The 71,759-nt window shown below is 35.4% G+C and overlaps 3 protein-coding genes across 6 annotated transcripts; 2 read left to right on the top strand and 1 right to left on the bottom strand.

The window, feature by feature from the left end:
• Positions 1-37,807: 37,807 nt before the first annotated feature.
• Positions 37,808-50,952, bottom strand: dtx3 (deltex E3 ubiquitin ligase 3). 4 transcript variants are annotated; one of them, XM_056449333.1, is made up of 5 exons: positions 50,513-50,952; positions 50,290-50,337; positions 43,295-44,097; positions 42,949-43,166; positions 37,808-40,435 (listed from the first exon to the last, which is right to left on the bottom strand). In XM_056449333.1, exons 2-5 carry the CDS (start codon positions 50,300-50,302, stop codon positions 40,360-40,362), a joined length of 1,110 nt encoding a protein of 369 aa, XP_056305308.1. In that variant the 5' UTR covers positions 50,303-50,337; positions 50,513-50,952; the 3' UTR covers positions 37,808-40,359. The 4 variants fall into 4 exon arrangements, with proteins under 4 accessions (XP_056305308.1, XP_056305309.1, XP_056305310.1 ...); XM_056449334.1 differs by having other exon boundaries at positions 50,560-50,952; XM_056449335.1 differs by lacking the exon at positions 50,290-50,337.
• Positions 50,953-53,441: 2,489 nt separating this feature from the next.
• ptges3a (prostaglandin E synthase 3a (cytosolic)) lies at positions 53,442-62,587 on the top strand. Its single transcript, XM_056449702.1, has 8 exons — positions 53,442-53,647; positions 55,772-55,885; positions 58,269-58,338; positions 58,450-58,548; positions 58,638-58,727; positions 58,817-58,873; positions 59,968-59,995; positions 61,561-62,587. Coding segments are annotated over exons 1-8 (480 nt in total). The 5' UTR covers positions 53,442-53,645; the 3' UTR covers positions 61,581-62,587.
• Positions 62,588-68,222: 5,635 nt separating this feature from the next.
• mipa (major intrinsic protein of lens fiber a) lies at positions 68,223-70,659 on the top strand. Its single transcript, XM_056449359.1, has 4 exons — positions 68,223-68,582; positions 68,688-68,852; positions 70,202-70,282; positions 70,373-70,659. The coding sequence occupies exons 1-4, from the start codon at positions 68,223-68,225 to the stop codon at positions 70,556-70,558; spliced, it is 792 nt and encodes a 263-aa protein (XP_056305334.1). The 3' UTR covers positions 70,559-70,659.
• Positions 70,660-71,759: the final 1,100 nt, after the last annotated feature.

Below are 71,759 nucleotides of genomic sequence, written 5' to 3'. Positions count from 1 at the left end.
CCAAATATACAATTAGATTTCAAAGAAAATATTTAAAATTTTAAAAGGAATAATAAGTTTGATCCTTTCTGTGTCATAATGAATGCCCAATAATAATGTAGTTATTAGTTGTCAGCAACCATCAGTGTATATTGAGATTGAAATAAGAAAAATTTAATTGAGATAAGAAATATTGTTTATAGCAACACTTGTGACTGCTTTGGGAAATAAAGCTCAATACATCATGGGATGACTGATTGTGAAGGAATGTGTAGTCTGACACATTTGTTACCCACGCCAAGTCAAGATTTTATCTAGGGAAAAAATGACCAGGGCTTAAGATAACAACATCTTTTTACACTGCTCTCTGGAACACTTGATTCTGATTTGTCAACCATAAAGATCCAAGTTATGTTGTTCTCCAATAACAACTGATTAAACTAATAATATAGGCTTATTCAGGTTTTACAAATCATTTTGTCCATTAGTGAATGGAATTAATATGCTAATCTGTACATAACATATAACTTATCTTGTGACCAAAGCCATGTCAAAAAAATATTAGTAATATGCTAATTCATGCTAACAACGAGCATGTTAGCAGTGTTAAAACATGTAACTACTAACTACTTTTTACAAGCATCTTCAAACATCAAGCTTTTCAAATTCCATTTAAAACCTTTAATTCGTCTTTGTCAAGCCTACATCAAAGTTCGTCATCAGCCTTTACTCATTTAAATTGTTATGTGCTGTTTCAGCTACTCCATTTATTTATTATGGTCAACTGCAGTAGCTTAATTTATGTAATATACTTCCATTCAAAACAAGGTTGGTGAGATATTTGGTCTTTAATGCTCACTATATCATCAGAAACACAATCTAAACTATGAAATAATGAAGGCACCATATGTACTATTTTTTAATTAAACTACTACAGCAGTGTTATATATTTTGCTGACTTATGTACTTAAGCTTTAATATTTCAACAAGCAGCACAGAGCAGCATTATAACAGAATATTAATATATTTAATACAAAACAAAGCTGCTTCTTCTCCATTTGGTAACAACCAGAAGAACCAGAAACAGCTTTGACTTCAATGTCTTCAATGTGAATACTGTAGCTCATGCATGAACATGATTTCTGCGGGAGTGCCATAGGATGCAATGATGATGACAACTAATATGATTCCACACTCAGCCACAGCATCATCTAACTATGTCTTGTTTGTTGTGAATATGCGCCCTCTAGTGGTGAAAAAACATACTGTGCGTTTAAATATTAGAACGCAACACAATCTCACGTTCATAACTATTGTTTTCTCTATTACATATATAGAGATTTTTAAACAACATATTACATTTTCCAGTGAAACTGGTATGACATTTTACATCCATAAGGATTATTAATTATTTTGAATATTTTTTCCCTACATTTCATACTTTTCTTAATAAATAAAAATGAACTGCTTAATAGTTTGTATATGTCAAAAACTGTGACATTTCTATCATCAACACAAACCCTCTCCTCCTTCTGTTTTCAACCTCCCTAAGGAGAATTTGTCTGTCTCGTTGGCAAGTCTTTCTCTTTCATCAGCCAGTATAAAGTAACCACTTACTTGCCTCCCTTCCTTGGATATCGAGCTGGGCTGCACATCTGTCCCAAGACACAACATCTGGGAGGGTCAAGAAGCACAAACTGCTGCCAGTGTCCAAAAGAGGAGCGATGCCAGGAGGACATGTGCTTCTGCAAAGACAACCTTAATGAAGTTACTCAGTCGGCGCATGTAAAATGAGCTTTCCATTATGAAACCTGAATGCTAAAGTGGAAAATTAGATTAAAGAAGTGCAGGTATGTTGTTTACATGCAATGCTTGTTTACATGCACGCATGCATATGGTAAGACCCTTAACCAGCTGTGAAATTACTTTGTACATTGTACTTTGTAAGTTTTAGTCAGATGTGCAAACAAGGTTTATCATTTTAGGTACTATGAAACAAAATATGGCTTAAACAAATATTTTACACAGAAACTGCTGGTGAATTTTTCAAAGTATTTACCAGAAATAGCTACACGCTGAATTCTGTATTAAAGTATTTTCTTGGAGAAATAAAATATATCCGGTATCATATTTTTTAGCATTAAAGTAAGCACTAAAGTTAAGCAATTGATGTTTAAACATAAAAAACAAACAGAAATAATAATAATTTGTCAGTGTTGACCCTTTACTGGGTGAGGAACTTTACTGACATTGATTACAATAATATTACATTTATTTAAGCCATAGAAGTTTAAAAGTCTTGTTATAAACCCCCAGTAACACTTCTGGGTTTTTTCAATGGTTTCAATGGTTTCCTGGTCATATTGAACTATAGTTCATATATACTTTGAAATGATTTAAGTAATTTGTACAAATAATTACAAAAAGGGAAACACATTTATATAGAGATTAAATTAAAATATTCTGTAAAAGATTACATTACATAAAATATTTTCCAGCAATAAAATTAACAGAAAAATGAAGAAGACTTTGAAAATGTGAATAAAAGTAAAAGTTCCATTGTTAGTGACAAACCCATTAGCCATAAATGCAGCTGAAACACACTTCAAAACAGAATTTTGTGTGTGTGTGTGTGTGTTTATGAAAATCCCTAATTTCTGACAAAAGAAACATAACATAAACAGCATTATCTAACAATAAGCATTAAACTTAAAATGATTTTTATACTTAATTAGTTTTAATAATGTAATTATAATAATTTTTGATGATAAATATACAAGGCAAAATTTCACGTCATCGTGTGACATTTTAATTCTTTAACAAGTATTTAACAAATATTTATAGTGCTGTTTAATGGCGAGAAAATGATTTTAAAAAAAATTTTCAACTTTTTTGTCTTCGCTATGATGACAGCACATCTCATTTTACTAGTTATTACAGTATTCAGCTTAAAGCTTATGCAATTCAAAGGCTTTACTAGGTTAATGAGGTCAATCAGGCAAGTTAGGATAATTCTAAGAAAAATAGAAAAATAGAAAATAAATAATTTTAAAAGGAGCTAATATCATCTTTAAAATTATTTTTTTAAATGTAGAACTGCTTTTATTCCAGCCAAACAACAAAAAAAAAGAATTTCATTCCAGAAGAAAAAAAAACAGAAGATGTAATGTAGAGCTCAGATGCAAATTTTCTGGGTAAATGTGTATTTTCCTCAGGCTCCTATGTCTTGATTCAGTAATTTCACTTTTATGGCAAAGAATATGTTATTTTCATTGCTTTTAACATGAAATAACTAAACATAAACACAAGAGGCTGAGGAAAACTGCATTAGACAAAAATATATTATTAAAAATAATAACAATAACAATAACAACAACAAATAGCAACCCAAAAGGCATTTAAGTTCCTTCAAATAAATATTTGTTTTTATATAAATATAAATTAAATAAATACAACAGTTTTCTATCATTAAAACTCTAACAATTCATTTAAAACTCATATAAGATTTTAAAACTACACAGACCCCCAAAGTCCTGTTTCAGTGCAAGGGTTTATCAAAAGCATTGACCTCCTGCCTCAGACCAGTGAGTTTCCTGGCTCTCTGACCTCTTGAACACCTGCAGTGCTTTTGATCCTCGCCACGGCACTTATGAAAGCAGGCTGGACGGGTCTGGGTTATTGCTAAATGCCATGCAAGACACATGCAGAGACAGAGCAAGAACCTAAAGGGTCCAGTCTCACCTTCGCTAGAATAAAACACACTCCTCGACAAACATTAAAGGGCATTAAACTTACTCATACTGTACATACATACACTCAGAGTCATGATAAATTAGGCCAACATCTGGACAGGCACAGGGAAAGGAATTGCTCATTGGGCTATGAACAGATATGGTTAAAGGCTATGGCACAGTCGAAGAGCCAGATAAATCTGCTGCCTATATTTGGTTTCGCTTTAACGTATTGTAGCTTATTTTAAATCGTTTGCTTCTTATTGTATTGATATTTTCCATATGATCTATATTTACGGTTATGTAGTGGATAGTAGTTAGCTATCATTGAATTTAGAATACATGATTTGAGAGGAAGCATTTCTGTCAAAAGTATTTAATTAAAGATAATAAAACAAGCATGAAATTTTAAAATGCCAAATTAACTTTAAAGGGCACCTATGATGAAAACAATCTTTTTGAAGCTGTTTGGACAGAACTGTTTGTAGGTATAGTGTGTCCACAGTCACATTGGGGCTTTTTAAAAATTTAGGATGTACATTTTTTAAATAGGATCCAAATCCCTTATATTTTGAGGCCCACCGCAACTTGACGTAGGAGTGCCGTTTTCCCCACTCACCGAATTGATTGACAGCCGCTTATTAACATGTCTCCTTGTTAACACATATAATCATATCAAAAAGACAGAACGTGCGCAAAGCAACTGGGATTAAAAGATCTGTTCAGCTCTTTGTGATCATCAATCATCATCAAATTTGATCAAGAACGAGTTTTACGTTTTTAAAACAGTGCATGCTGGTATGAATTACAGCGATTTTACGTATTTGCTTTATCACCACAGCCACATGTCAGTACAATTTTGGAGAAAGATGCTTCAATCCTGGTTTGTGAACGTTAAATCAGGTTCAATTTGTACATTAACATAACGGATATCCATACAGCAGTGAATATTAATATGTATCCTGTCATATCCTGTGCGAGCATGAACTTTGTAACAACATTGTGTGTGACTCATCATTCCCATCGACTCATTAACTCCACAACAAATACATCAAATAATCATTGGGAAAGTTCTTACTGTAGTATTTCTCACAAACGTTACGTGAGATCTGCCTCCTTCATGTCTGTCACTGTGCTGTTTATCTGACACAGCCGAGGCGGAGATTGAGGCACGCTCTGGCAGACATGTGGGAACGGTGGGGGGGTGGGGGGGACTACCATTTAAAGCACAGGCAACAAAAACAGCTACATTGTGTTTAGAGCAGTCAATTTCATTATTCTGAAAGGTTTAATAAATAATCTGATGGGTGTTTTGAGGTGAAACGTTACAGACACATTCTGGTGACACTAAAGACTTTTCTTAAGTCTTGAAAAAGGGGTAAAATAGGTGGCCATTAAAAAACAAATAATAACATTAATAATAATAATCAGAATAATAAAATGAAATTACTGAAAATTATCACATTTTCTTAAAATATCTTGGGCGAAAGAGATAACACATTTATTATTTTAATTATTGATTATGAATAAATTTAAATGCTGTGGGTGATTAAAAACTTTCTAAAATAGCTAAATTAACTGATCATTTAAAATGGTAATAATAGTTTTTAAAATCAGACAGCAAATTGAGTTTTTAATTATTACGATTAATATAGCAAACAGTTTTCAATAATAACGTTAACAATAATCATCAAATAAAAAAATATATTGTATTAGTTTAATTAATTTTATTGCCATTAAAAAGGTAACACATTTTTATATTTTTTATTTATAATTTTAGGTTTTAATTACTAATAAAAATAATAAATGTTTAAGTTTCTTCTTTAGTGCACCTACCAAAATATAAAAGAAACACTTTTTACAAACCAATCTTCATTATGTAATGTATAATTATATAAAAAATCATGCAGTAACATTAAATGGGCATTAATAATTATACATATTTAATATTAAATATACTTAATTCATTATTACTAAAATAGATAGTCAAAGTATGACATTGTATAATTTGGTAACACTTTTAAGTAACAATTCACATTATTAACAACCGGTTTATTATTTGTCTATCATTAAGATATTTACTGTTTATTACTAATAAATTATGATCTTCCTATCCCTTTATATCATGATCTATATATATCCTTAATCCTACCCAACACTACTAACTTATCAGCTATTAATAAGCAGCACATTAGGAGTTTATTGAACTAATAGTCTTAGTAATTGATTTGTTAATCAAGTGAATTGTACCTTAAAATAAAGTGTGACCTTTCATTTGAATAATTACAGTCTAGATCTCCAAAGTGGGATTCTCCAAAACATACACTTTGGACTGATATATAGCCATTAACCAATGCACCCTACTCATTTGCACAATCATTCTATCCACAAAACAATTTGCTATGGAAGTCGTTTCCCTGCCCCACTGATCTTGTTCTGACAGGTGAGTCTTTAATAAAACACCTCGGTGTCCAACAATACATCAGTTTTTGAAGTCTGTCTAAAAGGACAGTGAGCTGTGATTCTAATAACCAGATCACTGTTTGGTCTCCTTGTCTGAATGTGTGTGAGGAGGGAAAGTGTGCATCACTCTCTGATTACTGATGAGCTTCTGCCTCTGCAGCAAAAACCACAGACACTGGCAAACTCCCTCTGTCTCTCACACACACTCTCTGCCGCAGTGCAGCCATCAGCGTTCTCCAAAATACTGTCAAACACTCCCCGCTCTCCAGTGTCACTCCTGTTTTCATACCGGGTCACAACATTTCAGTGGTGTGTGTGTGTAAACGCATATATTTTTTGGTGCAATAATAATGTGACATATTTGACGTGGCACTCCATTTGTGAAGGTCTGTAAGCGTCTGTGCGCTCTGGGCCGACTAATGAAGCAGACGGAGCTCAGAGGATAACATGTGGCCTCCATTTACCCGAGTAACTCAAATCACTCAACATCCACAAGAGCGGCTATTAAAGGGGTCATGAACTGAGAAATTAATATTCTCTCAATTTTTTTAGATGTCCATAAGAAACTGTTTTTTTTTGGTCATTTTGGTGTGAATTAGACTTATCCGCAAAACTGGAATATCTCATAAAACATTTACAAATAAAGCACCATTTCTTCTAATGAGTCTAAGAGAACAAAATCTTCACTTCCTGATAAACTGTTTCCAAATATGAATAAAAACGGACATTGTTGCTGTAGGAGAAGCCACTTGGCCTTTTTTATATATAATAAATGACCTGCACCTTAGAAGATTAAGACGAAACGCAATGGATTTGCGGTGGCTTTGGAGGCGCAAAACCGTTCATTGGGAGTATTTCAATTTTTACAGTTGTTTGCAAGCTTAAAGGTGCAGTATGTAAGTTTGGAGGATGAAAAAAATCTGAAGATCGAAACTAAAGGCTGATTTAAATTGTGTTCTATATAAAAGCAACGGCACATGATAGAAGGAATATTCACTATATTAAAAGGAGTTTTTGTCCTAACCAACACCTCAAATTGATATATTAAAAACGACTTCTATTTCTTGCAGCTGAACAACAGAAAACTGACAATGATCACCACAGGTACACCTCATTTGCTTTGTTCAGTGTTAAATGCTAATAATGTGAGTTTGAATGCAATTTTACATGACATTTATTTCCATACTACTGAAATCAGCAGCAGATACAGTAGTTAGCCTTAGATCTTGAAAATAAAATAAACCATTTGAAAATGAACTTTAGACTCAAAACCAGCACATATCAGTGATTTAGCATGGACATTTAATAAGAGGTTTAATATATATTAATTAGATTATAAACATTACCATTTTGTGAGTGAGTATATGTTCTGTGCTTCTGAATGGCTGTATTTTAATTTCTGTCGTGTTTTGTCTGGCGCAAACAGCCAAATTGCTTATCACTACAAATTTCATCACAAAGCGTGTTTTGACCTAAAATTTAAGTTCGTAATATATTATTTGCTCATTGATAACCTCACGGGGAAGTCTGAATCTGTGTCTCTTTTCAGAGTCTGCTACTGTCCACCGGAGGTCGCATTTCAGTCACGAGCTCATGCTTTGATAGCCTTTCTGAATGAATGAGTGAAACGTGGTTTTCAAACAAGGCAACCCGGGGTGCTGGCATATAATTGGCTGAAGTAGCATTAGACGGGTTAAAAGAACCAATATAAAGATAGCATTCTGGCACGGAAAACACATTTTCAAAGCATAATATCTGACTTCAGCAATGTTTTTAATAAAAAAATGTTCACTTGGCATGTTCCCTAAATATCTGCAAACATATTATGATATTTTTATGCTTAAGAAGTGTCAAACACTTACATACAGCACCTTTAAATAAATGTAGAATTATAGACTTCACTGTATCTACCTTATTTTTGGATACAACAGCTGTTTAGACAAATAAACATCCCATGACATCTCACATCTTGTCATTATGTATTTAACAAGAAAAAAACCATAGGCAGCAACTTCTGGATCATGTGGACTTTAACGTAATCAACAGCATGTCAGTCAAAATGAGGTCTAGACTTTGGACTATTGCAACACCTTGATTATTTATTTTTTTTTTTTTTAGCTGTTATGTTGTAGATTTGCTGATGTGCTTGGGATCATTGTCTTTTTCGCTAAGTATTAGCTGTGGGACGGACATTGTATTAACATACACCTAAAGGCTCCAGCCAACTGCTAAAACTTCTGCTGATCATCAGTTCAGGCATTTTATTAGCAAAACATGACTTATTTTTTCTAATGTTATATCTTGTTGTTCATTTGAGGTTTTTATTTTATAAAATGTAAGCCTTGCCAAAGATCATTAAAATTTTTATGGTCTGATATGCAATAAATGGGGGTACAAACTTTTTCACATGACTGTATATAATGCCCAACATAAATGAGCACATCCCATTTTGAAAATTAACATTGTTATCCATTTCTCAGTAAATTTGAACAAAACAGATTTATTAAATGGATATATTTATTAAAATAATATTTTAGTTACCAAACATCCTAGGAAATAAAGATAATACATTAAAATTAATGCTAAATATTGGAGGAAAAAAACTACAAACTACGAAATTTCTGCATTTTTTTTTTCATTTGTTTCTCTTGAATTTAGCTCTTTTTAAAAACTTTTTATTTAATATTTTCCCTAACACATACATTTGGGTGTATTCATTTTGGACCATTGGGTAATTTGTTAGATAAGCTCTGGATTTGGCTTCAGTACTGACTAATCTAATGAATATGCATAAATATAATATTATATAGCTTCCTATAGAAAATAATAATTTAAACAAGAGCTTTGTGAGGGGTGTACTTATATATGTTGAGCACTATACATATATAATGCATATATAGTAATATATTAAAGTAATATGGTTATACATACCTGTTTGCAATATCAAGCATCATATGTTTTTTGCTTTGAGTTCATTTTCTATCCAAATTATTTCTCGTAAACCCCTCTAAATGGCGCAAATGTATTCATGGAATGTTATTAACCACTATAAACAATACAGTTTACCCAAGCAAAATGTCTTTTCCATGTGTGTGCTCTTTTAATCATCCTGCAAGTAGCTGACAGTAGCCTGATCCTTTAGTCTCCCATGAGCACCCTGTCCACCCACTCGCACTCTATAGGGCAAACACAGACATGATCAATTGTTCAGTGTTCCTAAAGCTCCGCCAGACCCATTTTCTCCAAAAGCAGCACCAAAATCTTCCTTGTGTTTCTAGGACACATCCAAACGGTATGTCCTGTCCACAATTCAGTCAAGCAACTCAAGTGTTTCCGTGTTTCCTGTCTGGATGAGCAAATTTAGCTATGCGATTCAATTCATCTTTGTGTGTTTGTTTGGGTGATTCATACTGCCGCTCATTTAATCGTATAATTAAATATTGGTTCCGATTATAAAAATATCCGCATGCCTGCTCTGCATAAACCGAAACAAGACACAAACATTGAAAGATATGCACACACACACTGGCATTGTGCTTTTTCTCATGCCATCACTAGGCAACAGTGCACACAAAGGCTCTGGTCTGATGTGCCCAATGTGACAGTGTTGAATGCATTGAGTGGGGCAGCCGGAGCAAAGCCGTGGATTCAAGCCACAAGTCAGGTTTACTGGCATTGTTCTCATTACCTCCAAGCAAAAGAAACAGAACAAATATAGGCGAGCACTCAAGCGTTGACCAACCGTGTCCTGCAAGTAAATCTGACAAACAACAAGGAGGGGGGTAAACCGCTGTGTACCGAACACGGCCAGGATGATTCATCCCTGTCAAAGCCAGACGACTCACCCAAATGCACAAATACGTTTTTTCAGTTTAAGTGCCAGAGCTGGATTACATGTAAGTTATATATGCTTTGGATTGAGGTCACCTTGTCTGGGTTTTTTTTTTTTTTTTGAATAAAGACTGAATATTATCCTGCATTTTTGTTTGCATATAATAATTTTTTTTTAATAAGTTCATAAAACTTTTACAAAAATAGCAAGATAAATGTACACTTACCGGCCATTTTATTAGGTACACCTGTCCAACTGCTGGTTAACGCAAATTTCTAATCAGCCAATCACATGGCAGCAGCTCAATGCATTTAGGCATGTAGACATTGTCAAGATGATCTGCTGCAGTTTAAACTGAGCATCAGAATGGGGAAGAAAGGTGATTTAAGTTACTGAACGTGGCATGGTTGTTGATGACAGACGGGCTGGTCTGAGTATTTTAGAAACTCAAATAGTAATTCAAATTGCCACTCTTTACAACCGAGGTATGCAGAAGAGCATCTCTGAACACACAACATGTCAAATCTTGAGGCAGATGGCTACAGCAGCAGAAGACCACACAGGGGCCACTTCTGTCGGCTAAGAACAGGAAACTGAGGCTACAATTCGCACAGGCTCACCAAAATTAGACAATAGAAGATTGGAAAAACGCTGCCTGGTCTGATGAGTCTCGATTTCTGCTGCGACATTCGAATGGTAGGGTCAGAATTTGGCATCAACAACATGAAAGCATGAATCCATCCTGCCTCGTATCAACGGTTCAGGCTGGTGGTGTAATGGTGTGGGCGATATTTTCTTAGTACACAAGATTTCACTGTACTCAAATGGCCTCCACAGTCACCAAACCTCAATCCAATAGAGCACGTTTGGGATGTGGTGGAATGGGAGATTCACATCATGGATGTGCAGTCAACTGCGTGATGCTATCATGTCAATAACGACCAAAATCTCTAAGGAATAATTCCAGTACTTTGTTGAATCAGCCCGGTACTAGTAATGTGTACTTTATAAAGTGGCCGGTGAGGTTATGTTATTATACAGATTTGTGTCCTTATATGTCACAAAATCATGTAGATACACACACACACACACACACACACACACACACACAAAGTGCTACAATTAGTGTCAGTTATGTATAAAATACATGTTGTATTTTACATCAACACATCAACAAATAAAAATGATAAACATACAATCCACAAATACTTGTACAATACGCTTAAATTCAATCTGAAATTGAAAATACCCTAAGGCACAGGTGTCAAACTTAGTTCCTGGAGCCTCTGCACAGTTTAGCTTGAACCCTAATTAACAAACCTGATCAGACTAATTGAGTCCTTCAGGCTTGTTTGAAACCTGCAGGTACTGGAAGATGCTTTAAAGCAGGGTAAAGCTATGGGCCTCCAGGAACTGAGTTTGACAACCCTGCAGGCAATTTTCCCCTGTATTAGCATTCACACAGCAGATTAAAGTTCTGTTAGTTATAGTTATAGTTGAGACATTTTCAATTAGTATAGTTATTGGTTATCTGCTTAAATTCCAATATTTGTGCATCCCTAAAAATAGTGCATCTTTAGACCTTTCTTTAGACAACATGACAGCAGAGGCAGCTCTTGTCTCCAGATGAGCCATTTGAAACACATGGACAACATTGAAATTAGGAAGTAACTGACCACTGCATGGCGCAATTCAGATTTAAGTATTTCTGAGAGCAATGTAATAACTGTTTTTAAAACCCCAAAGGCCTTTTTTCACTTCCATTGTGGCTACAATTCATAACGTGTTGTGAAGAACCATGAGATTTATCACCTCGAGGTTCAAAAAGTACATCTGTGCCATTAAGTAAAAAGAGAGAATTACACACTGTGGGAAAGTATTTTATTGTATCAGATCCTCACTTCCACCTTGCCAGCTGGTAGCCTGACCATTCAGTTCAGAGCAAAAAATAGCTGCCGTTATTGTTGAACTAAGGTTGGATTTTAAGGGCACATCTTTTAAGGAAAGGCTGAGGATCGAGGAACTGGACTGAGTGAGAAGTGATGTTAAGACCCAATGACAAGGCTGCAATTAGGAATTACAGTCCCTGAACAAGCACTTGGAGGATGTTTCTCAATGTACTCATACGGACTTATGGGAAGTCAAGCACAAAGTGAGCATGAAAGCGGTTATGTAAGAAACACAGTGACTTTATGTTCTGTGCTGCTGATGGGATCCAAAAACAAGTCATGTTTTTGGTTTGTGATGGTGCTTTCGTGATGCTTCACTGCTATTTTTCCACTTCACAGTGGCTCTTTTTAATAGACAGGTAAAAATGATTTGATTTGTACTAACAAAAAATATCATGTGTGTACCTTGATAGACAATGGTAATACTAAAATATAATGACGAAGTGTTAAACAAATTGAATTGATTAGATTGGGAAAGCACATGACCCACAGAAAAACAGCATATTATTTGCACTTTTAGATTATCTGCAAAGTTTAAAGGTCCTATGAGGTGTAAAGTGGTTTAAAAGGTTTAAAATGTGTATTTTTTTCGATGTGTAATTTTAATATCGCATCATAACGACAAGGGGGGACTAACTACTCCCATACTCCTACTTTAAAAAACAGCCAATCGAGTTTAGTTTTTATGTCAGCTATGTTGCTATATGAAACATAGGCTCGTTCTGAAAATGTCCCCTTATATACATTTCTGGAGATCGCAAATTCTGTACCCAGAAATATGTATCATCTATAAAACAAATGCTATGGGGCAGTATTATGCCGCGCTTGCCTCCGTATAGATGGCTTTCCAACTGTTTCCAGTTTGTCCAGTGGCTCACTGCGTACGTCGGTGGACTTGAGATGCAGAGAGAAGTTGACTATGACGACAGGGATCGAGTCTGGCGAAGAACGGTTCCAGAAAGCGGGTAAGACATAAACAGAAGGCAAAAAATAAATAAACAAGTAAATAACAGGGTGAGAATGTGGTAAATCTGAAAATATGGTAAAAATCAGGCAAGGGTTTTTTAAAACACTGTCAAATGGGTTTGGGGAAGGAGGAGGGTGGGTCAGTTGATTGGTCAGTCAGTGAGTCAGTCATTCAGTTAGTGAGTCAATCAGTCAGTTGATAGTGGCTTCAGGTGGATTCACGCGAGAAGAGCAGATGTGAATGGCACTTGTGAGAGAAATTTGAGATCTCAAAGCGTGCACAGCGGCCTCTGGTGGATTGCGAAAACAGAAACTGCAAAAAAAGAAATAAATGTACCTCCTGTGAAGAATTTGGCCCTCTCCAGAAATGTAAATAGCGGTATGTTTTCAGAATGAGACTGGGTTGGCAGTAGCAATAGAGCAGTGGGTGGGACATGTCAGATTTAGAGAGCATTTGATTGGTCAGAAGATTTAATAAGAAACTGAATTCTGTATTCTGTTTCAAGAGTTCACACTTAGCTGATGATTGATTATAAATCGTATTTGGCATGCTGTCCCGGGAGAGAGCCCTGAGCTCATAAGATTCTTGAGCCCAGGGCTCCCTCCTGTAGTTCAGGTAGATCTCGAAACTCCCCTGCTGTTGTAACTAATGAACAAATATGGATTGCTATGAAGAAATAACTACTTACTAGTAGCATGTCTATGGTGCCAATTTGGATTAGCCAATTACCTTAAGTTGCATGTTTTGGTGGGAGGAAACCGGGGGGCCCGGGGGGAAACCCACGCGAGCACTGGGAAAACATGTAAACTCCACACAGAAACGTTGATTGGCTTGGTAAGGACTAGAACCAGTGACATTCTTGCTGTGAGGCAACAGTGCTAACCACTGGGCCACCGTGCCACCCATCTAGGAAAGGAGGAGGAGTGGCGGTGGAAGGGGGGATTCTTCAAAGTTAAGATGGCTGTGGTATGAAACTTAGGTTATTTGTGGAGAATTGTCTAATAAATCATGAATTGGCTAATGCAGGACCAGCCGTGGTCAATCATAAGCATGTGATCCTCTCGAAACTATTTTATAAATAATCTTCACAAAGTGAAGGATGAGGTGATGTCAAAAAATTGTGGATCCATTTAGCTGACAAACTGCAAGCTTTGGAGGTTTGTATCATCTTAATACAAATTTTGTCACTGTTTTATAGCACACTAGCTTATAGATATCATTAAAAAATGTGGTGTTAAAACCAAGTGTTCTTTAAATAAACTGGAAATTGAAAAGCAAACACATTTGTATTTTTTTGTTCTTTTTAAATATATTTTCTGATCCATGGCACAAAAAAGTGATCTGTGCAAGAGTTTTGTGTTCCATTTAACCACCAATTATAATTAGTATGGGATTTTAAAAAGTATTTGAAGTTTTCAAAACATGAAATATAGAAATATTGGTAACACATTTATTAACATTAGCAAGGCAGCAAAACAAAATGACAGATTATATATGAATCTTATATTTGACAGATTCATTCAGTGCATTATTAAAATTGTCAGAGCATTAATAAAATACAATTTTAACTAGGGCTGCACTATATTGGAAAAAACTAACATTGCAATATTTTTTTTTGCAACAGATATTGCGATATGAATATAATTTCTCAAGATAACTCTATTTGGAAAGAATTCATCATTTAGGGGAGTGCATCTACACATAAAATGTGCAAAATTATAAAGAAGTAAATAAATATATACAAAATTAAAGCAATTAAAGCACAGATGAAAATAAAACAGGACTTAACGGGTACAAAAATTCAATAATCAAATGTAAAATAACACAGCATAGTCTTTATTGTATAAATAATTAAGCACAATTAATCTTTATTAAAGTGGCAAACTTTGTAATTTCTTGCTTCCAAATAATTTAAATTCACTTGAAGTCGGTTGAGATCCTGTCCTGTGATTTCAGATTTGCACATTGCGCTATCTATGCTGAAACTGTCACGATCACCAGCAATCTAACCACCATAGATCGCTGGAAAACATTCACAAATCACACGAACTTCAAATCCACCATTTTATGGACTACAGATCCAGTCATGCAACACACACACCTGCTCCAAGTCTCCACTGATTAAACACTCACAGCTAATGCTGCTCAAAGACTGATTACTTGGACTATTTAAACAGCACAGACACACACACACTGTTGCGGAGTCTTGTGTTGTTTAAATAGTCCATGGAGCATTGGAGCAGGTGTATGTGTGTGTTGCATGATTGGATCTGTAGTCCATAAAATGGCGGATTTGTAGTTCATGTGAATGTGCATGTTTTCCAGCAATCTATGGTGTTAGATCGCTGGTGATCATTACAGAAACTATATATTGTGCAGCCCTAATTTAAATTTGTAAAGTGTTACTGATGTAAATATCCTGCAGTATTAATTAAGGATGTTCTGAAATTCATGTTAATTTTTGAAACTATTATTATTCAATCATATAATATTTTTATATAGCATCACTCTAATGTTAATACTGATTTTATCTTTAGTATTGACAGTTTTGAAAATTCAAGCATTTTCACTTAGACTCCACTGTATTTCAAAGTACCATCACAGCAGCGGTGGTTTGTTTCCATGTAAGAACATAAAATATTCATCATCTCAACCTGCAGCAAGGTCTGTTTTGAATTGACGTTGGGATGAACATCCTCTATATTTTCACGAATGCTCCATATTTCTTTACGGCACATTGATACAGACAAAACAACCAAGAGCTGTCTCACTTTGTCGATTTGTTTTTCTCTATACGAACAGATATAATCCTTGTCTTCATGCATTTTCACAGCGGTGAGCCTGTTGTCATGGGAACATGAAGACGTACACAGAGAGATGTTTCCCCTTGTTCAATGTCTTCATCCGACAAGATACAGAGAGTCTGCATCCATGCACGGCGTGAATATTAACACTGAAGTGAAGAGCTTTACATTTCTCATACGCTGGAATGGCTAACAATCACACAGAGAGATCAGACGAAGAAAATGATAGGAGAAATGCCACATGCTGGATTCTATTGTGTTCATTATAAGCACACTGTATTCAGTCTGATAATGTGACTAAACCATATACAGTGGAGATCAAAGTTCGAGAGCAATTATTTTTTGGAGAAATAATGTAAATATATCATTTACAAGTTTACAAGTTTTACAAAATAACTGAGACACTGTGGAAAATACAGTGATCAAAAATACATTGATCAGAGAACGCTAATGATTGTAGCACACAGAAAAATTTCAACAAACATTTCTGAAAGTTATAGCTGACAAATGAGTAGGAGGTGAACAGGTTTTTGCTTTGAATGACTTCAGCACATCAGCCAATTTATAGTTCTGCATCGAGTTCATGCAGTAGGTCCGGATTAGCCTTCGTCGCATACCCTTCACCATACCCTGTTTACCATCTTTCTTATTTGAATTTTTTAAAGATTTATTTTTGGCATTTTTGCCTTTATTTGAAAGGACAGTAAGTTCACAGAAAGTGAAATGGAAGAGAGAGGGGGGTAGGATCAGGAAAGGTCCACAAGCTGGGATTTGAACTCGGAACGCCTGGAGTGCCATATGTCAGCGCACTAACCACTGGGCTATTGTGCTGACAGCTACTTCAACATTAGCATTGCATACATTTCTGGTATATACCCAAAACATCAGCAAAGAAACTCGACAAGTAGAAACCCAACTGCAAACTAGCATTTTGGAAGTGTTCTCGCAGACAAAAACAAACAGACTGCACAAAATACATACTTTCAATGTTGTCGGCTACATGCGTGACTATAAATCAGGTTTTAGCCAGAACTTTTTGTCACCAAAGATTTTCCAGATATTTTTAATTAAGTTCAGATCAGGACTGTGGTCTGGCCATTTCATTATTTCAGTATTTTTCAGGTTTGGAATGGTTTCACCTAGGGGTGTAACAGATCACAACCCATAGTTTGGAATGCACGTGACCCACGGATTAATAACTTTATTTGAACTTGTAGGTTAATCCAACATTTATAACAATTGCAGAGATCGCCTCCCATGTCATTTAAATCATGAATATAAAGGCAGTTTGTCTTCCATGTACAATATAATAATGATGGAGAAAGTTGTGGTGGGACCATCCTAAATGCTTTCTTAAGTTATTAATTAAAGATGTTTTCTGTCACTGTTTACTTAGCCTACATTAACGCATTCTTTAAATCTGCACAATTAAACATTAAAAGATCATGATCTCAATTCAAACCCACGCAACACAAATGGTAAATGATGATGATTTGCATATGTTTATTAATCCTTCGAATCTGTGTTTGATCGAGAGAGATTTAGTTTACACTTTTTCAGTTAGTTACAAACAATTAAATAACACAGAAGTACTGGGAGAACAGTTTACAGTTCAGACATAAACACTGATTTTTATGGTAAAGATTAAAATCAAAGTTTAATGGAACTTGAATGTTGTAGCAATTACATTGTGTAATCAATGAGTGGTGACAAACATCCGTCAAAATTATGTCAGTAAATAGGTTTTTAAAAAATGATACACCTATAATGAAACATGAAGTTTTACGTGTGAATTGTTGAATCAATAATTCTAAATAAATATGTTGTACAAGATTATTTCTATATTTAGCATTAGCATAGTAGTACAGACAATTTTTCGTATTGAATATTTTCCTTTTTTTCCAGCTGGTTCCTTCTAGATTTTTATTTTTATTAAATTTACAGGTTCTAGGTTCTGGTTGTTAAAACCAATGGTTTTTGCAGTAAGATTTTTGTATAAATGGAAAGCAAATGACATGTCTCCTCCCTTTTTTGCTGATCCGAAAAATTTTTCCAATCCATGACTCAAAAACCATAGTGTGATCCAAACCGTGAGATTTGTGATCCGTTACACCACTAGTTTCACCCATTTTACTGCATGATAAAGCTCATTGTCCTGCATGATAACTGCTGTCTGATTGGATGATGAATTGTGAGGAACTGTATGTTGATGAAGGAGCTTCTGATAAACATTTGCAATCACTCTGCCATATAATTGTATAAAAGAAAACATCCATCAAACCAAGACACTCCATTTTCACTGACTACTGCACACATTTCGCGTTTAGCCTTTTCCCAGTTTGACGATGAACATAATGTTTCCTATCAGACCCAAAAACCTTTCATCAACAAAGTCAACGTTGAACCACATCTTTGTCCACACAACATGCTCCTTGACAAATGTTAGTCCAGCCTTTTGATCACTGCAGACACTTGGTTTTTAGCCCAGATTCGCTTAAACACTGAGACATTGCATGATGAGATCCTTACCCCTTTCAGTACTGAACTGCCAAGCAATTCCATTATCCTATTCTCTTGTGCATTTGTCTTTATTGGATGACCTGCTTTTTCCCTTGAAAAGGGTTCTGTAATATGGTTCAATGTTCTTTTCAAATATCTCATTTACATTTTTTTATGCTGCTTTATGAAATATGCTTTAAAAACTACTCGTCTACTCATGTTGGGATATACTGTAGTAATTATTGTTCTCTTGTTTTGATCTCCACTGTATATATTCAATTCAGATCATCTGGTTTACCTAAACAGGACTAGATGACATTTTTAATTCCAGGCTGCATAGGTCATGACATTTAAATAGTCTTTCAGCATGACCTATTTCTATAGTTTTAACTCACCGGTTGACAGACACAACAGAAAACACACTTCCTACGTATATGAAGGAGCAAATGTAAGATAATGAGAATTTTTAGGTGACTGGTGTTGCCCAAAAACAACAGTACCTCATGGTAAATGCTTCAAATGATCCAGCGAAGTTGTTTACAGTTTCATCAATACAGCTCCATGAGCCATCTTTCCAATCGCCTGCACGACTCATTAGGCTAAAGGCCTTGCTAATGGTGGCCATGTAATTGGTGTCATAAATAAGACAGCCCCATCCAGACGTGTATCACCAGACAACCAAAAAAAAAAAGGAATGCCTGCAGCAGATAAAAGAGGCCTTATTAACCAATGCCAAAGCCTGGCCACAAAAACACCTCCATCCTGTTGCTACCATAAAGTGAGGGGAAATTCTGTTAACATTCTTCATACCTCTTTTGCTCAAATGAATCCAAAACAGGCCCACTGTCAAAGAAAGCAGCTTTCTGTTTTGTTTTATCACGGTAAACTGGTCCTTTACAAAGAAAACGCATCAGCTTTGTGTGCAATCAATATGTTAAAATCACATGAAAAATTTCGAACATGTGGATGGGAACCACACTCTTCCCTCAAACATTATTAGAAACAGTAGTCCCTTTAAGGCAAGTCATTTCATTCTGCAGCCATCTTTGAAACACCTCTCGGGCAGTCTGCTAGGGCATTCTGTCTGAATGGGGAAACATCAAATACTCAGAAACTGCTTGGCAAGCTTACAATTGAAAGTCGCCACCTTCACTGACAGCCGCACATATTTTGGGTTTAGCCTTTACCCAGTTTGACAATGAACATAATGTTTCCCATCAGACCCAAAAACCTTTCATCAACAAAGTCAACGTTGAACCACATCTTTGTCCACACAACATGCTCCTCAGCAAAGGTTAGTCTAGCCTTTTGATGACTGCAGACACTTGGTTTTAAGCCCAGATTCACCTTTAACACTGAGACACTACTTGATGAGATCCTTACCCCTTTCGGTACTGAACTGGGGTGCATTTCTGAAGACCATCATTAGCCAATTAAGGTTGCAAGTTCTGTCGTAACAAACAGTTTGTTGATTTGGTGTTTCCCAAATCCATAGTTTCAACAAACATTTGTAAACTGCGTTGCAAATTAGTGTTAAACATTATAGCAAGGCTGTTTTTATTGCATGAATGCAACTGCCAATTTGAGATGTTTAAATTAGATAAGTTCAGGAAAAAAATTTACGTCACGCATAAATAGCACAAGTCAATTCAATTTTGCAGAACAGCTGGTCACAATTACTGTTGTTTAGTAAATTATTACAACTAAACTGCATTCATTTTAATAGTAATTCATGTGATCTGAAATTTTGTTAAAAGATTACCTTTGATAGATTCAATAACAGGTTCAACTTGGCCATGAAAATGTCAAATTCATCAAAAAACTGCTTGGTTTGATAGTGACAAAAACAAATATTCACAAAACCAAGACACTCCACATTTACTGACAGCTGCACATATTTTGGGTTTAGCCTTTACCCAGTTTGACAATGAACATATCATTTTCCATCAGACCCAAAAATCTTTCATCACCAAAGTCATCTTTGAACCACATCGTTTTCCACACAACATGCTCCTCAGCAAACGTTAGACCAGCCTTTTGATTACTGTTGACACTTGGTTTTAAGGCCAGATTCACTTAAACACTGAGACACTGCATGATGAGATCCTTACCCCTTTCAGTACTGAACTGGGGTGCATTTCCGAAGACCATCATTAAACTAATGTTGTAAGTTCTGTCATTACAAACAACAGATTTGGTATTTTCCAAATCCATTGTTTCAATGAACATTCGCAAACTGTTTCGCAAACTAGAGTTAAACATTATAGCAAGGCTGTTTTGACTGCATGAATGCAACTGCCAATATGAAATGTTTAAATTAAGTACAGAATTTTTTTTACTTCACGCAGAAATGGCATATGTCAATTTTTTGTGCAGAATAGCTGGTCAAAATTACTGTTGTATGTGAATATGAAGTCTGAACTGTGCTTTCATTGCTAACAGACAATGGACTTTTAAAGGCAAAATTGTCTTTTTTTTAACCTTAATTCTTTTCTGTTTAGTCAGTTCTTGATTTACTAATGCATGCACAACACTTAAAGGGCACATAGGTTACCCCTTTTTCCAGATTTAAGACAAGTCTTTTGTGTCCCCAGAATATGTCTGTAAAGTTTCAGCTCGAACCACCCATCAGATTATTTATTATAGACTGTCTTAAGTTTCTGTTTTATAGTTGGTAAAAGCTTGGTGGTGTTTTTTTTGTACTGGGCCTTTAAGGCTAGTCCTCCCCACCCACCATTCCCCAGTGCCTGTCATCATGCCTCAATCGCCGCCCTCGTCTGCCTCAGGAAGCAGATCTCACATAACGTTTGAGAGAAATACTACAGTAAGAACTTTAATAATGTGTATTTGATGCATTTGTTGCGGAGCAACGATGAGTCACACAGAATGTTGTTACAAAGTTCACGCACACACACAGCAAGAGCACACACACATGCATTGCGCAGACACGTGCACACAAACACAGCGCGCACGTTTAGCTTTGCACTGTTTTTGCATGCATATGTGACAGGATACAGGTTAATCTCCACTGCTGTATGGATATCTGTTATGTTAATGTACAAAATAAACCTGAATTAATGTCCACAAACCGGGATTGAAGCGTCTTTTCTTGTTCTGACATGCGGCTGTGGTGATAAAGTAAAGCTGAAGTGAATCGCTGTAATTCATTACACACATGCTCTGTTTTAAAACATTTTAAACTTTTAAAATTCACTCTTGTTCACGTTTCATGATGATTGATGATCCTAGCAAACTGAACAGACCTTTTATTCCCGGTTGCTTTGCGCACGTCCTGACTTGTTGATATGATTATATGCGTTACTAAGGAGACATGGTAATACGCAGCTGTCAATCAATATTGGTGGGTGGGGGGACCACACTCCTGCGTCAAGTTGCAATCGGTTTAAAACCACTCCGATTGGTCCACTGTTTTTATGTTGTTAAATTTGAAAAAAAAAAGGACTGAGTGTGTATATATCACCCCAATATGACGGTCTATACACTATACTTACACACATGTCTGTTCAAACAGCTTTAAAAGTAGATTTTTCACCATAGGTGCCCTTTAAACACCCTTAGCTTTTTCTGTATTACTAAGCGATGCTGGATGTATGTAATAATTCACATCAATGGAAATAATCAATAAATTCTGAAAGCAAAAAAAATGTATATACCCAAAAAGCCCAAAATGTGCTGGAACCAACAAATGTGCAAGCAGTTATCCTTCAAGGCTTGAAGCAGCCATAACTCAGACTTATCTTGGTGGCTCTGACATAAACAATATGAATGGAAATATATCAGTTTGAGTGGGTGGAATATGAAAGGTGACTCTCATGACATTTGCAATGATTTACGCTTATGACATTTACAGATGCGTCTATGCCTCTGCAAGTAAATTATGGACAACAATGCTTGATGTTGATTTGCCAGGCCAGACCGATGAAGTGAATCACACTTGAGTTTGTGTTTAACCAATATTAGATTCAGCACAATACTGAGATGACACTCCAAGTTGTAAAACTCGATGTTAAAATATGAAAAAGATGGGCCCACATTTTAGGGTAAGTAATTTCATGACTTATAGTTGGATGCTAAATGACAGAACTCGTATTATCTGAATCAACATACTGTATGCTTTTATTCAATTTGATACATAACAGACTTTCAACATAGTTTCTTCTCCTAAGTGTCAGTATAGGCATACATTTGTTATTTTAGATTAATATGCACACAAATATATTCTCATAGCTTCGTAATATTCCAATTGAACCACTGAAGACACGTGGACTCTTTTGAGGTCAGGTATAGCATTCGTCACATACCCTTCATCATACCCATATCCCAATCTTTCTTATGTGAATGAGTGTAAGCTTGAGCTATATATATATATATATATATATATATATATATATATATATATATATATATATATATATATATATATATATATATAAGATTTATTTTTGCCTTTATTTGACAGGACAGTAAGTTGATAGGAAGTGAAATTGGGGAGAGAGGGCAGTAGGAGAAAGATGCACTAGCCTGGATTCGAACTAACCACTGGGTTATTGCATCGACAGCTACTTTAACATTACATTATCATTTCATACATTTCCGATGTAAACCAAAACATCAGCAAAGAAACTCGACACTGTGGAACAAAGAAACCCCACTGTCACCTAGCATTTTGAAAGTGCTCTTGCAGAGCAAAACAGACAGAATGCAGACAAATACATACAATGGCATCAGCTACATGCAAGGTATGCTCCATGGGGTAAAGCAATCACTCAACGCATGACTATAAACCAGGTTTCAGACAGAACTTTGTTCCCAAGGATTTTACTATTTTTTTTGCTGTCTGATTGGATGACGAATTGTGCGGAACTGTATGTTGATGAAGGAGCATCTAAAAAAACATTTGAAATCACTCTGCCATATAATTGTATAGAAACAGCTGCTGCAGAAAAAATCATAACATACATTTGTTAATTTAAGTTTATATGCGCACAAATGTATTCTGATAGCGTCATAATACTCCAATTGAACCACTGAAGACACGTGGACTCTTTTGAGGATGTTTTTGAGCTTTTTTTCTGGACTTCAAATGAGTCAGGACCATTGCTGTCTATAGAGCACGATCAGCTTGATCTCATAAGGAAACTTTTGCCAGTTTAGTGGCTAATTTGTATGAATTCGTGCAAGTTCAGTCGTATGAAAACGTACAATTTTAAAAAAAGAGGTGTGGCACCAAACCCCGACCCAAAGCCACTAAATAAAAAAAGTTACAGATTGTGTTGGAACAAGGGACTTTCATTCAAAATATTGAAATTTGCGTCACTAAAAATGAACGTTAGTCTTGGGTTTTGGAACAACACGAGGATGAGTAATTATTCATTCATTTTTCTTCGGTTTAGTCCTTTATTCATCAGGGGTCGCCAAAGCGTAACGAACCGCCAACTTATCCAGCATGTTTTACACAGCGCATGCCCTTCCAGCTGCAACCCAGTACTGGGAAACATCCATATACACTCATTCACACACACTCATACACTATTGCCAATTTAGTTTATTCAGTTCACCTTTGGTTTTGGACTGTGGGGGAAACCGGAGCACCCGGAGAAAACCCACGCGAACATGGAGAGAACATGCAAACTCCACACAGAATTGGTAACTGGCCCAGCCGGGACTCAAACCAGCGACCTTCTTGCTGTGAGGCGACAGTTCTAACCATTGAGCCACCGTGTCGCCACTGGGTGAGTAAGAAGTACAGATACTTATGTTTAAAATGTCTCTGGTAAAAGTTGAAGTACTGACTACACTTTTGTATTCAGGTAAAAGTACAGAAGTATGACCTCAAACATGTACTTGAGTAAAAAGTATCCATTACTACTTCCTGTTTTGTTTTCACGCTGGTAACTAGACCTCATATCATGTTGATACATTTATACAAAATAAATAACATTTCTAATTTCGATGTAAAAATTGTTGCAAACTTTCAGCAGAAAAGCAGTCAAGCAAAATCTCTCCAACATATTGACCAACATCATTGCTCAAAAAGTCATCCTCAGCTCAAACTCAGCATTCAGTATTCAGTTTAGCTGCTTTTAGATCAAGAACAACAGCTGCCGTTCATATTCATACACTCAAAAAATATTCTGTAGGCCTATATCTTTATAAATAATAAACGTCTTCAATTTAACACTTAATTTTCTCCAAAACATTTTTAATTTAACATTCATCCATTCATTTATTTTCATCTGCTTTTCCGGGGCCAGGTTGCGGGGGCAGCAGTCTTAGGAGAGAACTCCAGACTTCCCTCTCCCCAGACACTTCCTCCAGCTCCTCTGGGGGGGATCCCGAGGCGTTCCCAGGACAGCCGAGAGACATGGTTCCTCCAACGTGTCCTGGATCTTCCCTGAGGCCTTCTCCCAGTGGGACATGCCTGGAACTCCTCCCTAGGTAGGCATCCAAAAAAGATGTCTGAGTCGCCGCAGCTGCCTTCTCTCAATGTGGAGGAGCTCCTCTCAGGTGACAGAGCTTCTCACCCTACCTATAAGGGAGCAAACTGCCACCCTGCGGAGAAAACTCATTTCGGCTGCTTGTATCTGAGATCTTGTCATTTCGATCATTACTCAAAGCTCATGACCATAGGTGAGAGTAGGGACGTAGGTTGACCGGTAAATCAAAAGCTTTGCCTTTTGGCTCAGCTCCTTCTTTACCACAATGGACCGGTACATTGACCGCATTACTGCTGCCACTGCACCAATCTGCCTATCAATCTCACGTTCCATCCTTTCCTCACTCGTGAACAAAATCCCAAGATACTTGAACTCCTTCACCTGGGGTAAGGACTTTCCTCCAACATATTTTACTATTTATTTGGCATCAGGCTAAAGTTGCTTCATTATCTTCAAAGCTCTCATACATACATAGTGTTTGTTTTTGTTTTTTTAGAGTATTGTGAATATTTTAGTTCATAAATATTGTTATTAATACTGTTAATTCATTGTCTATCATTAATGTTTATACAGCACAAAACATGTCATTCTTTATCCATGTCATGAGATCTGAATGGCTTTACTGAAACCAATGAACATTTTAGTGGTAATGGTGTAACTCAATATTTCTTTTGAACGTAACATTACAGCACCATCGTTCTGTAAGCAAATGCTTCCTCACTGATCCATTTCCACCCTTGTAATATCTGCCGTCTGCCCTCTGTGGTAGTATTTGATGGATAATTACTGATCACCATTTTCAATTCTCTTCCACACAGAGGAATTATGATGATACTTTAAGTCTCACAAGTGGCAACATACTGTAGGCTTTTACTAATTATTAACGGTTTAAGCAAGAGCTTTCAATCTGTCTTCTGGAAATCCAGCCAAAACTGATCTTTGCCAAAGTGGCTCTGGTGCAGTCCATTTGAGAATCTCTCAGGAATCTAAGAGTCTCCTCTGATAAAAGCTGCAGAAGAAAAGCCATTGATTGCTCTTAATCAGCGTGTACTTGTGCATTGTTTATTTATGGATCACCATTGACACTAATGTGGTGATGGTATGAAGTAAACCTAAAAATGGGCCAAGACATGATTGAATGACACAAACAAATAGAATCTGAATGTCTATGCTAGAAGACAGATACAAAACAGGTGCGCAAAACCGTGTCAAGCAAACAGCCTGAGGCAAAAGGCAAAAATTTACATAGTTGTGCAAAGAGCATGAATAATTGAATAGGTACATTTACAGAAAAAAAGTATATTAGGAAAATGTGTATAAACAACCAGGTAGCAACTGATTTAACTTGTACAAATACTGAATAAGCTACAACAGCATGTGTTTGATTTGCTAAAAAGAGCGGGTTTATTTGAGTAATTTGGTCTGGAATCAGTTTATTATATACTTGTGATGCTGTATAGGTTTGATTGACTAACACATAGAGTTAAGTAAGTGTTATTTATTTGGAAACTGTTTGGACATGGTCGTGCCCAACTGGATTCTCTCAAGGTTTTTTTCCCTTCACTTTCGTCAATTGGTGAAGTTTTGTTCTTCACCATTGTCCCCACTGGCTTGTTTGGTTTGGGACTTGTGGAGCTGCGCATCGATGGATTTGCTCTTCAGTGTTTGGACTTTCAGCAGTGAAAATAAAACCACGCTGAATTGAACTAAACTAAACAGAATTCAACTCTTAAAGCTAGACTGACACAATTTCAATTTACTAGAACTTGCTGCTTTGACAACCTACATTGTAAAAGAGCTAGAAATAAAGATGAATTAAATTGAATCACTGGAAACGCACAATGTAAAAAGTAATTAATTGATTTACATGTTGCCATGAAATTAATGGACTGTGAAAAACTATAAAAATATGTTTCAACATAAACAGAAGTAAATGTTTCAAAGTAAAGTAACTTATTGCTTTTTACAATGCAATTTCTTTTTGGGTGAACTTTGAATAACTTAGAGAAATATGTTTTTTAATTCACTCAAAAAACTGATTAATAATAATCATTAGTCCAGAAATTGTTTGGATTAATGTTTGATCTGTATTGTTTTAAGTCAAAGGAAATTAGTTGAACTTCATGATTTTATTTCATTTAAAAGAACTGCTCCTTACAGTAATTTGTTCACAAAATTACATTTAGTCATTTACATTTAGTCATCCAGCAGACGCTGTTGTCCAAAGTGATTTACAATTGAAGAGGCATTCAGCGATTCAACAAGAGAGACAATACACGCAAGGAGTGCTTATTATATAAAGACACTGTTTGTGCTCAGATCATTAAGTGCTAGAGTTACACTGTAAAAAATGCTGGGATCCACACAATTCCTTCATGTTGTCCAAATACAAATTACTTACTTTCTCCCAGGGCCATTTATATCAAAATTGATATTTAGCCGCACCATATTGATGTTTCGTAACATCACATTTTTTTTATGATGTGGGTTGTTAGCCTAATGCTCAACCCCCAAACCCGGAGGACCCGTACAGCTTTACTGTAGACATTTTCTCGAGCGAAAATGACGTCGACTGAAACTTTCTGTCGTACACCACGCCCACCAATAGGGTACCCCTGGTAGTGGAAACGCAAGCATGATAAAGGTGACCCGTACTGTACTGTACCAGTCAGTGGAAACGCAAGCATGATAAAGGTGACCCGTACCGTACTGTACAAGTCAGTGGAAACGAGCCATAAAAGGACTGAGCCGAAAAGAAAATGAATGAATAAATTAATGAATTCACCTACAGCACATGTCTTTGGACTTGGTGGAATCCCGAGCACCAGGAGGAAGCCCATGCGAACACAGGGAGAACATTCAAACTCCACACAGAAATGCCAATTGACCCAGCTAAGGTTCAAACCAGCGACCCTCTTGCTGTTAGGTGACAGTGCTACCCACTGCACTACTAATTTTTTTTTTCCAAGTTCAAGTAGATTGAACTTAAAACAATTAAGTTGTTCACCAAAAAGCCCAAGAATTGATTTGATTCAGCTCATTTTAAATAAGTAGCTTTAACAAGCAGCAAAAATATTTTTTGAGTGTAGAAGGGCGGAAGCTATACAGAGTCCAGACAGCCTATAACACGCTGTCTGTATAAACACACACACACACACACACACACACACACACACACGCACGCACACACACACACGCACACACACACAGCACCAAACAAGCCAAGCAAGTGACACACACACACAGACAGCAACATTACGCTCTCTCTCTCATTCACACACATACTGTACACACACACATAGCACAAAGCTCTCTCTCATTCGCACGCACACACACACACACACATGCGCACACATGCGCACACACACACAGACAGACAGACAGACAGCAACAAGCAAGCTAAATGCAGCATCACGCTGTCTCATTCACACACATACATACGCGTGCTCACTCGCTTGGGAGTCGGGAGCGATATTGTTAGACTGCCTGCTCCCGTCCAAAAATACATTACCGACCGCTTCTGCTTTATTCAGAAATTTATTCCCACGACAAAAGAAATCTGGTCCTATGAAATAACTGTCCTATGAAAATGAAATGACAAATTATATTTTTGGAATACATTACAGTACAATCAGTCACTACAGACGGCGCACATACCTGCATCGCAAGCCGTGAATGCACACGAAATCCACATGAAGTTACCAAAACATTAAACTTAATTTTTTTGTGACTTTAAAACCAAAATATTCCCATTTTACCAATGCTGTTTTTCTTTGATATTAATTTGTCTATAAATGAATGCTTCTGAAGCGGCAGACGCCATCATCCCACTTGTCTGCGCTTTCCTGTTTGTTTGTTTAAATTTTTTTGGGAGGCATTCCGTATAGTACGGTTGCACAATTCTGATTGGGCAGAAGGAAAGTGTGCGCAGTCAATTGGCTAGTTAGTCTGTCACACACAGACGCCATGCACACATTTGCTCTGGGCGGGGAAAATTCAATAATAATACATCATTTATATTGCAGCCTCTTGCGATTAGCTAATCACAACACTTCAAACCCCAATTGCGATTCGCTTTCGAATAATCGCACAGCCCTAGTGGCTACGGATATTATTATAGCTGCTATGGAAGCCTTTGGGTTGACGTCAACAGAAGACTTTGATATAAGACTACCAAAACAACCTTTTTTTCAGTAGATTAACATGCATGGATAAATTATTTCCATTAAAAACAACAATATAAGATAAAAAAATGAGCATTTTTTTTTTTATTTCATGCAGACTTTAAAAAGGAATCGATTGACCTACACTGCACAGTAAGTTTTTGATTCACTAAAAAGAAATGGCTCATAAAAATGATTTTTTACTGTTTGTTTCTGCTGGTATATGCGATTGCAGCTGCAATTCAGTGAAGGAAACACAAACATTGTTTTAGTACAGTGTTCAGACTACATTTTCTGAAGAATGCACATGCTTGAAATGGAAAGACATGAATCTTATTCACTTTTTTTACAGGTGGAAACAGTTCTTGGCTCCCAGTTGATGGCAATGCTAGAGAGGCCTGTGCCAGAAAGATAAAACAAGGAAAGCTCTGGATAGAGAGATGAAGAAAGAAACAATCAGAGAAGCAGCATGCCAAGGTTGTCAGAGCCCAGATCCTGTCTAATTAAAGTGCACAGTGTGCAGGGGGTACTGGGTAGCTCTTGGGAGAGGACGATTAGGGTAAAATGTGCACAAATACCAATGCCAGAGTCCCAAAAATTACAGAATTAACCTATCCTGAAAGTTTGGAACACACATTTGATTGTTACTTCAAAATACGCCAGATGCACTCATATTTGCATCTTGGCTGCATTGCAATGCCAACCTGCCCTTCACAATCCCAGCCCTCCCGTGAAGGCGGATGGGTAATAACATGAGTGAGATTGCCCAGGGAAACAGGCATGACAAAACAATTCAAAGAACATGCAATTACGCTTCAGATGTTGCATGCACCATTTCACACACAATTTCAAAATAACAAGGATAAATCTAATTGGCCATATTGTAGTTGCTTTCTTAATCTAAAGCAAGGACTGCAGATATTTAAAAGGAAAGACTGCTATTTTAATTAAAGACAAACTACTCTATTGGCTGACTGACTGATTCAAGACCATCGCATCTCTGGTAGAGTAGCATTATAAAATGCCAATATAGCAAACCAATAGCTTATTAACGGTTCTGTGAAATTAAAATTAAGTTTTTTAGATGTTAATATCAGTCTGTTAGTAAATGGATCAACGATTTTTTTCACATCACCTCATACTGCAGTTTCTCATCAAATCTTGACCAATGCAAAAGCTCTGTAGTATCTGACATGTGCCGCCCCCTTCAAGACGCTTCTCATTTGCTTTTCATTTGAGCTTAACCACTCTCACTGGCAGAGCTGTGATAAAAACAAAATGCTATTGGCTGATTTTTAAAAGGGGAGGAGCTACTCTATGTCCCACCCTCTTTTCATTTTTCAGTTGAGATTATGGCTGTTTCTTAATAAGTTGTTTTCAATCATGTGGTTCTGGTGACATGCGAAATTTAGATGCAGGGCAGGAAGTAAAAAACTGAATGGGAGACAGAGGAAAATCCGTATTTTTGCGATTCATACCATATTTCAAAGGAGATATCATAGAAAATAACCACATATGTTGGGCATGATCCTTTTATGATAAAGAGGGCTGAGTTTTATACTGAACTAAAATACATTTGCCTGTCATCGAGGTGGTCGATACTGTATAAGCTATTACGTTACATGAAAAATACTATAGTAAATACTATAGTGTTTGGAAGCATACTATAGATAATTACTTGAATTAAATATAATTACCATGACTACTTGTCGTAGTAATTATATTGCAGCTGTGGTACAACACAACTGTAGTAATAAACAAATTATTCAATAGGCTTCTGTTTTCTACGCTATAATTATACACCATCACGATCCACCACAGTTTACACTCACGTTATTTATTACAGTTTATCAGTTTACTATACAACAGTATTCTGTAGCATTTGTTTACAAAGAGTTGTACAATTTATACACTTTACTATGTGGTTCAAAAACACTATAGTTTTCCCCCATGCGGATATCTTCCAGACATCACTAAATAACAGATGAAAGCATACAAAAGCGTGGACGCATATCAACATTATATTATTTATTTTTTAAGGGGAAAAGTGCTCCACTATAATAACCGTCTAGTTTGTCGCACGATTTGGTTTTCGTTTTTGTTCTGTCGATGAACTTACCATCAACAAACATTCACAGCTGCTGCGCATCTCCATGTTAACATTATGGTTGCTTATTCTGCCGAAACGCCAGTAAAGACATGGATTATTGCAAAACAAGACAGTGATTTCAGTGCAGTGATTACATGGCAGGGTACATTATTTATATTCTCCTGGATTTTGTATGTGTGGTGGTGTCATATAACACATTAACATATTTCTACACATAACTAGGCCTGTATATAATCTTGGTTGGTGCTGTCAAACGAATTATAGCATTCAAAAAAGTTTCTATACATGGATGTATTGAAAAAATGTTTATTGCATGCCACCTTTTCTTCCATTTTCCTTCCAAGTTTCTTGAACTTTCCGCCCCTTAGGAGAAAAAACTTTTGGAAGTCTAAAAGCTGTTCGACATGTCTTATTTTAGCCTATTGAAACAATTATAAACCACATAAAACAGAAACATTTTGATGTTCTGATAGCAATTCCTATGCAGAAGAATCACTTCCTGCCCTCCATCTGAATTTTGGTCGTCATCAATGACCTCATGTGGAAACAACCTATATGCATTCTTCAGTGTTCTTGTGTCCTCGTGTAACGTCTTCATCAACTGCCTAAGTTAATTTCCAAAACTCAAGACTGCAAACGCGGAGGACGCGGGAAAGTTTTTGATATCGAGGACACATCCATGCAGACTTGAGCGCAAAACTCGCTCGAGAAGTCCCAGCAGTCCTTGCAGCAGAATAAAGGAGGTGGGATGAAATTCATAATTAAATTAGTTTTATTTGTATTGTGCAACGGGCAGCACGGTGGTGCAGTGAGTCGCACAATCGCCTCACAGCAAGTAGGTCACTGGTTCGAGCCCCGGCTGGGTCAGTTGGCGTTTCTGTGTGGAATTTGCATGTTCTTCCCATGTTTGTGTGGGTTTCCTCCGGGTGCTCCGAAGTCCAAAGACATGCGCTACAGGTGATTGGGTAAGTGAAATTGTCCATCATGTATGTGTGTGAATGGGTATGTTTGGATGTTTCCCAGTGATGGATTGTAAAAAACATATGCTGGAAAAGTTGGCAGTTCATTACGCTGTGGCGACCCCATATTAATAAAGGGACTAAACCGAAAAGAAAATGAATGAATGTACTGTGCAACGTATATTATGTGTATGTAAGGTCTTTATGTATAGTATTTATTGTGAAAAGGAGAAAAACAATAAATTGTTCTATGAATGCTGTAATATTTAAATAACTTACCATTAAAAATGTGTGAAGGTCACATGACCATCAGGAAGAACGCAGCATGTTATTTCTCAGAGGATGGGTTCTCTGTTCTCGCAGTCTCCCAAGTTCGTTCTTCCGAGGTAGCTGGGCAAGACCGGTCTCCTTGAGAATGCAAGCCCGTTCTCAGCGTTCTTGAAATTGAGAAACAGCCTAGGTCAAACATAGAATTAAAAAATGCATATTTCAAAGCACTTCATGGGACCTTTAAATGCCACTGCTGAATAAATTTACTGAATACATGTTTCAAGGATTAATCAGCAAATTATTTGGTTACATGGAAATAAACAAGAAATGATTCTTATTTGTTGAATCTAGAACAGATGTACTACTGTAGACACGAGATTTAGGACATTGCTCAACTTATGGCTCACTTATTATCAGAGACACACGTGGCCATTTAATGAACTGCAGCCAGAAATGTGTAAATGTAATGTACAGAAGACTTGCCATGTCTTCACTAAGTTTTAGCGCATATTTTTTTATTTAAAGCACATATTTTTCTCTCAGTTTGTCCTTCCTTCGAAACGAAAACATTTTTAGGCAGCGAAAACATAGTATTTGAAAACAAAAACGCTCTAAAAAGTTTGAAGATGCTATTTTCGCATTGAGGTTTGTACTGTGAAAATGGAGGCTTTCGAAACAACATTTTTTTGTCGTGTGACCAATTCAGCTAAAATGGTGGCCAATATTATACAGCAGCTGTTTTGAATGCTCAATATTTGGACAGTATTGTTCAAGAATAATAGATACTCAAAGGACAGGGAATGGTATACTCTGTTGTTTTGTTTCGGCAAGTTTTCCAGTCTATATTCTCACTTGTTTAATCGACTTTCCAACTTTATACTTCTTTGTTACTTTCAGCTACAACTCCACCTTACTCTCGGTCCACTCTGTACATTTCTTCAACATATTGCAGCAGCATTTCAAAAAGTAGGAATGTAAATAAATGCCAGGCAGGTCAAAGCATCTATTTCATAATGGACATTCAGCTCTGTCAATCTAATCATAGAGAGAATGAAGGATCAGAGTATACAGAGATAAATACTGCTTCTGGCATAAGGAGCAACAATTTTTGTGGAGAGGAAAGCCTGGTTGGGCCAGATGGGCCAGGCCGTGAGATGGAAGAGGAGCAGATGTCCAGAAAATCTCCGGCATTGCACTCAAACCACAGCACAGCCTCATGGTCTGTGGCATGCACATGGGCATCAGTCACCTGACCTGTTCTCTCTCCGTAATGATATCAACAACAGTGCAAAGCTTTTTTAATTTATTTTTTTTAAGTATTACTGTTACAGCATGTGAACTAAACTAAGAAGATTAATGGTCCATTTCTTAAAATTATTCCTGATATTCTTTTAATACTTTAAATCATTTCTAAAGTCACAATGAAATCAGCGCTATTTACTTTGAATAATGAATCTGTTAAATTGTCTGTTAATCTGTTAATAATCTGAAGAGAAACTGACATCATTATGGAATATATGGAATTTTAATGCTCTCAAACCTGCCTTCAACTACTTTAGTTTAGTTAGTTTGTGTTTCCCTGAAAAGAGTTGCAGATTATCATGCTCACCAGCCAATCAGATTCAAGCATTCAACAGCAATATTGGAATCATTTCTAAGTACATTGTAAATTAGAATTGACTAAGATTTTAAATTATTTTTCACTGTTAGTAAACAAATTTAACCTCATTGGTTTGTTGTTTATTTGGCGTCCATTTCTGGTTTTATATATTCTAAATTTGGTTACTGATTTGGTTAATCCATGGTTACAGATTTTTTTGTGCAACTGTGTCTATAACCTTTATTGAAATTAATTTATTTAAATAATTTTTTTCTTACAAAAGTTATCTTTTAAAATTAAATAGATAAATAATAATAACAATAATAATAATAATCTTCTCTTTGCATCATTTTTATTTTAGTATCACTGAGAGACTATGTTTTCAGTTTTCATTTTAAAGTAAATACAATTATCGGCGCCAATAGTCTAGTGGTTAAGTGCGCTGACATATAGCACCAAGGTGCTCAAGGCGATCCAAGTTCGATTTTCGTCTCGAGGTCCTTTGCTGATCCTTCCTCTCTCTCTACTCCCCATAATTTCCTGTCAATTCTCTACACTATTCTATCCACTAAAAATAATAATAATTATCATATATATAATCATATATATATATATATATATATATATATATATATATATATATATATATATATATATATATATATATATATATATATATATATATATATATATATATATATATATATATACACATACATTTGAAGTCAGAATTATTATCCCCAATTTCTGTTTAATGGAGTGAAAAATTTTCTCAACACATTTCTAAACATAATAGGTTTAATCTTTGCCATGATGACAGTAAATAATATTTTACTAGTTATTTTTCAAGAAACTTCAAAACAGCTTAAAGTGACATTTAAAGGTTTAACTAGGTTAATTAGGTTAACTAGGCAGATTAGGGTAATTAGGCAAGTTATTGTATAACGATGGTTTGTTCTGTAGAAAAAAAATATAGCTTAAAGGGGATAATAATTTTGACCTTAAAATTAAAAAATTAAAAACTGCTTTTATTCAAGCCGAAATACAACCAATAAGACTTTCTCCAGAAGAAAAAACATTATTAGACATACTGTGAAAATTTCCTTGCTCTGTTAAACATAATTTGGGAAACATTTAAAAAAAGATAATTAATAAACATAATTTCCTTAGTAAACTAACTTTATTCAGTTAATGTTTAATCCATTTCACTTCTTTATGGTTTGAATTTTAGTTAACTATAATAACCCTGCTTTGTAGAAACAAAAAAAGTGGTTGGGTAATCTTGTTACCAATGTTCACGTTTCATTACCGTTCTCTTATCTCTTAACACAGATGCAGAGAGAGGTCAGTGTGCCATTGTACAACTATAGACCTTAAAACAGATGGGAATTCAGTGCATTGCTTAAGGCTCAATAGCATAATCGGAGGAAATGCCCTGAGTAACATTTCAACACAGGTTTTCCATTTTGCAGCACAGTGCACCACCCGTCACTGCATTTCTGCCAAAACCCCCTCAAGTTTAAAATACTGACTGCCCTGTGTTTAATGTTTAGTCTTAAGACTGATAAGACATACAGTTGAAGTCAGAATTAATAGCCTCCCTCCCATTTTTTTTTTCTTTCTTTTTTTAAATATTTCATGTTTAACAGAGCTAGGAAATTTTCACAGAATGTCTGATAATATTTTTTCTTCTGGAGAAGTTCTTATTTGTTTATTTTGACTAGAATAAAATAAATAGAATAGAATAAAAGCAGTTTTCAATTTTTAAAAAAACATTTTAAGGTAAAAATTATTAGCCCCTTTAATCTATATATTTTTTTCGATAGTCTACAGAACAAACCATCATTATGCAATAATTTGCCTAGTTACCCTAATTAACCTAGTTAAGCCTTAAAATGTCACTTTAAGCTGTATAGAAGTGTCTTGAAAATATCTAGTAAAATATTATTTACTGTCATCATGGCAAAGATTAAAATCAGTCATTAGAAATTAGTTATTAAAACTATTGTTTAGAAATGTGTTAAAATATATCTACTCTCCATTATACAGAAATTGGGGGAAAAAATAAACAGGAGGGCCAATAATTCAGAGGGGCTAATAATTCTGACTTCAACTGTGTATATAAATATATGAAAATAAGATTATGTTTTTAAAAATCCCAGTCTTTTTATGCTTTGATGTCAAAGGCCATGTGTCCATTTAAAATCTAGCCTACTGGGTATTGGCACAAATTCATCAAGTAATAAAAGCAAGCCAAATTAGCTAATTGCCAACATGGCCAGATTGCATGGCATTCCCTCAAACACAAGGTTAACAATAGAATTATTTTTTTAAAAATGTTCACTGAAGGTTTGTTCCCTCTGTCTGTTACGCAACAAACTGTTAGCTGCAGAGATTAATATTAATAACTGCAGTGTGCTCTGGTTTGTTTAATACATACTGTTTACTGTCCTTGGTGTCATCCCAGATGATTCTCTGCGATGAAAATGGGCCTTTGTTTAAAATCTGGCTCCTGGAAGGAATGGCAGAACTGCTGTTTGTGTCGAATTATGAAACCTTTAATACGTTTGAGGTCATGTTATCTTAATAATGTTAACATACATTTTAAGAACGTGACTAAAAAACAATATACGATTTAAGTACCGCGCGTACACCTCAAAACACATTCAAAACATTTCTTTGTAACTTTGGAGCAGTGGTGACCTCTGTTGGGCATTTTGGAGCAGCGCTCCAAGCTGTTTTTTATCATTAACTCAAGACTAAAGAAATTTAACACAGTTCACACTCTAAATTGTTCAGTTTGCTGGATATCCGATCCGGATTTCTCCAAAGAATATTTCCATTCCGTTTAGTAAGACGCCACGTTGCATTTAGTCACATTACCACAACGGAAGTCATTATAGTGCAAAATACAAAATATCAAACAGTTAGAAAAAGTATTTGTAATTAATAAATTATAATGTAACACAAATTTAAAAGTAAATATACTCCTCTGGCGATCTTTTTAGTCCATGATAAATACACTTACGTGATTAGCCGATATTGCTAATCTCAAGGTTTTCTGTAAATTCACCTCAAAATTAAAAGGATATCATCATTAGCCAATCATGTTTTTTCAAACCACATTCTTTTAAACAAATATATTATTAAAAAAACCTAAAAGATTACTGTCACTTCTCCAAGTCTGTTCACTCAAAACGATGATGCTTTAAAGTAAATCCATATGAATGTAGCTGTCTTCTGAAGAGACATGACTGCTTTAAATGACACATAGAACGAATGTAAATTTTTAGTGTTAGAATTCTCATACAACAGTGATAAGCAATATGTAGAGAAGTTCAGAATGTACAGAAGTTAAACCATGCCTGTTTGATGCAGGAGGACAAACCTAATTGGTTCCACTTCCTGGAAGCTCAACTGCCACACAAAAGTGATTTTACTGGCTCTCACAAGTCAAGCAAGCATGCCTTAGTTTGTGACTAAATCTGAATGCTGAAAAATATTGTTCATTCATTCATTAATTTTCTTTTCGGCTTAGTCCCTTTATTCATCATGGGTTGCCACAGCAGAATAAACCACCATCTTATCCAGCATTTGTTTTATGCAGCGGATGTACTTCTAGCCGGAAACACTCATACACACTCACTCCCTCTCACAAACAGAGTACGGCCAATTTAGTTTATTCAATTCACCTTTACTGCATGCATTTTGATTGTGGGGGAAACCGAAGCACCTCGAGGAAACCCACGCGAACACGGGGAAAACATGCAAACTCTACATAGAAATGCCAACTGACCCAGCCAGGGCTCAAACCAGCGACCTTCTTGCGGTGAGGCGACAGGGCTACCCACTTCACCACCGTGTCACCCAGAAAATGTTTGCTTTCAGTAAGAATTCATTCTGTTCATCTGGGTGAATCACAAATCTCTCTTTGGTTAAAAAAATAAGTCTTCACAGAGTTATTTATAATTCATGTAATCATTTACGAGCAAGTCACCTTGACAAGTAAACATGACAAAAACGAACAGAACAGAATCCCTTTATTCAAGTATGAAAATGTAAAGCACATTTTAATTGTAGCATACATTTCAATTATGAAATACAAATCAACACAACTATAAAGGCAAATTATTTAATTTGAACAATCAGTCATCTGAAGAGGTCTATTTTATAAATCCGACATTTGAAGTGCATAGAATTTTGCATGACAGTAACATTTAAGTCCCACGAATCCTGATTGAGTTGGTCCATCATAACATAAAGGTTGGAGTAAGAAAACATGGTATCAAAATGAAAAATTAAATCCGATACTGTTTTCTGTTAAGTGATACTGTAAAATGGAAGCAACCTCTAACAACACATGATGAAGTGTCTTAATACAAAGCAAATGTTTTGGTTTGCGCAAAACTATTCGAGACTTGGTTGCTGGATTCTAAACCATTATGCATTTAGCTTAAAGCTAAAGAAGTGCTGTGAGGTTAACTCTTCATATTGATTAGAACACAGTTTAACCAATACTAACGAATAATGAGTACCATTAGGAAAACCGGCTGTGACCTTTAGCAGAAGGCACAAGAACTTTTCAGTGAAGAGAAAAACAAAAAACTTATCTGATAAATATTCTTCATGATCATCAGCATCCAAGTTTATATTTGGGAAATTCAGAGTCTCACGAAAAGTCAAATCTCACACTAAAATCAAAAGAAAACAATTAATTTGGGCTTTGGATTGAAAAGTATACTGCATTTTTGTGTTTTAGATTCTATAAGTGATGTAACAAAGTTGTTTTTAATTACTGCATTACGGTTTCACTACACTGCAGAAAAATCAAAATCAAAAAAATTTCATCATGTTTTCAGTAAAAATATCTAAATATTCTTCAATCAAAAAGCATTTTCTAAACAGGTAAAAATATTGTTTTGTTTTCAGAGATAATAAACCAAATTTAAGTCATTTTTTTCCTCAAAACAAGCAAAATGAGGTAAGAAAAACTACCTTGTTCCTGTTTTGAAGATAGATTAATTTTACTTACCCCATCGACAGATTATTTAGCTTTTTAAAGGAAAAAAAACACTCTTAATTGTGATTTATTTCCAAAAGCACTTGTCTGGAAAATGCTTCTTAATTGAAGAATGTTCAGATATTTGGACTAGAAATAAGACAAAAACTCCAAAAAACTTTATGCAGTGTATTTGATTTTTTTATGCAGTATATTGGATTTCTTATGATTTGTTTTAAATATGACATTGGTTTCATATCAGTTGTAAAGAAACTGATAATTTAAAAAAGCTTTCAACGCGTATTAAAAAATAATAATAATAAATGTTGATGCAATAATAATAATAATACTTGTTGAACGCTTTTTTTATTATCAAGCTTCTTTTTATTACCATTTTTTTTATTATCAATTTCTTTACAACTGATATGAAACCAATAATACCAATATTTAAAACAAATCCTTAGAAATCCATTAGATCCTTCCTTCTTTTGATTTTAGGTTTAAATATGACCTGGGCACAATTTTTGTGAGAGTCATTTGCTGTGGTATTGAATTATTTTCTACTTCAGCGAACTCTGTGTGGACCAATCTGCTGATTCTTCAAAATAAACTCAGTGCTCGGGCTTTTCTCCAAGCCTGAGGCATGAAAACAATGGATACAGCAAAGTTTCGAGCTGTTATGCTTTTAGTTTGGTATAAGTTGTTTACGCGCCCTTTCATTTTGACATCATTTTATTTATCCGTGACAGACATCCAAAATGGATGAACGCAAAAATCTGTAAACACCTCAGAAAACGCAAACTAGGGAAAAGTGAACCCAACAAACATAAACATATTACCTTTTAAGCACACCATAGTCAAAACAAAAATACAAAACATTATAGATAATGAAAAGCAGGACAAAAAGAAAATTGACTTGCATCTATTTGACTAGGACCTTATAATCAGGAAGGCCCACAAATAAAGACTCTAGATCCTGCACTTTGGAAGATCAAGCAGAACCCACTTTAAATTCTCATAATAAAAAGATTACTTCCATTGCAAAGTGCCTCTTAGTGCTGATTACTAGGGGAAAAAAAGAAAAGGGTTGAATGGGATTGTCCCAGCTGTACCCATTTAGCTGTGCTGAGCCGTTTGTCCCTCATTTATCTCCGCTCTGATGTTACCATAAATTGAAAATGTTATTAAGCATAGTCTAGAATGGAAGAAATGGAGTTAGAAGAGGGAGTCCAGTGATTCTAACCTGAAACCGGCAAGAGAAAGGCTGTACTGCGGATGAGGAAACGTGTACACCTTTATGACATTCGCATTTCAGCAGTCCAGTGGGTATTTTAATCTCAGCTGAGTGTTTCAGTAAAGTGCACCCCAGGTTTGTACCAAAGAAAATACTGTATGTGAAACGCACTCAAGTAAACTAAAGAACGAAGCTAAACATAAAGATCGAAATGAAACATTGTGAACGGTCGTTCTGCAGCAGATGACTGTGGCTTGATTCCACACAGTGGCTTTGTGTTGGAACTGTGGTTAAGCAAACACACATACACATTTGTCATCCTTTTTAAGTGCTAGAAGCAAATCAGTCAGCGGTTATTCCTTTCTCTCGCAGCTCCTCTGTCACCCGCACAAGGTATGTGGGATCTGGATAGCCAAAGCTGAAAAATAAACAACATAACATTACAATAAAAGACGCAGCTAAAAAGCTAAACTTCAGTGTTTTCTACTATATTCAAAAGGTATTAAAGGGATAGTTCACCCAAAAATTAAACTTCTGATATTAAATACATACCCTCAAACACCTAAGAGTGTCAAACTCAGTTCCTGGAGGGCTGCAAACCTGCAGTTTAGTTCCAACACTGCTCCAACACACTTACCTGTAGGTTTCAAACAAGCCTGAAGGACTTTAGTTTGATTAGGTGTGTTTAATTAGGGTTGAAACTAAACTGTGCAGAGCTGTGGCCCTCCAGGAACTGAGTCTCACACCTGTGTGACCAAAGCCATTCATAAAACAAAACTAATGACTTTTTTCAACAGTTTCTTCTCAGTGGCAGTATAGGTTGCACTTTTATGAGACTGCCGTGCTCTTTGTTTGTATCACACTTGATCATGCGGTTTCAAACAGAGGACTTTGAGTGCAGGCATCCAGAGTATACATCAAGTGCACATTGCTCATGAACGTGCGCAATATACTGACACAGAGGAGAAGAAACGGTTGAATAAAGTCTTTATATTTTTTTTTGTGCTCTCAAAAGTATTATTGTAGTTTGATGATATTCTGACTGAACCACTGATGGCATATGCAAGGCTCAGCACAATTGAGTACACCTCATTTTGAAAATGAACATTTTTTTCCATTTCTCAGTGAATATAGGCAATGTATTTTTGGTGCATTTAAACAAAACGGATTTAATAAACAGATATATTTAATAAAATTATATTTTAGCAACCAAACATATTTAGAAATTGAAAGATAATACAATTAAATTCAAGTAAAATGTTGAAAAAAATGAAAACCTACAAAATTTCAACTTAATATTTCCTTTTTTTTTTTTGCTTCTCTTGATTTTTCCTCTTAAATTTGCATTTAGTTTTTATCTATAACATATAAATTTGGTTGTACTAATTTTTGGATCATTATCGTAAGTTATTTTGTTAGATAAGATCCAGATTTGGCTTCAGTACTGACTACTCTAATGAATATGCACAAATATAATATTGTAAAGCTTCTGATTAAAAATATGAATGTAAAAGACAGATTTGTGAGGGGTGTACTTATATATGCTGAACACTGTAGTCTGTTTTGAGGAATGTTCTTTTCATTTTGAAAGAGAAAGGAACATTTCATCTGACATATTTTATTAGTGTTTCGAAGACAAACAAAGGTCTCAAGGGTTTGGAAAGACATGAGGGCGAGTAATTCATGACATACACTACTGGTCAAAAGTTTGGGGTCAGTAGGAATTTTAAATGTTTTAAAATAAGCTTCTTCTGCTCACCAAGGCTACATATATTTGATCAAAAATACAGTACAAATTGTACAATTGTGAAATGTTATTGCACTATAAAATAACTGTTCAAAAGTAGTTTAGAATTTCATTCAATAATTTGTTCCAGTGATTCTAAAGATGAATTCTCAGCTGCATTACTCCAGTCTTCAGAGTCACATGATCCTTCAGAAATCACTCTAATATTAATTATTATTATTATTTTTATTATTATTATAGTAATAAAAGCAATAATGACTAGAGTAATAATTTTAAACTACATACCATAAGAAATCAATTAATATTTTAACATTTTACTACAAATTATTATTTTTTTACATTAAATAAATGCGCCTTGATGAACGGAATAATTTTCTTTAAAATAAAAAACATGAGAGAAAAAAAACTGACCTCAAACTTTTTACTACTGAAATATTATTCCAAAAACATGATTGCATTAGCATAAACTTGGCTTTTTGTGATGTTGTTCATTACAGAATAATAGAAGGAATTCCTGGCCCTGTTCTGACTCGCACTGTATAAGCTCTTTGTAGGTTCATAAATTATAAAAATGACACGAATCACACGAATGCAACCGTGTGTTCAGCCCAGCACAAAGCATTGCCTTGAATGTTTAGTAAGTGCAGTTGTGAAATAAAAGAAATTATAACATTGTCATGATTATACACCTTTCTGTGTCTAAGTTCAATCTTAAAAATCAAAAGCCTAATAAACCAAGATAAGTGTGAATAGACCTTAAAAGGATCGTTCACCCAAAACTGAAGATTCTGTTATTTACTGGTCACAAACCTGTTCAAAAGAAGATATTTTGAAAAATGTTGGAGACCGCTAACCATTGACATTCATAGCATTTTTTTTCTACTATTAAAGTTAATGGTTTACAAGTTAAATATTATTCAAAATATATAATTGTGTGTTAAACTGAAAAAAATAAAGGTTTGGAACCACTTGAGTGTGCATAAATAGTCAGAACATTTTCTTTTTGGGGTGAATTATCCCTTTAAATCTATTGCACAACATTTTTCTTGAATGTATTTTATCTGAAGGACTTACACAAATCTGGCGGTCTTAATAATAATATAAAAAACTACAAATTCAAGAGATGCCTGTGGTTTCACATATTACTCAGACATAATTTAGCATACATCTATTAAATGACATACCATCGTGGTCCACCCCATATAGAGGTCTTGTGGTGGATATCATTCCAAGTAATAACATTATGCATGCCGGTGGTCATGGAGGTGCCTATGGTGAAGATGAGCCGCTGCTCAAATGCCCGCCGCAGCATGCGGAGCACGCGGTTTCCCTCAGGGTTGTCTGGCAGGTACGCCACCCGGTCTGTGCCTGGATACCTTACTCCAGGGTTTGGATGCTCTTGCTGAAAGAATTTCAAAACATAATAGTGTGTGATTACATACTCCGTGTGGAATTTTTATGTGCTTTATAATGCGCTTATCAGAATGCAAAGCATGCAGCAGTTGTAATTCGCCTGTGAGCAGCACTCACCGCCTGCAAACCAGGAGGGAAGCTGTAAATAATGCATATGCAGCCATAACCTTCATGGCCAGGCAGCTCCAGGTCTGGGTCTCTTTCAACCATCATGCTCCCATTGGCCGGCTGGTTACCGATAAGCTGACCGTACACTAGTCTGCACACAGGACAGGCTTTCTTTACCTGAAATGCCTGTTCTAAGCAGGACCTGCAGAATGCATGGCCACACTTGTCCAGAGTTGTCTTTTCCACCATTTCACCCATGCAGATAGAGCAAACGGTGCTCTCTTCTTCATGACAAACGACTAACTCAGACACTGTCCTCGCAGAAGCCTCCTGCTGCATGGGTAAAACCACACAAGTGTCCATATCTGCGCTTTTCCTGTATTTCTGCTGTTGCCTCTGCGAGCGCCGTGGTTGAGGTGGAGGTGGAGGCAACAAGCTCCCTTCTCCATCAGGTTCCATTGCCGCCACACAGGGTAACAACGAACGTTTCCTTTTAGGAGCCGCCTCCTGTTTGGTCATCTCCTTTCGGGCACAGCGGCATAAGTCTATGAATGCTTTCCGTGTAACAGGAGAAACGAGTCCCTCCATCATACCTGTTCTTGCACGGCTGCTGCTTTCCACCGGGGAGAGACGCACGGCACAGCAGCCGCCACGCTCTCCACGCCGGATAATATCAGCGCTCAGTCCCTGCTTGTCCTCGAAGTCAACCAACCAGGGCCGTCCAGCGGCTGCAAGGTAATCCCACACCGCCTGCGACACCAGCACCTCGTCACTGCCCTGCCCCGCACGCACGCTCATCTCATCAGAGGAAACTGGGAGAAAAAGAGATCAGTTTGCAAGGATTTTTCAAATGGATAACATGAACAAATTGTCATTATTAAGTGCTTATTGTGCAGACAAGTTTAGTGGTATAAACTGAAAACTTTTTGTGTTTTGGCCAATCATTTATATAACAACAATTTGAGGCATAAACTTTAAGTTCAAGTTTCTGAAAACAATGGTGTTATTGTTAGGGATGCTCCGATTAGGAATTTTGCAGCCAATACCAAGTACAGATACCTTGTCATGGTGATCAGCCAATACAGAGCAAAGTACCGATTCTGATGCTTCAAGGTTTATAATGCATAAAGCACATTTTCCCTCCAAGTATGATACTTAACTGGACATCTCTCCTTAGCTAAGAGAATAATTAGAGGATGCTGCATATAATACCTTAAGCATGTCTCTTTTAACCATTTCGGTGTGAACATGTCATGGTCAGAAGCAGCTTTACATGACAGAGCACAGATGAAAAAAAAATGTACTAACAATGCAATTTGGAAACACTGCAAAAGATGAAAGAAGAGTTCAACGTCTCAATCAAGAAAAGTTTGGAGCTCATATTTGATGCCTAAAAAGTAAAAATGCACACCTTTAAATCCATTACTTACTTACTAAAAGGAAATAGGCTTATAAAGTTTATTGGAATAAGTACAAGAAGTTATATTATCAAATATTAATGTTAAAAAATATTATTTCAAAGTCGTTTTTTTAATTCATCTAATATTTCCAGCCCGGTTTTAGTGAACTTGGAATACTATCAAAAACACAGAACTCTCAGTTCTTTTATGTAAAAAGGCAGAAATACATGCAGTAGCTGCTGTATGTATAACCCAGGTGTGCACGTGCATCTTCCTTCCTTCCTTCCCTCCTTTCCATATTGCTCGCATAAACAAACAATTGTGATCGGTTCATGAGATCGGCCAAATCAGCAAGTACCGATCAAGTCATTAAATGTGATTATTGGCTGATACAAATTTCCGGCCAATTGATAGTAGCATCCCTAGTTATTGTCTCCGTCCACCAAAAACACAATTTTGTGAAAACTGTGTCATCAGATGAGTGTGTATTACGTTTTCAGGTTATAGGCATGTTTTTGCGGTTTACATTATGATATCTTTTTACACTTTGAAAAACATTTTCAATCCCCCAAAATGTCATTGGTATGTAAATGAACAGTCAAACATGAATGTTTTAGTTTTAAAAGATTTATTTATGTGCAATTGTTTGTGCAGCTTACTTTTTTTTTTTTTTTTTGCTACAGACAGCGTTAAGAGAATCTTAAAAAAGTCTCAGTCCCTCTGAATGTCAGTTGCAAACAAAATGGACATTTGGAGCGGTTTCTCTTTACATAAATGGGTCAAAATAACAAAAGTGCAAACACTGCTTTCTAAACTTTTCTGAAATTAAAACATTGTTTTACTTTAAAGTGTAACAATTTAAATCCAGACAAACTCGGAATTACAAAGTGTCCTTTTAATTTTTTCCATAGCTGTAATAATTATTAAATAATAACATACCATTTTGCACACACATTTTAAATGAGAAAAGTGAGTTTAGGTCAGGGGTTCCCAAACTTTTCAGCTCGCGTCCCCAAAAATAACAATTCCATTGACTCACGACCCTCACTATCCTAGTAGGTGGTTAGAAACATAAAAACATTGCACACAACAGTGCACACACACCAATAGGAACTATATAAACAGGCTTATGGACAACACAAGAAAAGTGCAACAGTCTAACAACTATATATGTGCAATTACAGTATTATGGATGTGACATTTGCAGTAAAATCTCAAAACATAAATTGACAGAGGAAGTATATGTTAACATTAAATTGAAACATCTCTATATTTTTCAAAACAACTAACCACGGAGTTGTGGGAGCAGAAAAATATCAATCTGTAAACATTTTTTAGATTTTCAATGAGGGAAATAAACGTGCTTCATGGATGTGACAAAAAAAGTCTGGGAGTTTACAGTATACAACATACTTTGTAGAAATTCTGTGAATTAAACTGCACAACCCAAAAGAAACCATGCTAATCAAAAGGATAAGAGTTGGATCACTATAGAACAAAAATCATTGATTTTATTTCAATTTACATTTTTGCATTTATGAGGAAAAAGCTTCGTTATAGATGTGACGGATGTGAAATTGCCACTTGTGTGACTTTGGTAAATCAAATACAACTGTTTGCAAACACTGACAGAGTCATTTTTGCGAATTTTTAAAAGCACTGTAAAATACAAGCCTACACACAAAAAAACGCAGAAACAATTTTGCTATTTTGGCGAAAACTTCATTTTTTATTATGTCAAGATTGACATTTGCATGAAATTACTCATACATTTATATAGTCATTATTCATGTTTAATTTAATATTATGTTCAGTAATGAAGTTTGCACTGAGCGCTTGCGGTTTTTTTACTTTTTTGGTGCGTTAATCTTGTCAATAATATTATTATTCAGGTCATGATTTGCACTGATTAAATAATGACTTTGTATAGCTTTTATTTTACATTCTTAGATAATACAAAATGGACATTTCGGCACAATGCCTCCCTCAGTGTGTGAAGGCATAATGCCGAAACGTCTGTGTTTTGTATCATCTAAGAATGTAAAATAAAAGCTATACAAAGTCATTATTTAATTTAATATTAACCTTATTATTGAGAATAGTGGGCACAATGTTTACAGTACAAGAATATTTGGAGACCGCCACTTGAAAATCATCCTCTATGTTCAGTCGTGGCCTTTATTTTTAATGTGCATGAGTGCTGTAAATGTGTCAAAGTTTAACATTGTGCCGTAAAATCAATCTGCTGCAACTAACAGAAACACTTTGTCATTAATCTAGTGTAATAGCAACTCCAATGGAAAAAGAATTGAAAGGCTGATGTTTTATTATTTGCTAAATACTATATTATTAAATACTATTAAATACTATTTTTATATTCTGTAGGTTCTGGATAAAATATGGTAATACTAATAGTTTAGTAACATACATGATATTTTTGAAAATCACAAAGCATCCTCCTCTCATAGTGTTGTGACCCCCAATTTGGGAACCACTGGTTTAGGTGACTGGTATATTCTTTAAATTTCTTTACCATTTTAAACACTATTTTAGCTTTAAAACATATTTATTTAAAATAATGACTTCAAAATACTGACATGATTTTAAAAATGTTGATATTTCAATATTATAATACCATGTCAAATTTAAAATAGGCATTCATAACAACAGCCTAATTTCACCAAAACTAATGAAAACGTTGATGAAACTAGATTTAAAAACAGCATGTCACACTGTATGACACCTCAGTGACTTATATAACCACAATATTGTTCAACCTTTCAGACTTTATACAATACTTGAGGTTAAAAATTAGCTTGTGCTCACTTGTTACGGGTTCGTACTTTCCTTGTCAGGAGAGACATATGATGAATCATACACATGTAAATTTATGCACGGTTGACTCATTACAACACTTCTTCAACATTATCTCAATGTTTTCAACAGGTGTGGTTTTATATTCACATATTTGTTCGGTGACAACTTGTGACATGCTTCCTATATTGTTTACCATGGAACTTTGAATATTCGGTCTGAAACAGGGCTGGGCAATTTGGCCTAAAATCAAAATATTGGTTAATTGAACATTTTGACTCATTTACGATTAATGAATGATTATTTTATTTCATTTTTTGCCCTCGTAGTTCACTGACAGGTTTTGTACAGTAAATATGCTCACTTAACATTATAATATATTATACGTGAGAAATTTCTAAATGAAGGGTGCAAATTCGGGTTGTGAATAATTGAGGGAAACACACACTATCCACCATCTATGATTATTTATTGAACATGAAAGTTAAACAACTGAAATTAAATTAAGTATTCCCTAAAACAAATTTTCCATACAAAAATTTAATATAAATATCTTGCACTTTTAGAAAAAAAGGTATTATTTTCCATCTTTTTCATATTAAAAGTAGATAATAAGCAGTATCTTCTCTAAATAAAATAACTGTGGTATATCATGTAAATAATATTTTAAACAGTGCGTTTCTTACATCTTCTGTAAACAAATATTTGAATGTAAATATACTTTTATTGTAATTGAAAATATGCCGTCTCAAGGCATCTCTGGTACAGCTTCAAATCATCGGCAATGCAGTGCAAAGTAAGCCTCAAGAATAGGTCCATCGCCCTACCTGACCAGAGATCAGATGTGGCTGCAAACCCTTGACTCCACACATGGTAGGGAAGGTAATTTAAAAAAAATAAATAAATAAAATAAATAAAAATCGACCTAGAAAATTTAGATCGATTATAGGTTCAGAATATGGATGCTCCAATCGATCGGCCACAGATCGGTAATGGCCGATAATCACATTTTATGACTCGATCGGTACTCGCTAATCTGGTCAATCTCATGATTCGATCATAACTGTTTGTTTACAAGTTTACAAGCAGAAGACAAGCAAGAACTGAAATCTTTTTACATATCAGATCTGAAAGTTCTGTTTTCAACAATATTGCGAGTTCATTAAAACCTGTCTGGAAATACTAGGGAAATAAAAAAATTAATTAACATGAATATTTAATATTAGAACTTCTCATAATATACTTACTGCAATAAACAGTAGTGTATGGACCTATTTTCTTTTAATAAAGAAGTAATGGATATATAGGTGTGCATTTTAACTTCTTATGCATCAAATATGCACTCCAAACTTCATTGAGACATGTTGAATTCTTCTGCCATCATTTGCAGTGTTTGCAAATTGCTTTGTTAGTGATTTTCTTACCATTTTTTAAAAATCTGTTTTATCTATATTATTTTCTGTGAAGCTGCTTCTGACCATTACATGTCCACACAATGGTTATAAGAGACGTGTTTTAGGAATTATATGCAACAAGCATTCTTAATTTATTCTCCTAGGTAAAGAGAGATGTCCACTTAAGTATCATACTTAAGAGGGAAAATGTGCTTTATGCATTATAAAGCCTAAAGCATCAGAATCTGTACTCTGTATCGGCTGATTACCATGACAAGAAATTGATATTCTGTGTCGGCAGGGGCAGATTTAGTCATTTTGGGGCCCTAAGCAACTCCAGCCATGGGGCCCAAGTCCTGAAATGCACCCTTTCAACTTTTATTTATATTGCTTTTTTTTATATCACTCAATCTCTTTAAAATTAATGCACTCTCAACATATTAAATGATTACTAAAAATCATAAATATATATTTTTAAAAAAAATTGACTGCAGGACTGCTCCATGATGGATATTTTATTTTGTAATATTATTATTAATACATAATATATTATTATAATAATATTATATTCGATTGTATATTAAATAATATTTAATTGCATTAAAATTGTATTTGTAACTCTCACCATACAAAATATGGTAGAAAACAATGTTATATATAGTTTGTAGGTAATATTTATATTAAATGATATTTATTGGGGGCCTCCAGATTTCCCGGGGCCCTATGCGGCCTCCTACCTCACTTATTGGTTAAATCCGCCCCTGGGTATGGGCTGCAAAAATCCTGATTGGAGTATCCCTAGTTCTGAATGTCGATTTTGATTACTTTTCAATTAATCGCCCAGCCCTAGTCTAAAATGACATCTAAGGATGACTTAAAAACAACATTAGCACTATTTATTTGACTGTGTTGTACTTTGATAGTCGTTTGTTGCTAATATGATTTCACGATTTAGAATTTGCAAAGAATACATTTCTGAAAATCTATTATTATATAGAAACTCTGAATGTGTGACTTTAAAATCAACTTTACCTCAACGCCTACAGGCTAGCATGCATATTTTTCCTATTCACAAGCTCCCTCCGTTTAATCTTTAATAAAAAGATTATATCACCAGGATTAATCATTGTAATTTCATTGACCCTTTCACACTCCAATCAATCTGTGGCTGTGCAGCAGAATTCTGGAATACTCTAGACGATCAAGTTTCTTGCATGAACAGGCTGAATATTGTCAGCTCGTTCAACACCAACAGGCAGTTGTGCAGAAACACATCAGCTGCACTCAAATGTGTTCACACAGTATAAACAAAGGACCATTCTGTCTTGCTCTACCTGGTCCTGCTCATGAATTTCACTTGATGCTTGCAGTGATTACATTATTGAAACTAAATTACCTTGTGATCCCATAAATTCTCGTTAATTGCAGTAACAGGCCTATTTCCCTGTTTTAGAGAAAATAAATATACAAGTTAGAGCAAGGCATTGTTTACGTTGCGGATTATCCAGCAACCTGGCAGTTGTAACGTTACGTTATTTAACCTAGGCATTTACGTTAACGTTACTAAATAAACAACCATTTTATCAAGCCCATTGTGTTCATGTAATAAATGAATTCACCTTCTGTTGTGACTTTGCCGGAAGAGATGAATTTAAAGGGAACCTACTGCAACTGGAGAAAGCCTGCTTCCACTCGATGAAGAAGTCAACAGACGACCGCTGCATTGAACGTGCCGTAAAAAACAAACTATGACAATTCAGGCGAATGTGAGCTCGGGATATCCTATTCAAGTTGGCTTTCTCCACACATACATACACACCAGCTCAGTCTCTTTGTGGTTTTGCAATTCCCCGTCCTTGCTCAAAGGAAGACAACATGAATACAAAGAACATCGTTGACTGTCACGACGAGACTCTTTAGCTTTTAGCTGCTTCGCGACGTTAGCTCGGCGTCTTTACGTCATATTTCGTTATCACTCTGTTCCCTTTCAGTAATTACAGTGGATAAAAAATCACCCTGAATACAAGATAATGTGGGCAGGAAGTTCGTCACTCCAGGCTTGATGGAGCCGGATTAGAGATTGCATGATGTGACCGCTGTGTGGCGCTCTTTTAAGACCCACGTACATCAATCGTGTTGTAATTTATGGGATGACCTTTGTGCTTTTTCTGATTAACCCTTGATAGATAGATAGATAGATAGATAGATAGATAGATAGATAGATAGATAGATAGATAGATAGATAGATAGATAGATAGATAGATAGATAGATAGATAGATAGATAGATAGATAGATAGATAGATAGATAGATTTTTGAATGGCATCTATTTTATTATCGTTATTAATAATAATAATAATTATTATTATTATTAGTTGATATATTATTATTACAATTATTATTAGTATCCCTATTATTATTACAAATCTCCACTAAAGTATTAATAATATTGGTATTATTTGTATTATTTACTTATTTAGTTTGTTATCTGCAGTTCTTTAATTGTTGTCTATTTATTGTAAAGGTAGATAGATAGTTAGATGATAGATAGACAGACAGATAGATAGATAGATATTAATAATATTAACAATTATAATAATAAGAATAGCACATCCATCCATCCATATACCCCTACTGTTAACAAACTGCAGACAACAACCAATTATTATTAATATTATTAGTGTTGATTGTTGTTGATTTGTTTATAATAATAATTATTGTCATCATGTCATTGTTGTTAATGTCATTGTCATTACTGTAGATAATGTGTCATAGTTATTTTATTATTAATAATAATAATGATGAATGTTGTTGCTATTATTATTATTATTATTATTTTATAATTAGTTCTTTTATTATTAAAATTATTATTATCATGGGCAGCATGGTGGCGCAGTGGGTAGCACAATCGCCTCACAGCAAGAAGGTCGCTGGTTCAAGCCCCGGCTGGGTCAGTTGGTGTTTCTGTGTGGAGTTAGCATGTTCTCCCAGTGTTTGCGTGGGTTTCCTCCGGGTGCTCCGGTTTCCCCCACAAGTCCAAAGACATGTGATATAGGTGAATTGAGTAAGCTAAATTGTCTGCAGTGTATGAGTGTGTATATATGTTTCCCAGTGATGGGCTGCAGCTGGAAGGGCATCTGCTGCTGGATAAATTGGTGGTTCATTCCGCTGTGGCGACCCTGGATTAATAAAGGGATTAAGCCGAAAAAGAAAATGAATGAATGAATTATTATTATTATTATCACTATTATACTTACAAATCTCGACTAAAGTATTAATATTATTGGTATAATTTGTATTTACTTATTTTGTTTGTTATCTGCAGTTCTGTAAGTGTTGTCTATTTATTGGATAGATAAACAGACAGACAGACAGACAGACAAATATTATATAATATAATAATATATTAATACTAATAATATTATTATTAGTGTTATTAGAATAGATTTTATTATAGATAGATATTACTAGTACCACTATTATAATTACAAATCTCTACTAAAGTATTAATATTATTGGTATTATTTACTTATTTCGTTTGTGATCTGCAGTTCTTTAAGTGTTGTCTTTATTGTGCAGACAAACAGACAGACAGGCAGATATTTATTTATTAATTAATGACAATACTTTATTTGTGACATCTCAGTAATGAACATATTTAATTAAATGCGTATTATATTTAATATAATGCTTAATATTTAATTAAATGCTTTTTTTATTTATACATGCATACCTGTCAACCCTCCCGTTTTTCCCGGGATTCTCCCGTATTTTACAGTTCTATGCCGCTATGATCCCGTAAAAGTATTTTCCCGTATTTCTCCCGTATTTTCAGTCTTTCTCTGAAAGGTGGCAAATAAACATTTAAAGAGCCGAGCATCCCTATCATCACTCCCTATACGCAACCCATACCGCCGAACCACCAGGGGCAGCCCCTTGCTCTTAAATGCGAGTCTGTTCTGTGCTTTCGCTTTGTTTAGGCATGAAAACACTTTGAAATAAATATAAAAACGGCGGGATTCCCTTTTCTTTTCATTACACGTGCAGTCTCCCCTTCATATGCAATCCTCAAAACAGTCATATAGCGGTCAGCTGACGCGCTCCATATTGATAAATAGACGCTGTTTCCCAAACGGATTCTGTACACGCGATTTGAAGTGGAGCGAAAGTCTTGGTTTTGGGTGCGTGTTTGAACAGACATATATACATAATAAATAATAATAATAATATTAAGATGTCGATCTTGGTGTTTTAATCGCTTGTTATGGTGGGCATATCCCTTATTTTCACATCCCAATGTTGACAAGTATGTACATGTGAATGCACATGTACTTCATTCATTTCACCTTGCGTAGTACGCATGAGGATCCTGACAAAAGAATTTCATTCTGACTCAATAAAAAGTATGACGTATGACTTGTGTGGCCCTGCATCAGTGGACGTCCTGTACTGTACTCTCAAGGCGGAGCGAGCCTTTCGTTACTATGGAGACGTGTTTGCTCAGGGAACGCGCATGGCTGGGGGCGCGCAGCAGAAGTCGCTAGAAACGTTGAGCTGATGCGTCACTGCGCGCCAGTGTGTAGAGACACGCGCACTCCTTGTGCAGGCAGGTTGACAGCGGCGCATAAACAGCTATAGCTTCCGTCTGTATGCCTTCACTCTGATCTGACAGCACAAATCCAAAACACTACCCCAGGCGAGAGGACGCGAGCGGAGACGCAGATTTGGGTGAAAACAGAAAGAAGACTTCGACATGTGAGTCTAACACCGGCAGTCACAGGGATGCACTAACTTTAGCTAGTTAGCAAATGTGTGCATAACCTCTATCAGCGAAACATCAGATTCTCTCTCATACGTCAGCTATCATGTATGAACATTTAGGAGAATACGAATCATCCTGGTGAAGACGCTTAGAATTTGTGTAGAAAAACGTCTAGTGGTAATCGGTGGTGGAAATAGCACACATTGTCCCCACAGCAGAGCTTAGCTAGCAGGTTAGCAGCTAGATAGTTAGGCCTGGGGTTACTGCAAGCTACTATTGCATGATTATATTCTATTCATCCATTCATGTTACATATGTATTGTTGTAGTATGTACTGGCGATATATGTGTCATATAAATAAACCTTTTACAGATCAAGGCTTGCAGGCTGGGTGTTCCCTATTGGAAAAGAACATGCATAAGTTATGTTTGCTGTTTGAACTGGTTTATGGTAACCAAGTCAAACAGATGGTATTAATGCCAGTTTATGCTATTGATCAGTTGGGTGGCTGTCTGGCCAACTGAAGGGTTTTGTCATCCCAGTCTCACACAACAGATTTGTAAGATGGTTTTGGGTACTTTCCTTCAGGTCATGCTGGGTTATAGTCTATAAGCTAAACCAGCTGAGCACCAGCTTTGCAAGGCTGAAAGACAATCTTAAACTTTGTAAATGTAGGTGTTCAGCTGGGATTAATCATACTTTAAAATGTATGTATTGTACTTAAATCATACTCTTTAAATGTATGTATAGACATGATAACTGCTAAGATTAAAAATATGAAACAACTCTCTATTATAAATAATAGCCATATAATAACAATTTTTCAGCGTATTACATTTTCTGAATGATCATGTGACACAGAAGCCTGTTGTAATGATGCTGAAAAAGGATAGTTCACCCGAAAATGAAAATTCTGTCATTTACTCACCCTTTAATTGTTTCAGACCTTTGAATTACTTTTGTTAAACACAAAAGAAGATATTTTAAAGAAAGCTGGAAACCTGTAATCATTGACTTCCATGGTGTTTTTTTTCCTACAATGAAAGTCAATGATTACAATTTATCTTCAAAATTTCTTTTGTGTTCACAAAAGAAACACTCAAAAGGTTTAACCATGTAAGGGAGAGTAAATAGTGTGAACTTTTTATTTTTTTTATAAATCAAAGTTATAAGTTACTTTTTAAAGCCTTAAAATTAAAAAGTTATTTGGAAGGACTTTTATTGTATCCTACACAGGGTATCCGCAAGGTCTTAAAAAGTCTTAAATCTCAAAAAACTAAAATTAGGCCTTAAAAAGTCTTAAATCTACTGAAATATTGTGTTGTAGGTCTTAAATCTTTTTTTTAACAGGTCTTAATTTTCCTCTTCATGTATAGCTTCCCAATCTGTCCATTTACACTCATACAATCACCAACAATCCCAGTCTCAATAAAACTTTTTATTTAAAAACAGCATTTTGAACTATTTACCATGATTGTTTAATTACTTTCCTTACAGTAACATTTTTTTTTAAGTTCTCCATTTATTTACTGCGGAGGATACTAAACTGACCTGACCTATATTTGTTATTGTTATTGAATTATTAAATGTCTTAAATTCAGACATTTTTTTTGATAGAGCAAGTGAAAATATTTTCCTTTAGCCTTGTCTAAGTCTAAAATTTACTTCATAATGGGCTAACAAGGTCTTAAAAAGTCTTAAATATAACTTGGTGAAACCTGTACAACCCTGCCTATAACTACAGCATCAAAAATAAACTGCAAATTTAAATAGAAGTTATTGCGCAGCCCTTTTATTACAGAGGCCTGGTTTTGCTATAATTTTATTACATGGGTTAAGCCTAAGGTAGATTGTTAAGAAGCCATGCATGAACCTGCCAATCGATACAAATGGGTTGCCATGGTAACATCATTGTTGCTCCACCCCCGCCAGGGCCTCCTGCCCGCACATCTTAATTTAGAGCTGCACTTTTAGTGTGGAGTTTGACTTTTAACAAATGCACTTAGCTGGTTGCTCAGTTCATCGTGTATTCCATTAGAATTAAGTGATATTGTGTTATTGAATGTCATATTAAAGTGGATCGAAGCCTTTTCTAAAACATTGCTTTTGTTCTACAGGCAGCCAGCTACTGCCAAGTGGTATGACAGACGGGAGGCTGTCTTCATTGAATTTTGTATAGAAGACAGCAAAGATGTCCAAGTTAAATTTGACAAAACAAAGCTTGATTTCAGGTACATCCTTGTGTTAACTTGTTAATAGTAGGGCTGCATGATATTGGAAATATTTTACATAGCAATTTTTTTTTCTCTACAATATAAATACAATTTCACCAGATGACTTTGATAGCTCTATTTGCAAAGTCTTTCATTTATAATGATTGGGATGATTTTGTAGGGAGTGAATTGTAAATATCATTTTAATGTAACTGATTATATCAGGGTTCATACGGTCATGGAAAACCTGGAAAAGTCATGGAATTTTGACATGGCGTTTTCCAGGCCTGCAAAAGTTTTGGAAAATCAGAAAAACCCACAAAGTTTTGGAAAAGTCATGGAGAACCGATATCTGTATACTTGAATATACTGTAGCTTAGTTGTCTTTACTACTTTTCTGTCCTTGACTAATCATATACTCTCACATTATTAGTGCGGTGTAAGAATTATCTAAATGAATTTTAAATATATATATATATATATATATATATATATACACACACACACACATTTTAACTGAATAGATTGTTGCATGTTTTACTATATGCTGTAATAAATTTGAACATGCATTGTTTTTCCTTTACCATACATATGTAGACATTGCATGAAACATTAGGTGATGAAAATTTATTTGAAAATCTTAGAAAAATCATGGAAAGGTCATGGAATTTTAGTAGTTAAAATGTGTATGAATCCTGTAATATACATATAATAAACAAACTACATTCATTAATAAACACAATGGAGCAAATATTAAAGTAAAATAAACCATGTTTTCTGGGGACAGCAACAGTATTTGGGTACAGAGATTGATTAATCAAATGTAAAATAGCATTGCATAGTCATCATCATCAAGTAATTCAATAAAAATAATCTTTATTAAGCTTCTTTATGCACAACTAAAATGCTTTAAACTTAAAATGTTCACAGGGTCACAGGCCTTAAAAACACAAGCAGTTGATAAACTTTCACTCTATTATAATTAAATTCTGCAGTGTCTAAACCAGAGATGCCAAAGTTGGCCCATGGTAACCTTTCATTTGGTCCACCATCCCATCTGAGAAGAAATAGAATGAAGGTTGGGGCAAATGCCCTTAACAGACATCGTCATTTCTAATTTAATGTAACCTTTTGTTTGTTTTGTTTGTTTGTTTGTCTGTCTGTCTGTTTGTAGAGGACAATACACAAGACATTGAGCAAATCAAGGCAAAGGCAGATTCAGCTTGACTCGTGTATTTAGCTTGTGTATTTCAATATTAATATATTAGGAAATTACCATGGCAGCTTTAATGTAATAGTTTTGTTTATTTACGTTCGGCCCACCCCCCTCAGTCAAGTTTGGTTTTTGGCCCTTTATAAGAAAAAGTTTGGGCATCCCTGGTCTAAACAAATCTTCTGTGTTTTGACTTGTGGTTTCTGGCCATCTATAATCCTAACTCAACATTGCATATCTTGCGATGTGACTATTGTGGATGCAAACATTGCAATATCACTGCTCAAACAATATATTGCCCTAATCAACAGTTTTTTAATACTGTGCTACAAAAATTGGTCATTAGCACATTGTCATGTGCAGGAAAATGAAAATCAGAATGCTTCATCAAAGATGAGACATCCAATTTTAGCATCCACATCAAATTAGATTTACAAAAGGTTCTTTTATATGCATAGAAAGCATACTAAATGCTTTCAAATAGTCTATTTTAATGTTTCTAAGTATAACATATTTATGTAAAAACTTCTTGAATGGAATTTTTGTAGTGGTCTTCTGTAAATTATAGTAAAATTATAGTTTTTTTCAGAGATAAAAAAGTAGAATAAAATGGTAAAGTATACATTATACACATGTTATTACACATTCATTGTTTTAAGTTTGAAACCACCTTTTCATCTTTGACTTTTAATTTTTCCCATAACAAAATAATTTTTATTGTAGTTGTTGATTTTTGGATCATTTATAGAGCACTACCATCCACTAATATTTATTGTCGAAATATTCTGTATTGCAATCATCAGAATACAATTACACAACAATGGTGTAAAGTTTTTTCTTTGTGTTCTTAAAAGATTTTTTATACAGACAACATTTTCAAAGTTAACATCAATCCCAGTTAACAGCAATTTCTAAAACTGTCTGAATGTGCTGTAATATTCATGTCGGACCAGTAGTGGGCAACATCAGTACAGGAAAACTGCACCTGCACACATACATACTGCCCTTTAGTTTGCCATTATGGGTTTATGTCATATACACTTGCACAATACAGACCGAATATGTTATATACACATATACGTGCACGTGACATCAATGATAAAAAATATTTTATAGTATACTTTATACTTATTTTGCAGTACTACTGTAGTTGATTTTTATTATAATATGCTGTATTTTCTGTTGTAGTTGTGTTGGCGGAACAGATAACATGAAACACCACAATGAAGTAGATCTATTGGAGGCCATTGACCCAAATGTAAGTGTATACCTGTAGGTTTCTGGTCCAACACGCTCAATTCGCATGGCTCATCATGTTATTGTTTATGTCAGAGGCACATATCTATACATCTGTGTTTTTCTTTTGCAGGACTCTAAACACAAACGCACAGACAGGTCTGTGTTTTGCTGTCTAAAAAAAGCAGAACCTGGCAAATCTTGGCCAAGGTTAACAAAAGAGAAAGCGAAGGTCAGAACGGGGTCTTGGTAATAAGTTTGATAATGTTAAATAAACATATCTTCTATGTTAAATTATGTCGCTCATTGTTCTTTGTGCAGCTTAACTGGCTTAGTGTTGACTTCAATAACTGGAAAGACTGGGAGGATGACTCGGATGAAGAATTGTCCAGTTTTGACCGATTTTCAGAGGTTTGTGTCTGCATCTGCACTACTAGCTATGCTTAAGAAATACTTTCTTTGGATCATGACAAAAATCAAATGGTTTGTTTGCTTTATAGATGATGAACAACATGGGAGGGGAAGATGACCTACCAGATGTGGATGGTGCAGATGAAGTGAGAGAAATATTCAAGCCATAATGTTGTTCAGTATATACACTACTTGTAAGAGCAACAAATAAAACTTGACATCTGGTTGATCATTTGGAAAAGTGTCAGAAGGTAGATTTTTCTGATGAATCATCTGTTAAACTGTTAATTATCACAAATACTGCAGAAGACCTATTGGAACCTGCATGGACCCAAGATTCCAACAGAAATTAGTCAACTTTGGTGAAGGAAAAATCATGGTTTGGGGTTACATTCAGTATGCAGGTGTGTGAGAGATCTGCAGAGTGAATGGCAACATCAACAGCCTGAGGTATCAAGAGATTTACGTTGCCCACTACATTACAAATCACAGAAGAGGACAAATTCCTCAGCAGGATAGTGCTCCTCATACTTCAGCCTCCACACCAAAGTTCCTAAAAGCAAAGAAGGTCAACGTGCTTGGATTGGCCAGACATGAACATTATTGAGCATGCCTGGGGTAAGATTAAGGTGGAAGCATTGAAGATGACTCTAAAGTGTCTTGAACTCTGGGAGTCCTGCAAGAATGATTTGTTTTCCACTCCAGATGACTTTATTTGAGTCATTGCAGAGATGTATGGATACAGTCCTCTTAGCTCATGGGAGTCAGACATAATATAATTTTTTTTTTTTCACTGCACCATGACTTTATATTCTATACTGTACATTATTTCTGTTAAGTGACAAGACCTTTGTCTAAGCAAAGTCAGACCTTACTGACCTAATTAAATAATTAAAAAATCAAGTCATATTTTATTTTGGTAAAATAAGCGTAATCTAGAAGCGTTTGCCTTTCATAAACTTTGGTACTTTTGATACCAAATGATCAACTAGAAGTCAAGTTATTATTTGTTGTTTCTAAAACTTGGATGGGTGACAAGACTTTTGCAGGTAGTGTCTATTTGTGCTGTAATATGGTCATTTAAATAAGTGTCCTGTTATGGTTTTTATAAACTAGTTGTAAATTATTTCATTATTATGAATATATATGATTATAAGATCATTTATGTAATTTTAGATTTGTGTAAAAATGCAAAACTATTCTTTCTGCGTTTGACCTATTTTTAATCTAAAAATTCCAGGAGGAGTCTCCGGATAGTGATGACGAAAGTAAGTTTTCTTAAATTAGCTGTCCAATTTTCTAACTTTTGTTTAATTACATTATTATGTTGTTGTTGTTTTTTAATCAAAAGTGTTATCTGTTCTTACTAATATATATATATATATATATATATATATATATATATATATATATATATATATATATATATATATATAAAGGCTGGGTGATTTGGCCTAAAATCAAAAACTCGATTAATATAATATTTTAACTCTATTACGATTAATGAACATTTAAATGTTTTTTTTTTTTTTTTTTGCCTTAATAGTTCACTGATAAGTTTTGTACATTACATATGCTCACATATTACCAGTGAGAGATTTCAGAATAAAGGGTGCAATACTTGATTTTAAAATAATTGAATGAAACGCACACTACCTACTATCTATGATTATTTATTGAACATCAACACTGAATGACTGAAATTAAAACACACATTGCCTGAAACCAACAGTCATTTTTTTGAAGTAAAAATTAATTAAAAAATTTATTATTTTAAGTGTTTTTCATATTAAAAGTAGAAAATAAACACTATTTCTTCTAAATTAACTCTTAGATATCCTGTAAATGATATTTTAAACAGTGTGTTTCTTGAATCTTATTCTAAACAAATATTTTATCTCTGGTGCAGCTTCCAATCATCATCAGTGTAGTGCAAATGTGCGAAGTGTAGTTGAGAGGTGTGCGGGTAAAAGCACAAAAGAGAAATTATCCATGCCACAAGACATGCCTTCAATTGTACATCAGTATAGTTTTAAATCATTAGGCGGACCCAATTGTCAAGGGGGACTTGATTTCTCATGACACTGAACCACACCTGTGCGTTCAATGCAGAAGTTTAAATAGGCCTTAACAGATCGGTAGGGAAAGTGTTTGAAAAAAATTGACCTGAAAAAATTTGATTGATTATAGGTTATAATGTCGTTTTATATATATATATATATATATATATATATATATATATATATATATATATATATATATGACACACACAGTTGAAGTCAGAATTATTAGCCCCCCTTTGATTTTTCTTTTTTAAACATTTCCCAAATTATGTTTAACAGAAATTTTCACAATATGTCTGATAATATTGCTTCTTCTGAAGAAAGTCTTATTTTCGGCTGGAATAAAAAGCAGTTTTTAATTTTTAAAACATTTTAAGGTCAAAATTATTAGCCCCTTTAAGCTACATTTTTTTCGATAGTCTACGGAACAAACCATCGTTATACAATAACTTGTCTAATTACCCTAACCTGCCTAGTTAACCTAATTAACCTAGTTAAGCCTTTAAATGTCACTTTAAGCTGTATAGAAGTGTCTTGAAAAATATCTTGTAAAATATTATTTACTGTCATCATGGCAAAGATAAGTAAATCAGTTACTAGAAATGAGTTATTAAAACTATTATGTTTAGAATTGGGGAAAAAAATAAACGGGGGCTAATAATTCTGACTTCAACTGTATATGTATGTATGTATATATATAAGTTATAAATGTACACTTAAGTTATAAATGTAATTTTATTAAAATGTTTTTTTTATTTGTATATTTTCAGAAATGCCAGACCTTGAGTGAAGGAACAGGATCTGTCACGACAGAAGCAAGAATTTTCACGTAACACTTAAATGAAGAGAGACTAAGTTTGAGTTGGTAGTCATAAAAAACTGCATCGTTTTCAAAACTGTTTTTTAAGGTCTTTCTGCCGAAAGTCAAAGGGATGAGTTTTTACTGTTGTGTTGATGGCAACTCGGCCCCTCAACAATACACTTAACTTTTTTGTTCTGCATGGACAATTACAAGCTCTCAATGATGTATTGTGGACACCATTTTTGGTCCGTTTACTCAATGGCTTTTACAGCCTTGGGCTTTTTCCTCAATGTCAGTGGGGTTATGTAATGTATACATTGTAATTTGTAGTAATGGAAAAAGGACACAAAATGACGTATTCTGCCTTCTCCCTCTCTTTCAAACTGTAAATTTTATTTAATTCTGTCTTCTTTTTTTGTTCAGGCCCTGATTTCTTGAGCGAAGGAAGCACTGTCTTAAATCAATGCTTCTTCTTTGCAAATGCCAGCAGAGACATTTGGTTTTCACTAGTGCTGCATTTGAAATCAGAACGGCATATTCAAACTCTTGCACTGATTCATTGATAAACTACCGTTTTATGCGTTTTAGCTGCAGTTTTGACCCTCGGATAGGTTTGTGTCAATCCAACATGTTCAAAGTACATAGTCCTGTCTGTACACGCTGCTTGATGAAATTATTTCAGGTTGGCAGTCAGTATTTGTTGTTTTGTATCACACTTAGACGTGTAGCAGGCAATTGTACACTGGTTTCTTCCATATATGTAAAGAGAAGTGATTTAGAAAAGCGTATGCCTCACCGCTGTACAGAACAAAAGGGTAACTTATCAATATATGACCAATTTGTGTTTGCACTCTTAATATCAATGCAGGTGTGACTAAAAGATGAAAACAATATTGTGACCTGTCATTTCAGGGTTAAAAATTTCAGTTTGTTAAATGCAGTGAGGTTTTTTGTCTACATATTTCTAATAAACTGTCTCTAAACAACATAAGAAATTCTTTGTCCTGTGCTTGTATGTAAATCAGGATCATTTACTGTATTGTTTGTTTATTAAGTGAAATTATTTTAATAATTCAAATATGAACCCTTCTTGTACCCTTATGGAGGATTTTTTTGCACATAATCTTTAAGTTAAACCATGTAACCCTTTAATCTAATTGTTTATCATGAACACTTGGCAGAATTGTTAATATTATTATAGACTTGTCCTGTAATAAGGGCATATTGTCCAATTTTACAGTAAATAAGAGCATTCCTCTTTGGAATCTCCTTCAAAAATGGCCTGCAGAAGTACAGGAACATTTTGTTCCAAGCTCATGAAACCGAACTACCGTGGTTTCGCCACTAGATGAAGCTGTAGACCCATTTTTGACAAACAGACCTTGATTGGAATTATGTTCAACATGACTGCTTTTGTTTGAAGGCCAAGAAATCGGTTAGCTGTTAAGAGCCTAATATTGGATAACACTTTCAAACTACTATGAGTCAAAAGTAAGGCAACAGACTAACTTTAAGAAAACTGGGATTTAGTTGTACAAAAAAACACATTTCACTTAATGTCAAGGTTCAACAAGTCATCGTTCAATAAAAAATGAGAAAAAAAAACGTTCGTCTCAAGTAAATTAGCTCGCATCGTTTTACTGTTGACTTAGATGTCTTCTGTGAGTATAACCATGTCCATCATATAATCAGACTGATGTCAAAAAGTTACTTAAGATATTAATATCGAACGAAATGGGAAAATATAGGCCTAAAGAACAGGCTAAGCTAGCTGGCTATTATTAGTTCAGTTGTTGTGTTGTACGTTTTCTCTGGAATTGGACGCGGTGAGACCAGTTTTCCTGCTTGCTTATGGTTGTCTACGTTTGGCCTAAAGCCTGTTCAACAATTCATGAATATCAGCAGTTATTCAACAAACATCCTAGAAATGTATTTTTAAAAAACAAACTTACACGTTTCCTCAGCCATCAGGTAGAGTCGAATGCAGTTTCCTGATCATCCTGACGGTTTGTAATGTGGTTTTTCAGACATCTTAGACAGGAAGAAGCGGTCCTTCGAAGTTCAACAGTGGAGTGATGCTTTGTCTGTATTTGTTTATGTTCTGTAGTATATTGGTTATTTTACAGTATTACACTTACAAAACGATTCATTGGATTTAAAATGTTTTTAAGTGGTTGCAAACCATTTATATGGGCTGAAATTTAAACAAATTAATTTGAACATTACTAAGTTTCATTTGTTTAAATTCAGCCCATATAAAACGTTTGCGTCCACTAAGCCTACCTTAAAATATTTTTTGTAAATCCAATGAATCATTTTTTTTCAGTGGAAGTATGCGTTCATAGCACTTTCAGATTCTTCCCAGTTATTGGTTTTAATGTAGCACCTAGTGACAATTTCCTTAACTATCTGACGAACCCTATTTAATTGCTAGCCTGACTTTCCAGTTTTCATTGACTTTACAAAAGGGAGAGCTGTTGTAAAAGGAAACCCTCCAACAGCAGGCAACAGCACCCAAACAGACCAAATGGCCAAGCCTTTCAGCCATTGCAGGAGAATCTTTGTGAATTTATTTTTTTCTTCAGTTCAGTGGTGAACAGGATCATCAGTGTCTCAACATTTAAGATAATTTGGACTGAAAGCCCAGTGCTTTCAGAAACCACACTTCTCATCAGCATGTGTAATCAAAAGACTGAACTAACCTTTGTTGAGGAGCACTTTGTATGTTGTATATTTGACAAGTGGTTAGAGAACAGTTTGTTCAGAACAAACAACCATCCCAAAGCAGAAAAAAATATCACATTAAAAACCAAGGGTATATGTAAACCTTTGCAGGGGGTTGTTTGAATAAATTCAGCCATGGTTTTTGTCTTTTGAACTATATGTAAACTTTTTTGGGTGTAAAATAACTTACCCAGGACAGTACTGCGGGGGGACAGCTGTATGAGATCCAAAAGTTTACATTCATATAATTATTAATCACCTGTTTCTAAATGGTCTTTCTCTAAAAGTGAGGGGGATGAATCCGCCCTGGTTGCTACGCCCCTGCTTCAACTTTCAAAGCACAAATGTGATTTTGTGTGTGTCTAAATCTTGATATTTTCCATTTGTTTTTAGGTATGATACTGCATATTCAGTCATATTGTGTTCATGATGTTAAAAACAGATGATTTCAGAATGAAACCATGTGCGCCTTGATATCTGAGATATGAGATATCAGAAATCAGCAGATGGAGATGTAATCGATGCATCTGGAGGGACAGAATGATTAGATCTGTGAGACCTGGATTATTTTATAGGTTGAGTTTGCCCTGAGTGGATCTAGTGTTTTGTTTAAGACAGTGTCTGTGTGGGAGGTCGGGGAGGGTTGTGTTGGTGTCAGCAGTTTGCACTGGAGGTAATAGAAAAGTCCTCACGCAAGCGGTTTTAATCTGTCTCTCCTGTGCGACAAAAGGTGGCTTACAGACACATGAGCAGGCAGTGGCGTGGGGTAATCCTGCCCACAATAGACATACACAGTGTTGGTGACTCTGAGCCGCCTGTGCAGAACTACGGCAAGCAAACCAGAATCCCCTGTTTTCACAACAAATGCATCTTGCCTGAGCGGGTAACTTGCCAAATATGAAATTTGAGATTGAGGGGGCAGGTATCTTGATTGTTTCATAATGTGCAGGGTGTGCTTCATCTTTTATGATGTCGTGATTAGTGATAGAATTAGGACTGAAAGGACTTGCAATCCGATGATGTTATTGTTGTAGTTCACTAATGCACACCTGAATTTCTGGTGTAAATTTACAAGTTTTCAGGCTTCTGCATACAAAAGCCTTATCATTTGAAACAAAGGCACCACAAAAATCAAAGAATCAAAGAAGGCAACAGAAACTGTTGCTGCCAGCATTTTAGTTCATCCCAAATGAAAGAGCAAATACACAAGCGAAGCAGTATCCATTCACTAGACTATAGCTGTCTGTGGTTGCCCAGAGCAGAGGGCTCAGCGTGTCCCCCGCCCCGCCATCACCTCCTGCCGTCAAACATGGATTTCCAGAGCTTTATTGGGCCTCAAGCCAGCGGACCTGCCAGCACACACAATGTAAAACTCTGCCTAATCACTTCTGCACAGAACCAACTGGCTCTGCCGTGAGTAAAGTAGAGGTGCTGCGGCAAAGCCTTTATTGTGTGCTGGAGACAGTCACTCTTTAATGCAGATACAGCCTTAATGGTTTTAAAAGCAGGTGTACATTAAAGAAGCAACTTTAATATGCTCAGTTTCTCTAGGTTTACAACGTTTATCTATTGGTTTGAGTAAAATGTTCAAATATAGATTTATTAACTATTCAAAAGTTTAAACAGTGTGTTCTTTTGAATATAAAAATGGCAAATTTTTTAATGCAAATTTGTAAAAAAAATATGTCAGTGATTAAATAATTATATGCAGTTGTGATAAAACACCATCACGCATTTTAATCACAGTTATTAGAACATTTGTAATAGTATGGCATTGCAAATGATTGTGTAATGTAATAGAAAATCAACAAATCCCACTGTTATTTCATGTGTGCTGTTTGTTGTGGGTAACTGAAAGGGTAGCCGTGCATATTCTGTGAACGAATTTATTCTTCATGGTCAGCTATGTGTTACATTGTTATTAAATATATTTCTGAATTATGATATAAAATGGGTCAATCCAAACGATGAACAATAATGAAAGAAGAGTGTAGTTTAAGTAAAAGTTGATCTGAGAAGCGAAAAAGTGCAATAGGGAAAAAAGAAGTGCAGCAAATTATAAATTGATAATCTCAAATCATTTGTAAATGCTTTATAGTGGTGACAAAAACTGAAACTGAGGATTAAAACAAGCAAAAACAGTTAAATCGGATCAAAGAATAATATAAAGGCAAAAATCAAGCCAAGACGGAAGCTCTGCAGGAGGCCTCCAAAAGCAGCATTGTGAAAAAAAAAAACATTTGTAGAAGAATCTGATCAAATTTACCAAGAAACTCATCGAATGACCCAAAGAAAAATGTGGATTGATAAGAGTAAAACAGTTTCTTTCAGCTCCAGTAGTCATTGACAGTAAATCAGACGAACCTCAGGAATCAAATTGAAGTTTCATTACACTGTGAAGCACAGTCGTAGGAAAAATCGTGGCATGGGGATGTTTCTAATACTGTGGCGTTGGGCCTATTTATCATTTACCGGCATCATGGATAAGTTTGAATACATCAGAACACTTAAAAAGATTACGTTCCCCTGTTCCAAAAAGGAAATGCCCCTGAAATGGGTGTTTAAACAAAATAATGACCACAAGTTAATAACTTGGTTATTTGGTTTCAGGCAAAAATGAGTGAGGTAATGGAGTGGCCAGCTCAATCCCCTGATCTCAACCCAATGAAATCTCATGGGGTGACATTAAAAATCCACAGGACCTGTGGGAGAGAGTTTGTCCTTTTTTGACTTAAATACCAGTTTATAGATGCCAGAAGTTGTGTGATTCAATGCAACACAAATGTGCAGCAGTTATCATGCAATTAAATAATAGGTTCATTACAGATTGGTATAAAAATATTTTAATACATTGATGTATTACCTTCATCCACCTCTTCAGCCACAAGGCATTGCAATTTTGAACAACAAAAAAACCATACACTTGTTTTGTCCTGCATGTGGTGTTTTAGGTATGATGATTACATCCGTGTGAGGCCTCCTTCTGTTGTATGAGAGGGATTGTTTCTTTGTGTCAGCACTTAATCCACACTGTGAAGGGCTCTGGACCCTTTTAGGGGCCCTGGTGTTGTAGCTGGGGCTAGAGAAGAGGCAGTTCCCAACACTGTTCCCCATCACGGGCTGGGATGGAACTCTAGTCCTCTGTGGCTGATCCTCTTAATGTCAACATCTTCCCACATCTAATAAATACACTATTTCCCTTCACCAAATTTGATCTATTTATGACCTCTAGTTTCAGATCATTTGTTTTTAAACTGTTCTTTTTATGTAAATAAATACAGTAAAATATTTAGATGGGAATCTAAACTTTGTTTACAATTATGCACAATGCAAAAGAAGTTTAGGTTTACCACATGTGCATGAGTTGAAATGAGTAGCAGGACAGAAAGGGGTTCTGTTTTTCTCTTTTTTTTTTAATTCGATTTGTTGTATTGTCCTCAGCCCCCTCCCACAATTCAGCCAAAGGATTACACTGTCACAGAGGGTCACGGCTGTTATAAATACCCCTGTGGCCTCACGCTTCCCCATCAGAGAGGCTGAATGTCTGCAGGACATGCTCATCACTTGTCAATCAGTGTTCCTTTATTAAACCTCATCTAGAACTTCCTCATAGATGCAGAGACCACCAGCCAGTTTCAAACTCAAGGTTTTATGACAAAAACCAACAGGACCGATGATTTCAGTCTTGTGAAGCAGGACTGCCTTTCATGCCAACTTCTTTGTAGCTTGTAGAAGCATTTATGCCTATTTTTCCATAGTTCACACGCCTTTGTTTTTTTGTGTGTGTGTGTGTCTCCATCCACAAAAAAACCAAAGGCATCACATCCAGACCTGCTCTTCTTTTTTGGTGACTTTCATCCCTTCGTTTTCATCCCTTTGCATTGCTTCTGTTGACTTTTTGCAGCCATGTGGGAGTTCCGGTCCATGTCTTTTTGGCGGGCTGTGTTTGCCGAGTTTTACGGCACCATGTTCTTTGTGTTTTTTGGGCTGGGAGCCGCTCTCCGCTGGACCACCGGGCCACACAATGTGCTTCAAGTGGCTTTCTGCTTTGGACTGGCAGCTGCCACGTTCATCCAATCCATTGGCCACATCAGCGGTGGCCACATCAACCCGGCGGTCACTTTCGCATACCTGATTGGCTCCCAGATGTCCCTGTTTCGTGCATTCTTCTACATCTGTGCTCAGTGCTTGGGTGCATTGGCTGGCGCCGCTGTGCTTTATGGGGTCACGCCAACCAATATGAGAGGAAACCTGGCCTTGAATACGGTAAGTGGCGTAATGGTTTGTCTGATTGATTGATGTTATAAATCATAGAGCTGCCATTTATGTGTTCGTATACTCGGATAAGCATGTGTGTTTGTATGATTTCAGCTTCAGCCTGGCATCAGTATGGGAATGGCCACAACCATAGAAATATTCCTGACTCTGCAGCTTGTGGTTTGTGTGTTCGCTGTGACCGATGAGAGGAGAAACGGGCGACTGGGGTCTGCTGCCCTGTCTATTGGCTTTTCTGTGCTTGTGGGACACCTGCTGGGGGTAAGAGGCCATCCACAGAACAAAGATTCCATTTTAACATCACTGCTTCTCTATTGGGTTTTGATTCATGGCAGTTTTTACAACACTAGAATGAAGAGAAGTGTTTTAAATTAAACATTTAAGCATAAGAATGGGAAAATAAGTTTTATAACTAATTATTTATGAGCAAATTTAGATTTTTAGGTGAGCTAAAAAATATTTTAACCTTATTTTAAGGTTTTTCTGTATTAAACACAGCAAATATGTAGTAGAAAATCCTTTTATTAGTCAGAATTGGCCGAATAATTTGTCTGGTGAAGTAAATGCACAGTAAATATTACTGCATATAATTAAAAGCATGTATTTATATTGCATAACCCCTGATATTACTTTGGAAAAAAATCAGCATACACACATACAAACAGTATTCTTGCATAAGGTAATATTTTTATGTACACACACTCCAATTGATTTCCTATTTTGTTTGTATTACTACATATTATAGAACTATATAAATATACGCTCTGTATACAGTAAATAGGTAGTATTTTTATACAGATATACATAGTCTCTAATTGACTTTCTATTTTTTGTCTGTATTAACAATATACAGTATAATAGAACTATATAAATATATGCTTGTGTGTATATAGATAAGATTTTTGTATAGATAAACTTAGACCCTCCAATTGACTTCCTATTTTGTCTGTATTACTTAAATATTATAGAACTACATAAATATATGCTCTGTGTATAAATATATTACCTATATATACAGTCTCAACTGCTCAATGTCTATTTTGTCTGTTTTAACTATACATTATAGAACTATATAGATATATGCTGTGTATATATAGGTAGTATTTTTATATAGACATACATAGAGTCTCCAATTGACTTCCTATTTTGGTTATATTAACTATATATACACAATAGAACTATATAAATATATGCTCGGTATATATATATATAGGTAATATTTTTATATAGATATACATAGAGTCTCCAATTGATTTCCTATTTTGTCTCTATTATCTATTCATAATATAGAACTATATAAATATATGCTCGGTATATATAGGTATAATTTTATATAGATATACATAGAGTCTCCAATTGATTTCCTATTTTGTCTGTATTAACTATATATTACAAAACTTTATAAATGTATGCATTGTATATAGGAATTTGTAAATTGCTTTGGATGAAATTGTCTCCAAAACGATTGCGCTAGGTCAATAAAGTTATCCTTGCTGGTGTGAATGTGCCTTAAGGAATAAAGATTTAAAGATCTGTAAAACCTGCCTTGAAGCAATATGTATTGTGAAAAGAGAGATTCAGATACATTACATTTGTACATCTCCTTGCAGATGTATTACACTGGAGCCGGAATGAACCCCGCCAGGTCTTTTGCCCCTGCTGTGCTCTATAGGAACTTCATTAACCATTGGGTGAGGCACATTTTCCATCATATTCAGATAAAGAAGCATTTGCTGCCTGGTCATTTTTTTTTTAACCATGCCCCCCTTTATTCCTGTCAGGTGTATTGGGTGGGCCCTATGATCGGTGCTGCCATTGGAGCACTGCTCTATGACTTCATGCTGTTCCCACGCATGCGGGGTCTGTCCGAGAGACTGGCTGTGCTCAAGGGAAACAAACCAACAGAGGCCGAAGCCCAGCAGGAGACCCGAGGAGAGCCCATCGAGCTCAAAACACAAGCCTTATAAACACTGCCAGGAAACTGTGGATCCCTGAAGCGACGCATACGTATGATCATTTCACACACACATACACACACACACACACACACACACTTCCAGAGGCAAATCGAGACACTGTAACCCCTTCACAAGGACTATGAATGAGGGTAAGAAGTACCCGCTCAGGGGCACCTCTGTCATTTCTAGTCTACTATGAGTGAACTACACTAGAAGTGGACTTCTGCATGCTTTCTGGTTTCACAGGCTTTCAATAATCTCACATTCATTTCAGTTTCTTTTTTTTTTCTTTGATTTTTCCAGAGACGTGACACGTGTACTATATTATTAGCATTTTGCAACAGATTTCTACTTACTGTCGACATTATTCATTTGTGCATGGTGTGTGTGCGTGTGTGTTTTCCGACAGTTTCCAAGTTTGGCTCTTCCATTTTCCACCATTCGCCATTTGTTTGTATCAATGCAATGTTCTTTTTTTTCTATCTCCCAAAATGAAGGAAACATTCCTTTAATCTTTGGTTTAGGTGGATGTTCATTCACGACTGAAAGCTCTATAAATCCTTTGGGAATTTTGATCCCTCTTCCGAGTCCGTTTCAAACTGTTGTATTGTTTAACGGTAGCCCACAGTGGCCCAAGTATGAATTTCTTTAAAAGAAACGTAGTCACACCATCATTCATTCATCTAAAAAATTAAATAAACACACAAAACACAACTAGTCTATTGTTATAGCCCAACTTTCACCTTTATACAGACAGAGTGTGTGGTATTTGTTTACAATAATACCGTAAGTGTTTTTTTAACTATGCGTGAGCTGTCACTGACACACTCAGCTCGCTTTACGGAAAATAGAAACACATGTCTTGTGAGTCCAAAAGCTTTGAGCGCATGTTGAAACCTGTTAGTTACAGAAACAACTTATAAAAGCAGAAGATATCTCTGAATGGGTTGTCGTTTTCTTATATGTATAATATATGATGCAGTAAAGCACACAATATCACATAAGCAAGAGTGCCATTTTCCATACAATATAGATTTTTATATTGGCTTAGCTACTGTACATTTTAGAGACCACAGTGTTTATTTTCCGTTTCACACAAGAAGCCAGAGATTTGTGCATCTTAGAGTAAAACTGCTGTGTTTTGTTCCTGAATGAATCTTATTTTTGAACAAATGGAATGAGGAAATGATTTAATAATCCATTTGCATCA

The sequence above is a fragment of the Danio aesculapii genome, chromosome 23 (assembly GCF_903798145.1).
Source record: "Danio aesculapii chromosome 23, fDanAes4.1, whole genome shotgun sequence".
Taxonomy (NCBI): Eukaryota; Metazoa; Chordata; class Actinopteri; order Cypriniformes; family Danionidae; genus Danio; species Danio aesculapii.
The sequence above is the reverse complement of the archived record's forward strand: the minus strand, read 5'-3'. Positions and strand labels throughout refer to the sequence as shown.

What these genes read in the sequence shown, in the direction of transcription:
- mipa (XM_056449359.1), top strand. Translation starts at nt 68,223, where the DNA reads ATGTGGGAGTTCCGGTCCATGTCTTTTTGGCGGGCTGTGTTTGCCGAG. An exon ending in GAAACCTGGCCTTGAATACG is followed by an intron (nt 68,583 to 68,687) that starts GTAAGTGGCGTA and finishes GTATGATTTCAG; the next exon opens with CTTCAGCCTGGCATCAGTAT. An exon ending in TTGTGGGACACCTGCTGGGG is followed by an intron (nt 68,853 to 70,201) that starts GTAAGAGGCCAT and finishes ATCTCCTTGCAG; the next exon opens with ATGTATTACACTGGAGCCGG.
- dtx3 (XM_056449332.1), bottom strand. Translation starts at nt 50,617, where the DNA reads ATGCAGCGGTCGTCTGTTGACTTCTTCATCGAGTGGAAGCAGGCTTTC. An exon ending in TCCCTCCTGGTTTGCAGGCG is followed by an intron (nt 43,167 to 43,294) that starts GTGAGTGCTGCT and finishes AAATTCTTTCAG; the next exon opens with CAAGAGCATCCAAACCCTGG. An exon ending in ATATGGGGTGGACCACGATG is followed by an intron (nt 40,436 to 42,948) that starts GTATGTCATTTA and finishes TTTATTTTTCAG; the next exon opens with CTTTGGCTATCCAGATCCCA.
- ptges3a (XM_056449702.1), top strand. An exon ending in TAACAAAAGAGAAAGCGAAG is followed by an intron (nt 58,549 to 58,637) that starts GTCAGAACGGGG and finishes TTCTTTGTGCAG; the next exon opens with CTTAACTGGCTTAGTGTTGA. An exon ending in TCCGGATAGTGATGACGAAA is followed by an intron (nt 59,996 to 61,560) that starts GTAAGTTTTCTT and finishes GTATATTTTCAG; the next exon opens with AAATGCCAGACCTTGAGTGA.